General features: G+C 44.9%; 1 protein-coding gene across 1 annotated transcript; it reads left to right on the plus strand.

Annotated features, from left to right (window-relative positions):
- The first annotated feature begins 19995 nt into the window (after positions 1-19995).
- On the plus strand, positions 19996-20931 carry LOC143805489 (olfactory receptor 12D1-like). Its single transcript, XM_077284970.1, has one exon. It carries the CDS (start codon positions 19996-19998, stop codon positions 20929-20931), a length of 936 nt encoding a protein of 311 aa, XP_077141085.1.
- Positions 20932-72089: the final 51158 nt, after the last annotated feature.

The following is a 72089-nucleotide window of genomic DNA, read 5'->3' on the forward strand; positions in this document are numbered from 1 at the left end:
CCAACACTAGAAGTAGCCGGGGATCATTCCTACGTTGATTCTAGATGACACGCTCCAGCCGGAGAATCTAGCTACCCCTAGTAGAGGAAAACAAAAGACCTTTCTTGCCTCCAGAGAAGGGGACCCCAAAGCTGGATAGAAGCCCCCCACAAATAATAACGGTGAGGTAAGAGGAAATGACAAACACAGAAATGAACCAGGTTTAGCACAGAGAGGCCCGCTTACTGATAGCAGAATAAAGAAAGGTAACTTATATGGTCAACAAAAACCCTATCAAAATCCACACTGGAAATTCAAGAACCCCCGAACCGTCTAACGGTCCGGGGGGAGAACACCAGCCCCCTAGAGCTTCCAGCAAAGGTCAGGATAAAGATTTGGAACAAGCTGGACAAAAATACAAAACCAAAACAAATAGCAAAAAGCAAAAGGCAGACTTAGCTGATATAACTGGAACCAGGATCAGTAGACAAGAGCACAGCAGACTAGCTCTGATAACTACGTTGCCAGGCATTGAACTGAAGGTCTAGGGAGCTTATATAGCAACACCCCTAACTAACGACCCAGGTGCGGATAAAAGGAATGACAGAAAAACCAGAGTCAAAAAACTAGTAACCACTAGAGGGAGCAAAAAGCAAATTCACAACAGAACTCGACCCCTAACAGCTTCTTTAGTGGGCCAGGTATTGCTTGACCATCTTTGAAATCAGGCCCTGGGTGCTGGGCTGGTGTCACCAAATTGGCCCTTGCCTTTGACAGTGTGGGGGCTCATTCTGCATATGGGAGACTATGTGGGGCTCATGTTGGATATAGTAGGCTATGTAAGGGTTCATGCTGTATGTAGGATGTTATGTGGGGCTCATACTGTATTCAAGAAGCTGTATGGGGCTTACGCTGCATAGAGTAGGCTTTGTGAGGCTCATGCTGTATAAGAGACTATGTGGCACTCACGTTGCATATAGGAGGCCATTTAGTGGCTCTTGCTGTATATAGGGAGGTTATGTGAGGCTCATGCTGTATATAGGACGCTATGTGGGGCTCATGCTGTATATAGGAGGCTATGTATGGTCTTGCACCATATATAAGAGGCTATGTTGAGGCTCATGTTGTATATAGAAGGATAAATTGGCTCATGATCTTTATTGGAGGCTCTGTAGGGTTCATACTGTATATAGGAGGCAATATGGGGCTCATACTCTATACGGGGGGGCTATTTGGCATCTCATATTGTATACAGGGTGCTTTGTGGGGTCTTATTGCATATAGACAGGCTATGTGTGGACTCACACAGTATATAGGGGGCTATGTCAGGGTCTCATTCTGTATATAGAGAGGCTATATATGGGCTCATAGTGCACATAAAAGGCTATGTGGAGTCCTATACTAAACAAAAGAATATCGGTCATAAACTATGCCATATACATAAATCAAATGGCGACTCAAATGCAATGCTATTATGACAGGAGAAACAAAAGAGTAAAGAAAATAGCAAATAAATTACAAAACAACATTATTTATTAAAAAATCTGTCACTAGCTTCCACATAAGAATTCATGCTATCACAAAAGAATTTACCGTATATGGTTTACAATAGAATTGTGACTACATCCATGGATACAATCAATGCCCCAGGAATACAGGACGGGTCATATGTAATTGCCACAAAATCATGAGATTTCTATAAATGGACAGCATGTATGTCAATTGCTACCAAATGAGTGCATATATCTCAGATATTCAGTGATTAATAATAGAGCAATTAAATTAGTGATAATTTAATCACTATACATCTCTGTGAGTCCACGCAAGGTAAAATGTGATTACGGTAAATAAAGGGAATAATTACCCATATGTGCAAGAGTCCTGTCTGGATCCTGGACACCTTACCCCAACGCGCATTTTGCGTGTAATTGTTACCACATCCTCAGGGGGGAGTGGCTTAATCAGGATCTCGGTCCGGTTTAAATAGTGATTACATCCGACCACGTCATCGTCGAAAGAAAGTGTCAGTGCGCATGTGTGGAACGCAGCCCAGACAGAAAAAGCCCCGATTACGTGAGTAGGCTGGCGCCACGCCTACACACCATGATCCAGGGCCACCGCTGAACAGAGGGTGAGACAAAGGGGATTTTGCATGTCCGCGTATACAAGTGCAAAAATGTATATAATTATAAGGTGACTAAGTGCTCATTAAGAGCGATAAAGTGCCATATATTAGATATATTACCGATTTCAAAGGTGGCAATAAAAAATATATACTCATGTAAATAAACCAATGATCAATATTATTTGTATATATTTAAAATAACATCAATAAATACTGCTACCCAAACAATGAGGAATAATGTATGGGGAAATATATGATGCTATAACATACAGACACATTGATAAATAATTTATGAATTGTAAGTCTAAGATCCATATAAACAGACCAGTTGGATCAATTACATACTGTGGATCTCAATATGCCAACAAATAACTCATTTCATATTACAGTTAATCCATTATTATTATTGTCCACACGAATAGATGAATCCAATTATAGATCTTTACTAGCTGTACTACCCGGCTTCGCCCGGGTTAATGACTGCTGTTAGCAAAATAGAATGTGTTAACAAAAATTTATTCTGCACACAAAAACCACAAAACAAATAGATAGAAATGTAATTATTAAAAGGCAAAAACTAAGCAAATAGAAGCATTTCACAACATATATTAGCTTTGTTATACTGAGAATGTCTTTGTTGCCTATATTAACCAATCAGAGCTCAGGTTAATTAACTGTAGCAAAATAGAAGCTGAGCTGTGATTGGTTGCTATTGGCAGCCTGATAAATCCCCAGCCAACAGGAAGCCCTCCCCCCTGGCAGTATATATTAGCTCACACATACACATAATAGACAGGTCATGTGACTGACAGCTGCCGTATTTCCTATATGGTACATTTGTTGCTCTTGTAGTTTGCTTATTAATCAGATTTTTATTTTTGAAGGACAATACCAGACTTGTGTGTGTTTTAGGGCGAGTTTTATGTGTCAAGTTGTGTGTGTTGAGTTGCGTGTGGCGACATGCATGTAGCGACTTTTGTGAGATGAGTTTTGTGTGGCGACATGCGTGTAGCAACATTTTGTGTGTTGAGTTGCATGTGACAGGTTAGTGTAGCAAGTTGTGTGCAGCAAGATTTGTGCATGGCGAGTTTTGCGCGTGGCGAGTTTTATGTGTGGTGCATTTTGAGTATGTGCAAGTTTTGTGTGAGGCAACTTTTGCATGTGGTGCAACTTTTGTACATGTGGCAATTTTTCTGTGTGTGCAAGTTTTGCATGAGGTGAGTTTTCCATGAGGTGAGTTTTGCACGTGTGGCGAGTTTTGCGTGAGCCTAGTTTTGCATATGGCGAGTTTTGCATGTAGCGAGTTTTGAGTGGTGACTTTTGTGTTTCGACTTTTATGTGGCGAGGTTGGTGTGTGTGTGTGGTGAAATGTGTGCTGAGGGTGGTATATGTGTTCAAGCACGTGGTAGTGTGTGGCGCATTTTGTGTTTGTGTTCATATCCCCGTGTGTGGTGAGTATCCCATGTCGGGGCCCCACCTTAGCAACTGTACGGTATATACTCTTTGTCGCCATCGCTCTCATTCTTTAAGTCCTCATTGTTCACATCTGGCAGCTGTCAATTTTCCTCCAACACTTTTCCCTTCACTTTTTCCCCATTATGTAGATAGGAGCAAAATTGTTTGGTGAATTGGAACGCGCGGGGTTAAAATTTCACCTCACAACATAGCCTATGACGCTCTCGGGGTCCAGACGTGTGACTGTGCAAAATTTTGTGGCTGTAGCTGCGACGGTACAGATGCCAATCCCGGACATACACACATACATACATACACACATTCAGCTTTATATATTAGATATACCTGTATGTAATCTCCTGTATATAGTATATACCTGTGTGTCATCTCACCTATATATAGTATATATCTGTGTGTCATCTCCTGTATATAGTATATACCTGTATGTCATCTCCTCCTATACATAGCATATACCTGTGTCATCTCCTCCTGTATATACTATATACCTGTAGGTAATCTGCTCCTGTATATAGTATATACCTGTGTGTCATCTCCTCCTGTATATAGTATATACCTGTATGTCATCTCCTCCTGTATGTAGTATGTACCTGTATGTCATCTCCTCCTCTATATAGTATATACCTGTGTGTCATCTCTCCTGTATATAGTATACTAGCTGTACTACCCGGCTTCGCCCGGGTTAATGACTGCTGTTAGCAAAATAGAATGTGTTAACAAAAATTTATTCTGCACACAAAAACCACAAAACAAATAGATAGAAATGTAATTATTAAAAGGCAAAAACTAAGCAAATAGAAGCATTTCACAACATATATTAGCTTTGTTATACTGAGAATGTCTTTGTTGCCTATATTAACCAATCAGAGCTCAGGTTAATTAACTGTAGCAAAATAGAAGCTGAGCTGTGATTGGTTGCTATTGGCAGCCTGATAAATCCCCAGCCAACAGGAAGCCCTCCCCCCTGGCAGTATATATTAGCTCACACATACACATAATAGACAGGTCATGTGACTGACAGCTGCCGTATTTCCTATATGGTACATTTGTTGCTCTTGTAGTTTGCTTATTAATCAGATTTTTATTTTTGAAGGACAATACCAGACTTGTGTGTGTTTTAGGGCGAGTTTTATGTGTCAAGTTGTGTGTGTTGAGTTGCGTGTGGCGACATGCATGTAGCGACTTTTGTGAGATGAGTTTTGTGTGGCGACATGCGTGTAGCAACATTTTGTGTGTTGAGTTGCATGTGACAGGTTAGTGTAGCAAGTTGTGTGCAGCAAGATTTGTGCATGGCGAGTTTTGCGCGTGGCGAGTTTTATGTGTGGTGCATTTTGAGTATGTGCAAGTTTTGTGTGAGGCAACTTTTGCATGTGGTGCAACTTTTGTACATGTGGCAATTTTTCTGTGTGTGCAAGTTTTGCATGAGGTGAGTTTTCCATGAGGTGAGTTTTGCACGTGTGGCGAGTTTTGCGTGAGCCTAGTTTTGCATATGGCGAGTTTTGCATGTAGCGAGTTTTGAGTGGTGACTTTTGTGTTTCGACTTTTATGTGGCGAGGTTGGTGTGTGTGTGTGGTGAAATGTGTGCTGAGGGTGGTATATGTGTTCAAGCACGTGGTAGTGTGTGGCGCATTTTGTGTTTGTGTTCATATCCCCGTGTGTGGTGAGTATCCCATGTCGGGGCCCCACCTTAGCAACTGTACGGTATATACTCTTTGTCGCCATCGCTCTCATTCTTTAAGTCCTCATTGTTCACATCTGGCAGCTGTCAATTTTCCTCCAACACTTTTCCCTTCACTTTTTCCCCATTATGTAGATAGGAGCAAAATTGTTTGGTGAATTGGAACGCGCGGGGTTAAAATTTCACCTCACAACATAGCCTATGACGCTCTCGGGGTCCAGACGTGTGACTGTGCAAAATTTTGTGGCTGTAGCTGCGACGGTACAGATGCCAATCCCGGACATACACACATACATACATACACACATTCAGCTTTATATATTAGATATACCTGTATGTAATCTCCTGTATATAGTATATACCTGTGTGTCATCTCACCTATATATAGTATATATCTGTGTGTCATCTCCTGTATATAGTATATACCTGTATGTCATCTCCTCCTATACATAGCATATACCTGTGTCATCTCCTCCTGTATATACTATATACCTGTAGGTAATCTGCTCCTGTATATAGTATATACCTGTGTGTCATCTCCTCCTGTATATAGTATATACCTGTATGTCATCTCCTCCTGTATGTAGTATGTACCTGTATGTCATCTCCTCCTCTATATAGTATATACCTGTGTGTCATCTCTCCTGTATATAGTATATATCTGTGTGTCATCTCCTCCTGTATATAGTATATACCTGTGTGTCATCTCCCCTGTAAATAGTATATACCTGTGTGTCATCTCCTGTATATAGTATATAGCTGTATGCCATCTCCTCCTGTATTAGCCCTCGTTCACACGTTATTTGGTCAGTATTTTTACCTCAGTATTTGTAAGCTAAAATGGCAGCCTGATAAATCCCCAGCCAACAGTAAGCCCACCCCCTGGCAGTATATATTAGCTCACACATACACATAATAGACTGGTCATGTGACTGACAGCTGCCGGATTCCTATATGGTACATTTGTTGCTCTTGTAGTTTGTCTGCTTATTAATCAGATTTTTATTTTTGAAGGATACCAGACTTGTGTGTGTTTTAGGGCGAGTTTCGTGTGTCAAGTTGTGTGTGTTGAGTTGCGTGTGGCGACATGCATGTAGGGACTTTTGTGAGATGAGTTTTGTGTGGCGACATGCGTGTAGCAACTTTTTGTGTGTCGAGTTGCATGTGACAGGTTAGTGTAGCAAGTTGTGTGCAGCAAGTTTTGCGCATGGCGAGTTTTGCGCGTGGCGAGTTTTATGTGTGGTGCCTTTTGAGTATGTGCAAGTTTTGTGTGAGGCAACTTTTGCATGTGTTGCAACTTTTGTGCATGTGGCAATTTTTCTGCGTGTGGCAATTTTTCTGCGTGTGCAAGTTTTGCGTGTGGCGAGTTTTGCACGTGTGGCGAGTTTTGCATGTGGAGAGTTTTGCGCGTGGCGAGTTTTGAGCGGCGACTTTTGTGTTTCTACTTTTATGTGGCGAGGTTGGTGTATGTGTGGTGAAATGTGCACTGAGGGTGGTATATGTGTTCGAGCACGTGGTAGTGTGTGGCGCATTTTGTGTGTGTGTTCATATCCCCGTGGTGGTGTGATTATCCCATGTTGGGGCCCCACCTTAGCAACTGTACAGTATATACTCTTTGGTGCCATCGCTGTCATTCTTTAAGTCCCCCTTGTTCACATCTGGCAGCTGTTAATTTGCCTCCAACACTTTTCCTTTCATTTTTTCCCCATTATGTAGATAGGGGCAAAATTGTTTGGTGACTTGGAAAGCGCGGGGTTAAAATTTCACCTCACAATATAGCTTTGACGCTCTCAGGGTCCAGACGTGTGACTGTGCAAAATTTTGTGCCTGTAGCTGCGACGCCTCCAACACTTTTCCTTTCACTTTTTCCCCATTATGTAGATAGGGGCAAAATTGTTTGGTGAATTGGAAAGCGCGGGGTTAAAATTTCACCTCACAACATAGCCTATGACGCTCTCGGGGTCCAGACGTGTGACTGTGCAAAATTTTGTGGCTGTAGCTGCTACGGTTCAGATGCCAATCCCGGACATACATACATACATACATACATACACACACACACACATTCAGCTTTATATATTAGATGACTCCTCTCTCAACGAACAATTCATTTCATGCTGTAATTCATCAGTCTTCCTCTGACTTCATATGAATATCCCCTACACCAAAAAGCATACGAATACGGTCAACAGTACTGCACTCTAAAAAAATTTAAAAACACAGAACAGAGATGCAATATTAAAATCTAATGGTACATGGTAGAGATAAGATATTAGGAAAACTTTGCACAAGAAAGTAGAAAAATGCGGCACTCACCCAGGTTGCGAAGTGAATATCTTTAATCTGTCTTTCATCCATGTACAGACTTTGCATAAAAGACAAGCGGAGACGACGAGGGTGCGGGGAGAGTGAGCTGGACGACGGCCGTTTCGCACAATTAGTGCTTCCACGGGTCCATGTGAGCTAAAACCTAAGTCACTTCCTTATAAGGGGAACAGGCTTAACCTCAATTACTAACGTGATTGTTACATTTGAGAGAAAAAAAAAACCACAAATTACAATCAAAGTTAGCAAAAACACTTAAGATAACTGCATACTTCGAGAACACTATAAAAATATTGCCATATCTAATTTATCAGTTAGACCAATCGGTCCTTGAGCACCGGCTTTTATTATCCATTTTGCTTCCTCTCTCAGGAGCAGCTTATTGTGATTACCTCCCTGGGGAGGAAATTTAACCGTTTCAAGGCCGGCAACACGCATCAGTTCAGGGTTTCCCTTATGCTTTTCATGCATATGCTTTATCAAACGTACGGACCCTTTACCTGACGCTATCGAATTATAGTGTTCATGAAATCTTGTTACAAGGGGTCGGATCGTTTTACCGATATAGAATAATTGCACGGGCACAAAATAACATAGATTACAAATCTGGTTTTGCATGAAATAAAATCCCGAATTATATGATTAATGCCTCCTATTCTCATAGGATTATCCGTATAATGAAGATGGCAAAATCTGCAGTGGCCACATTTGAAATTTCCTACTGGCACATCTTTTTTTAGCCAATTATTATGGATAGGGAGAAGACGGTTATGGACTAATAAATCTCCTAAATTTTTTGTACGCTTATAAGCAAACTGGGGACTTAATGTGGTGATTTTTGCTAAATCTCTGTTGCTTTGTAGAATGTGCCAATTTTTTCTAATTGTCCCATATACCTGCTTATCCATTGCACTGTGAATAAAGAAAAATGTGAATTTTTTTAAAAAAATTTGTTTTGGATACTTGGTGTTTTCGTTTATTTTTTCTTTGAACTTTTTAAGATATTAGGAAAGTCCCTTCAACAAATTATTATAAAAAGGAAGAAAATCCCTGTACTTCATTGAGACCCATGGGGGTCATCGTGCCCAGTGTGGTAATCCAGCGGCACTCTCTCTGTGCAAGGAGGCGCTTAATATCGCCCCCCCTGAAACCACACCAGACATGATCAATCCCCCTTAAGGAGAGGAACTTAGGGTTACACTTATGAAATTGTCTAAAGTGACGTGGTATTGCTTTTAGTTGTGTCAAGTCAGTCTCACTTTTTGCCGCCATTATATCACACACATGTTCACACATGCGTGTGCCCAAAGGTCGTGATGTCAACCCAATGTAAATTTTAGGGCAACTACATCTGGCAAAGTATATGACCTGCATCGTATTGCAGGTTATGTGATGGTTAAAGGAAAATACTTTATTGCCATCAGCAGAATAAAAAGTGGTGATACGGCAAATGTTTTGACAAGAGATACAGTCCCCACATGTGTGGACTCATACAGTATATAGGGGGCTATGTCAGGATATCATACTGTATGTAGAGAGGCTATATATGAGCTCAAAGTTCACATAAAAAGCTATGTGGAGTCTTATACTGTATACAGGGGGCTTTGTGGGATTTCATTGTATATTGCAGGCAGTGTAGGGCTCATACTCTATACCGGAGGCTATATGGAATGTCATACTCCACAGTGGGCTTTGTGGGGTCTAATTGTATATAGAGAGGGTATGTGGAGACTTATACTGTATATAGTGGGGTTATGTGTGTGCTCTAACGGTATATCATGGGCTATGTGTGGGCTCATACGTTGTATATAGGGGTGTCGGCATACTCTGCACAATATTAACTGGGACAATTAACGAGTATATGTGTGTGTGTGTATTGACGATGATGTCATAATGGTTCCCATGGCGATGATAATATAAAAATTGCCATGGCGAAGTTGATGTCATAATAGGCTGCAATGGTGACGGTTATGTCATAATGGTTGCCATGGTGACGATGATGTCATAATAAGTGGACATGGCGACGATGATGTCAGAATGTTTGCCATGGCGAAGATGATGTCATCATAGGCATATGGGCACTATGGTATGGAGGATGTGTGATGGATATATGGGCACGGCATTCTGGGATGGAGGATATGTATGATGGATATATGGGCACGGGACTATGGAATGGAGGATGTGTGATAGGTATATGGGCACGGGACTATGGGATGGAGGATATGTATAATGGGTATATGGACATTTTCCATCAAGGTGCAAAACATCCATCAAGTTCAACTAATGAATGAGAAAGTATAAAATGAAAGGGCACATGCTCAACCACAATGCATAATCTAGTTTTCTCCAAAGGAGCTAATCTTTTCCTTCTGTTGATCAAATGGACCAAAAATTTAGAAAAGAATTTTACATATTTAGATAAGCGTAATGTTATTTTCTACTAATAAAATATCAAATGCATTTTTAAACATCAATAGTTCCTGCTGTGACCAGCTCCTGGTTTAGACTATTTCACAGATTAATAGTACTTATGGTAAATAATGCCTGTCTCATCTGGAGATTAAACCTTTCTTTCCCCTAAATGGAGTGCTCTATTGTGGTTTCAGTGGGTTTTACTTCACATGAAGCAGCTTTATTTGTATGGGCTATTTTCAACTTCTACAAGATCTAAGACTAGGGATGGGTGGACCCATGGATGTTCATGTCCGTTGGATTCAGTCGAACTTTATCAAAAGGTTTGGCTCGAATACCATAACGGAACCTGAACTTAATCCCAAACCTGAACCCCATTCAAATGAATGGGTGACCAAACACCCAGCGGTTCCCACCCTGTCAATTGTGTGACAGTGTGGGAAACACCAGCTCTGACCAGCAGTAACCTTACTGAAGTCACCGCCAATCACAGCTGCTAGGTATCACGAACTGCTGTGGGTTTCCACGCTGCCACGCAGAGGACAGCTTGTGAGTCAGTGACTGTGACCCTCAATGACAGGGTTCACAAGTGTCAGGAGTCGTATTATGGCTACTACTCTCATCAATGTAGCCTGCTTTCGCTGATAGCAGTGAGAGCAGGCAACGCTGATGAGAGTATTCACCAGCCGATGCCTTTACATAGTAAGAAAGATGTCAGTGAGATATACAGTACAGACCAAAAGTTTGGACACACCTTCTCATTTAAAGATTTTTCTGTATTTTCATGACTATGAAAATTGTACATTCACACTGAAGGCATCAAAACTATGAATTAACACATGTGGAATTATATACTTAACAAAAAAGTGTGAAACAACTGAAATTATGTCTTATATTCTAGGTTCTTCAAAGTAGCCACCTTTTGCTTTGATGACTGCTTTACACACTCTTGGCATTCTCTTGATGAGCTTTAAGAGGTAGTCACTGGAAATGGTCTTCCAACAATCTTGAAGGAGTTCCCAGAGATGCTTAGCCCTTTTTGGCCCTTTTGCCTTCACTCTGTGGTCCAGCTCACCCCAAACCATCTCGATTGGGTTCAGGTCTGGTGACTGTGGAGGCCAGGTCATCTGGCGTAGCACCCCATCACTCTCCTTCTTGGTCAAATAGCCCTTACACAGCCTGGGAGGGTGTTTGGGGTCATTGTCCTGTTGAAAAATAAATGATGGTCCAACTAAATGCAAACCGGATGGAATAGCATGCCGCTGCAAGATGCTGTGGTAGCTATGCTGGTTCAGTATGAATTCAATTTTGAATAAATTCCCAACAGTGTCAACAGCAAAGCACCCCCACACCATCACACCTCCTCCTCCATGCTTCACAGTGGGAACCAGGCATGTAGAGTCCATCCGTTCACCTTTTCTGCGTCACACAAAGACATGGTGGTTGGAACCAAAGATCTCAAATTTGGACTCATCAGACCAAAACACAGATTTCCACTGGTCTAATGTCCATTCCTTGTGTTATTTAGCCCAAACAAGTCTCTTCTGCTTGTTGCCTGTCCTTAGCAGTTGTTTCCTATCAGCTATTTTACCATGAAGGCCTGCTGCACAAAGTCTCATCTTAACAGTTGTTGTAGAGATGTGTCTGCTGCTAGAACTGTGTGGCATTGACCTGGTCTCTAATCTGAGCTGCTGTTAACCTGTGATTTCTGAGGCTGGTGACTCAGAGAAACTTATCCTCAGAAGCAGAGGTGACTCTTGGTCTTCCTTTCCTGGGGCAATTCTCATGTGAGCCAGTTTCTTTGTAGCGCTTGATGGTTTTTGCCACTGCACTTGGGGACACTTTCAAAATTTGCCCAATTTTTCGGACAGATTGACCTTCATTTCTTAAAGTAATAATGGCCACTTGTTTTTCTTTAATTAGCTGCTTTTTTCTTGCCATAATACAAATTCTAACAGTCTATTCAGTAGGACTATCAGCTGTGCATCCACCAGACTTCTGCACAACACAACTGATGGTCCCAACCCCATTTATAAGGCAAGAAATCCCACTTATTAAACCTGACAGGGCACACCTGTGAATTGAAAACCATTCCCGGTGACTACCTCTTGAAGCTCATCAAGAGAATGCCAAGAGTGTGCAAAGCAGTCATCAAAGCAAAAGGTGGCTACTTTGAAGAACCTAGAATATAAGACATAATTTCAGCTGTTTCACACATTTTAGTTAAGTATATAATTCCACATGTGTTAATTCATAGTTTTGATGCCTTCAGTGTGAATGTACAATTTTCATAGTCATGAAAATACAGAAAAATCTTTAAATGAGAAGGTGTGTCTAAACTTTTTGTCTGTACTGTAGTTGTAGTAGTGTAGTGCGTGTGTAATTTACGGGATTTGGATGTTTCGCCCCCAGCAGTTCACCCCCAGCAGTTCGCCCCCGGGTACATTTCGCCCCCAGCAGTTCGCCCCGTTTGTCCTTGTGATTCATGAATTCCCGTCCGTCATCAATCCAAATGTTATAAAAGTATTGTACAGAGTGCTGCATTTTCGTGACATGTTAAATCAACTGTTTCCATCTGACGTCATGGGGAACCACTAGACTGCACTCCATGACCCAAGGAGCTGCTGCTGCAACAGGTAAGTATTATCATGGGGGCCAAATTCTGGGGACGAAATGTGCGGAGCGAAATGTATCCGGGGCGAACTGCTGGGGGCGAACTGCTTGGGACAAACTACTGGGGGCGAAACATTCTATAACCGTAATTTACTGTATATGTATTAAGCTAATAAATAAAGAAATAAAAGGAAAAAATGGCATGGAGTACCCCTCATTGTTATTAACCAGTTGTGGGAAAACCGACAGTTGGGGGCTGGTGTCATTATTCTGGTAAGAGGACAGTATCTATGAAGCTTCCCAGGCTATTAATATCAGCTCACAGCTGTCTGCGTGTCCTTTAATGACTATTAAAAATGGAGGACCCCTCAAAAAAAATGATGAGGGATCCCCTCTATTTTTAATATCCAGCAATGGCTAAGCAGGCACCTGTGGGCTGATATTAATAGGCTGGGAAGGAGCCATGGATATTGTCCCCTCCCCAGACAAATAACACCAGCACTCAGCTGCCCCAGAAATGGTGCATCAATTAGATGAGCCAGTTCTGACGCTGTCACAATTTATTTTGGGATTTGTGGCAGCTCTGGTTCTGCTATAATTTAAATGTTTTTTTTTTTTTCCTTTTGGGCCAACAAGGTTTAATATCAGTTTCCTTGCTGGCAGCTGCTTTGTTGGTGGTCAGTTGATGTGGGGAGACCACTCAAAATATCCTTTAAATAGTCACATGATGCATCAGCTGATTGTTGGTGATAGTTATTCTATAAAGACCAATGCCTGGAGTTTTGTGCTCTCTGGCACCAGTGGTGTATCTGCTACTTCTGTGAAATTTGGGTTCCTGGTTCCGTATCCTCTGCTGTTTGGAGATTTGCAGCAAGGCAGTAGTTAAGTTTTGTCTCCCTTTCTTTGTCTATCTCGTGTTTGTCACTTCCCCTGTGTTGATACCATCTAAAGTGGTAAAGCTACCGTCCTTGTCGGCTAGTACACTAGCCAGAGTATAGTGAAGTGACAAGTAGGGACTAGACACATGACGGCAGTGGGGGGAAGGACCCATATAGGGCGTTAGAGGAGCTTAGGTATAGGCACAGGTTGGAATTAGGAGTTGTCCCATCCCTTGCTCCCTACTGTTAGGGCCTTCCTCTCCCTATTCCATCTCATTGTTTGTGTATGTTGTGCCATCCGCTGTACTTACCTGTCTTGCGCGTGATAGGTGCTTAGCCTCAGCTCTTCCCACTTGTCCTGGTCAAGGAAGTAATGGTTTTTGGCTTGATGTCAGCTGTGTAATGTCCACTGATATCAATCTCAGGGGTTTGTAATGAAGAGGAGTGTATCATACCTCCCCATTTCTAGCCTCATAGCGAAAAGCAATAAACACACAAAGAAAAGGCTTTTAATTGTAAAAAAGCACTCCCCAACCCTTTTTTCTCATTTATTATTTAAAAAAATAAAATAATCCAAAGGGGTCCACAGTAAATCCATTTCATTCCAAATTCCATTTTTCCCCTTCTTCAAGAGCCATAACTTTTTTACTTTTCCGCTTATCTATTATATAATTGTCTAAGGGGTACTTCCGTCTTTCTGTCGACAACTTCCGTCACGGAAATCCCACGTTGCTGATTGGTCTCGCCTGTCCTGGCTGCCATGACCAATCAACAACAGGCACTTGAGAATTAGTCCCTCCCTACTCCTGTCCAGTCAGTGCCCGGTGCCCACTCCATACTCCTCTCCAGTCAGCGCTGACAAAGGGTTAATGACAGTGTTAACGGACCGCGGTATGCCACGGGTAACGCACTCCGTTAACGCTGCTATTAACCCTGTGTGACCAACTTTTTACTATTGATGCTGCCTATGCCGATCTAATGTTAAAAATAATAAAAAAAAACAAAACCTGCTATTCTCACCTTCCGTCGAGGCGAGCGCGGCTGCCGCCAGCTTCCGTTCCCAGAGATGCATTGCGAAATTACCCAGAAGACTTAGCCGTCTCGCGAGACCGCTACGTCATCTGGGTAATTTCGCAATGCATCCTGGAAACAGAAGAAGGCGCTAGGCGCGCACGCATCGACAGAGCTTCTCTGGATGATGGAGGGTGAGTATAGAACTATTTTTTATTTTAATTATTTTTTTAAAGAGGGATATGGTGCCCACACTGCTAAATACTACGTGGGCTGTGTTATATACTGCGTGGGCTGCGTTATATACTACATGGCTGCTATATACTACGTGGGCAATGTTATATACTGCGTGGGCTGCGTTATATACTGCATGGCTGCTACATACTGCGTGGGCAGTGTTATATACTGCGTGGGCTGCGTTATATACTGCATGGCTGCTACATACTGCGTGGGCAATGTTATATGCTATGTGGGCAGTGTTATATACTGCGTGGCCACTGTTATATACTGCGTGGCCTGTATTAATGCATCGGGTATTCTACAATATGTCGTGGCCTTTGCTATATACTATGTGGCTGCTATATACATACATACATACATACATATTCTAGAATACCCGATGCCTTCACACATAACGATTTTGTTAACGATATCGTTGCAATGTCACGCTTTTTTGTGACATAGCAACGATCCCGCTAACGATCTCGTTATGTGTGACAGCGACCAACGATCAGGCCCCTGCTGGGAGATCGTTGGTCGTAGGGAATGATCAGGACTTTTTTTTGGTCGCTGATCACCCACTGTCATCGCTGGATCGGCGTGTGTGACGCCGATCCAGCGATGTGTTCACTTGTAACCAGGGTAAACATTGGGTTACTAAGTGCAGGGCCGTGCTTAGTAACCCAATATTTACCCTGGTTACCATTGTAAAAGTTAAAAAAACCCCAAAACACTACATACACAGATGTCTGTCACGTCCCCCACCGTCAGCTTCCCGCCTTGACTGTCAGTGCCAGTCGTAAAGAAGTGCACAGTGGTGACATCACCGCTGTGCTCTGCTTTACGGCCGGCACTGACAGTCAGTGCGGGAAGCTGATGGAGGGGGACGTGACAGACATCGGAGTCTGAGTGTGTTTTTTTTTTTTTTTAACTTTTACAATGGTAACCAGGGTAAATATTGGGTTACTAAGCGCGGCCCTGCACTTAGTAACCCGATGTTTACCCTGGCTACCCGGGTGCTGCAGGGGGACTTCGGCATTATTGAAGACAGTTTCAACGATGCCGAAGTCGTTCCCCTGATCGTTGGTCGCTGGAGAGAGCTGTCTGTGTGACAGCTCCCCAGCGACCACACAACAACTTACCAACGATCACGGCCAGGTCGTATCGCTGGTCGTGATCGTTGGTAAGTCGTTTAGTGTAACGGTACCTTTAGAATCGAGCCATTATCTAATATAAACATATGAGGGATGGTTTTTTTCAGGACGAGTTGTACTTTTGAATTACATCATTAATTTTATTATGTGATGTACTGGAAAGTAGAAAAAAATCCATGTGCATTGAAAATGAAAAAAAGGGCAATTTCACAGTAGTTATTCGGGTTTTTTATTTACCGTGACCACTACACGGTAAAACTGATGTGGCTATATGATTCTTCAGGTCAGTATGAGCATGAAGATACCAAACATTTAGTTTTTGTTTGTTTTGTTTGGTGAAAAAACATTGGGAAAATTTGTAAAAAAAAAACAAAACCCAAAGCTTTCTTGTGTCACCATTTTTCGAGACCCATAATGTTTCAATTTTTCAGAATCTGGGGCGGAGAAAGGTTTCATTTTTTGCTCCCTGAGCAGATGTTTTTACTGATACCAATTTTGGGATAGATATAATGTTTTGATCGCCTCTTACTGCATTTCATTGCAATGTTGCAATGGCCAGAGCAACATAATTCTGAAGTTTCGATTTTTTTTCTCATTACGCTGTTTACTAATGGGATTGATTCAGTTTATATTTTGATAGATCTGACTTTTATGAACACAATGATACCAAATATGTGTATTTTTATTTTTTGATTGCATTATTTTTAATGGGGAAAGGGGGTGTTTGCTTTGAAGTTGTGTGAGTTTTTTCTTATCTTTAAACATTTTTTTTTTTACTGTATTCAGTATTATTCCTAGTTGACTTCAAGCAGCGATTGTCTGATCACTTGTGCTACACATAGCAGGGCATCAGTCCTGCTATGTATAGCAAAAATTACTATCTACTATCTCCTATAACCATCAGCTAAAGGCTGGCTTTAACAGAAGTATAGTAATGACAAGCACGGGGGTCTTCAGCATACCCTTCACCTGTCTTGATAACCCATTAGCGCTCCTCGATAATATCACAGCCTCGCTGATGGATGGTTGGAATAACGGGCCCCCTGCCGGTGCTGCTGCTATTAGAGATTAACAGGTTAACAGGGGCAGGCAGAGCTCCACTCCATCTTCAGCTTTTGGAGGCACATGATGGTGGAGCGCCCCCAGACGCAGGGCCATGGGGTACTCGGTACCGGGCCTCTCTCTCTCAGTTCTGAGCTTGTCACGGTGGCTAGACCCGGTCCGTGACCCTGATAAGGGGCGTCCAATGAAAGGTGTGATGGTGGTGCGTGGTGCAAGGCGCGATGAATAACGAGGACACAGGGTTGCAGTCTCTTTACCTCTTTACTGAAGGCTTCAGGATCCGCAATCCAGAGTACTGCTAACAGGGCTGGCTGAGACCGGCCAGTCCGAAGGCATATCCAGAGCTTCCTTTGCAGGTGGAAATCAGTGCCTACCTTCGAGCGCCTGTGTGTTGTAGTACCTCCCTGCTGAGCACCACGGGATAGTCCTCACAACTGTTGTGTCTGTTTCTGATGTTCTTTCTCACAACTCGCATCTGTTCTGATGTTCTTCTCCGTCCCCCAGATGATATGGATAGGACGCACCCGTATGACGGGTAGGCCTGGAGTTCTTCCGGGACCCTAGCGTCGCCCCTCTCCCACAATTGCCCTCTATGTCTGCTTAGGTGATTTAGGTGAGACAGCCAACCTAAAATTAACTGTTCTGCCGCTGTTTGAAGTACTGCTTGGAGCCTAATACTTCCTCGGCGTTCCGGCCACCGGCTACGCGCCTCAGTAGGATGTTGCCTCGATCTTACGGCATGACTCCTACTGGCTTTATCTCCTTCTTGCTGCGGTCTCGTTTCTCACTTCTCCACAAAAACCTCGCTTCGTTTCCTTTCTTAGGATGCCGCCGCAACGGGTGCAGGCGCGGCTCCGTAACGTTCTGTTCTGTTTGCTAGGCCACTGTCAGGATTCCACCCCTGTCAGAGACCCCCCTGAATCTTCCCCTGCAACACCCTCTGCTACAGGATGTTGCCTGGATCCAACCCAGTCAGTTTCTGACTAACTTCCTATCCAGCCCCCAGTTTTACCAGATTGTGAGGAGTGGCCTAATACATAGAACCCTTTGCTCCCCCTGGTGGCCAGAATGTGAAGTGTAATGTGTGACTGTGATACCTGGTCAGGTGAACTCCTTAAGTGCCATTAGACGTACCATCACTCCCCTTAGCGGCGGAGCGGCAGTACTGCAACGACCAGGACTCTGGGGCGCTGCACTGGCTGAATAAATCAACCATCATGTTATGGGAAAGGTGAGGGCTCACAAAGTCAGTGAGCCAGGTTTTGATGTGCCAGTACATTATATGTCAATAAGGGGTTACGCAAAAGTTAATTATACTGTGGTCACTGGTACCAAGGTTTTTGAGAACACAGATATTTTCATCAAGCACTGAAATCAATAATATCTATTTATAAGTTTTTAAACTTTTTCTCAGAAGAATTAGACTACTGTCAATATGAAGATTCAATATTATTATAATCATCATAATTATTTTCATCATCACAGTTTGTCTTCCAAAGCTATTGATATGCCTACAACAGTCATTTTGCCATCCCGAACAACTATTTTCATAGTTGATTTTTTTTTTAAGAATTTTAAATACATTTTACAAATAACCTAAAAGAATGATATTATTATATTATGCAATTTATTTATTCCCTATGTATTTTGTTGCTCCAGAAAAACATCTCTTTAATTTTACACTCCTGAGACATCCAACAGTATTTAATGACCTGCGTTTCCACATTATATGGTATAAAATGCCATAATCTTACCTGGCAAATTTTCATAAAGTTAATACAGAAATAATCAAAACTGCACATAAAGAAGAAAAATAGATGGTAAGTTGGGTAAGTAGACTCCAAAGAAAACACATATTCAGTGAAATTGCATATTTTGATAGAAAAAAATAGTCCAGTAATCGTTACATTTTATGCTTTCTTCATTAAAGTATTATTTATTGCTGTAGGTGATATTAGCCAAAGGATGATTCGAAAGGCAAATATATCATGCCCCCCCTTAGGCATCACTTTTTAAAACTAAGTAAATGTAACGGTTTTAAGTTTTCATCAGAACCTCCTTCATTTCACTTTGAAATACGTAGAATATATGACTTGGGGTACTTTGCTCTCCAAAATGTCCTATTGGCCCTGCTTAGTGGACTGTACATGGATTACAGACACAACATGGCCACAAGTAACTCTCCTAAGAATGCTGAGCACCTTTAGTCTATGTGCAATTTGTTTGAGCAAGACCACTTAAAAAAATCTCCTTAAAAAATTGCTTAAAAGTGCTTGAAAGATTCATATCCATTTCCATTGTAAAAAAAAATGTAATGTTTATATAGGTTCCATGTTTTGAGTGTCCTTTTACACCTCATGTTTTAGAAAATGCCTGTTTGAAAAAAGAATGTGCATATCACTTCTTTTTAGTGGTTCTTGATGGAATCTGCTAGAAACTATCTCTGTCCAATCAAAAATCCGCAAAGAAATCATTAGGAGGAAAAACTCTTTCAAAATGCTTCATAAATTTTTCAAAACCATTTTAGGAAATAAAAAGCTCCTCCAAAAACTCCCAAAAGATAGAGTATTTTATACGGTGGTTTCTATTTGAAAACTAGTCTTTTTGAGCACCCTAAAAAGTTCAATCTTTCTATAGCCTTAGACTAGTAGCTGGTGGTGATTTCAGCCACTGGATCCCTAAAAACAGCAAATTTTGACATGTTCCTACAATATACTGAAAGTTTACATGAAATATTTTTAACCTTAACCTAAATTACTTGTAGTTTTATCTGAAAAACTAAAACTAGTAGATGTTTCAATGCTAACACATATTCTTTGAAAAAGTTAACATTTAATTTTTTTCATTTCAAGGCAAATAAGAAAGAAAGCAAAATAATAGACTTTCAGCCGGTGCCGAGTCAAAGAAGTAAAGTTGTCATTTTTCATATTTGTTTTAATATCACAAAAAACTAATATTTAACACATGATTTATAAAGAAAATTAGATTTAAGATATGTAGACTTATATCTGTGAAAAAAAGCTAATTTAATGAGTTTCTCCAGTATTATTTTATCTCAACACTGGAATGGACTTGGTGAATTACACTCATATTTATGAATTTGTCTTGCTTGGCTTGACTGATCTAGAAGAGCTTCAAGTGATTTTTTTCATTTTTTTCTTGATGTTTTACATAACTACCTTGATAGGAAACCTCTCCATCATGGTAGTCTCTGTTTTAGACACCAGCCTCCATACTCCTATGTATTACTTTTTATGGAATCTGTCATTTATAGATATCTGCTTTTCTTCGGTGGCTGTTCCAAGAATGCTAAGAGACTTTTTGGCCTTGGAAAAGATCATCTCTTTCTTCGGCTGCATGTCCCAGATTTATTTTTTCCATTTGTTGGGAAGTACAGAAGTGATGCTCCTAACAATAATGTCATATGATCGATATGTTGCCATTGGTAATCCATTGCGTTACTCTACAATCATGAATGCTAGAGTTTGTCGAAGCTTGTCATTCAGCACATGGATTACTGCACATTTTCATTCCCTGTTACATACGGTGATGACAGCAAAGCTACCATTTTGTGGTCCAAATTTAGTAAACCACTTTTTCTGTGATATTAAACCAGTGCTTAAATTGGCCTGTACCGATACTTCTCTCAATCTCAAACTTCTCACAAGAGTTACAGGAACATTGGCCACATCGACTTTACTACTAACTCTCCTCTCATATGTTTTTATCAGCAAATTTCTGCTGAAGATACGGACTACGGAAGGTCGAAAACGTGCATTCTCTACCTGTAGCGCCCATCTTACTGTTGTATTTTTGCTTTATGGAACAGCTATTTTTACATATTTACGGCCATCAACGCAAGACTCTTTAGATCAAGATCGAGCAGTGGCAGTTCTGTTCACTGTTATAACTCCAGCCTTAAATCCAATAATATATACCCTAAGGAACAAAGATATGAAGAAAGCCATGAAGAGAATAGTTGTAAACTTTTTATCTTTGTGACCGTGAAAAGGATAGCTTTTATAATTTTTTATAACTGAAATTGGCTAACAAAATATCAAAGTAGGAACTTACATGTTTATTTAATGGAATTTATAATTGCTTAAGATAAAAAATAATTGCATTGTTGTGCTCTATATAATTTAAGTCTTTATTACATAGGACAAAAAAGTAGTAATGGATGGAGAGCAAGCTAAAGGCCAGAGCCAAAATGCCGCTCCCACTTAATCACTGTATTAAAATTTAGGTCTATGGATAGAAGCTGAATCATTGCGCTAAATGCAAAAAAAAGTATCTTTTACAATGAACCATCATATAAAACTGGTAATATTTGAATAACATTTTGAATTGATAAATTTATTTTTCAAAACACATTCTATAAATAATTAACCGTAGCCATATACCTTGTCAATACATTTGCATATGTGTGATTTTACATATTTTCTGTCTTAATTCACTTTTTATCATCTTGTTATTTAGTTTTATATTGTCAAAATAGCTATAAAAGAAAAGTTGAAATGTGAAAAGTTTAAATGTAGAATTTTCTATATATAGGTTTATTCCTACCAAAAGCACACTGGCTAACATAAAGAAAGGAAAGAAACAGTAAATGCAATAAAAAGTGACATAAAAAGGAAATACAAATAAGTCAGTTAGGTGAAAGATGATTAAAAAATTAATTTTGAATAGTATGAGCTGTTGACTCTGTTATGGAAATATTAGGGTTGGATAAATATATCCCTGTGTGTGCTGCGGCCGCTCCCAATTAGACTGAGTATTTTGAGCGCTCATCAAGAATGGACTGTACACAACTGTGACAGAACAACATTCCATCAATACTGAAACTTTATTGTACATACATAGTTTTATATTTTCACATAGAAAGGAGTGGTTAGGGGTTGTCAGGGGTGGTTAGTTAATTACCATATTGTCTAGCTCCTCTGTCATTGGTTATCTAAACATATATGGAATATTGTGATTAATGCTCATATGACTGCTGATTAAGCAACTAAACTCGAGTTCTGTGTCTAGGACAAAGTGGAGACATCTGATCAGCAGTCACCAAACATCTGACACTCTTCTGCTTTTTTGGGATGGTAAACCCCATATGATCTGTCTGGGTTATATCAGTTTGTCAGCCATTTTAAACCATTGATTATAATGTATATACAGTGCCTACAAGTAGTATTCAACCCCCTGCAGATTTAGCAGGTTTACACATTTGGAATTAACTTGGCATTGTGACATTTGGACTGTAGATCAGCCTGGAAGTGTTAAATGCACTGCAGCAAAAAAGAATGTTATTTCTTTGTTTATTTTTTTTTTAAATTGGGAAAAGTCTTTTCAGAGGGTCATTTAGTATTCAACCCCTCAACCCACCAGAATTCTGTTTGGTTCCCCTAAAGTATTAAGAAGTAGTTCAGGCACAAAGAACAATGAGCTTCACATGTTTGGATTAATTATCTCTTTTTCCAGCCTTTTCTGACTATTTAAGACCCTCCCCAAACTTGTGAACAGCACTCATACATGGTCAACATGGGAAAGACAAAGGAGCATTCCAAGGCCATCAGAGACAAGATCGTGGAGGGTCACAAGGCTGGCAAGGGGTACAAAACCCTTTCCAAGGAGTTGGGCCTACCTGTCTCCACTGTTGGGAGCATCATCCGGAAGTGGAAGGCTTATGGAACTACTGTTAGCCTTCCACGGCCTGGACAGCCTTTGAAAGTTTCCTCCCGTGCCGAGGCCAGGCTTGTCCGAAGAGTCAAGGCTAACCCAAGGACAACAAGGAAGGAGCTCCGGGAAGATCTCATGGCAGTGGGGACATTGGTTTCAGTCAATACCATAAGTAACGTACTCCACCGCAATGGTCTCCGTTCCAGACGAGCCCGTAAGGTACCTTTACTTTCAAAGCGTCATGTCAAGGCTCGTCTACAGTTTGCTCATGATCACTTGGAGGACTCTGAGACTGATTGGTTCAAGGTTCTCTGGTCTGATGAGACCAAGATTGAGATCTTTGCTGCCAACCACACACGTGATGTTTGGAGACTGGATGGCACTGCATACGACCCCAAGAATACCATCCCTACAGTCAAGCATGGTGGTGGCAGCATCATGCTGTGGGGCTGTTTCTCAGCCAAGGAGCCTGGCCATCTGGTCCGCATCCATGGGAAGATGGATAGCACGGCCTACCTGGAGATTTTGGCCAAGAACCTCCGCTCCTCCATCAAGGATCTTAAGATGGGTTGTCATTTCATCTTCCAACAAGACAACGACCCAAAGCACACAGCCAAGAAAACCAAGGCCTGGTTCAAGAGGCAAAAAATCAAGGTGTTGCAGTGGCCTAGTCAGTCTCCTGACCTTAACCCAATTGAAAACTTGTGGAAGGAGCTCAAGATTAAAGTCCACATGAGACACCCAAAGAACCTAGATAACTTGGAGAAGATCTGCATGGAGGAGTGGGCCAAGATAACTCCAGAGACCTGTGCCGGCCTGATCAGGTCTTAGAAAAGACGATTATTAGCTGTAATTGCAAACAAAGGTTATTCCACAAAATATTAAACCTAGGGGTTGAATAATAATTGACCCACACTTTTATGTTTAAAATTTATAAAAATTTAACTGAGCAACAAAACTTTTTGGTTTGTAAGATTTATGCATCTGTTAATAAATCCTGCTCTTGTTTGAAGTTTGAAGGCTCTAACTTATTTGCATCTTATTAAACCTGCTAAATCTGCAGGGGGTTGAATACTACTTGTAGGCACTGTATTAGCTGTGAGCATATAAGTATATATTTGATTATAGAGGAGTATACATGCAAGTGAGATCTACATGAAATATATATATTTCTATCACAAGCCCCCCTTAGATATCACTTGCCCTAATCCTAGCCTCCTGTCCCAAAGCGCTGCAACTCTTTTGTGCTGTCGGCGAACTGACACAAGCCTAACGCCTGTGCCCCACTCCGTACAGACTTTTCGCAAATGGGCGGTCAGGAGATCTGTCCCTAACGGGGGTTCGTTGCAATCAGTCTCTTAGTCAATAGCATGTGTAGTGAGTGATGTGTAGTCTTTATCAGGTAGGCCATCCTTTCGGTCAGGCCGCAACATCATTGTGGCTTGGATGTCATCTTCTGGTAGGGGAGCTTCCTTGCAATGCGATGAGTGGATCCAAGCGAGTCTTCCCTCCAGTTTCACAGAGTTTGGTGTCATCAGCAGCACTTGAACAGGATCATCAAATCTGGGATCGAGTGGTGTTCTCCTTACAAGCTTTTTCACCAACACCCAGTCTCCTGGCTTCTAGGAGTGCATACCGGACACTGAATCTGGATCTGGCAATGAAGAAAAAAACTCGAGAATGGATGTTAGCAAGTTTCTTGGTGATTTCAATTACATAAGCAGACAAAGTATCATATGCATAATCAGCTGCTAAGGGAAAGGATACCCCTAACCTGGGACTAGACACAAACAAAATTTCATATGGTAACAGCTTTTCTGGGCCTCTGGGAGTATGCCTAACACTGAGTAGTGTGATTGGGAGTGTGTAGGCCTAAGTCTGACCCTACTGCTAACTAGATCTCTCGTGAGGTTTGCTGTGAATGTGGGTCCCTGGTCACTCTCTATCACTTCTGGGACCCCATAGCTGCATATCTCGTCTCTGAGAGTAGCTTCTTTGCAGTAGTCTTTGCTGACTGGTTCTTCACTGGGAAAGCTTCTGGCCATCCTGAGAACACGTCCACGACCACAAGGGCATATTCGAATCCTTCACTTGGCGGCATCTTGATGTGGTCTATCTGGATCCTCTGGAAGGGGGTACAGTGGTCTGGCAAGTTGATGTGTGGGAACTTTCTTCATTCTTCCAGGGTTGCATTTGCCACAGGTCAGACAGCTGTTTATGAACTTGGTTGTTAGGGTGGAGATTTCTGGAGCGAACCAGTAAGCACCAATCGGATCATTCATCTGTGTCTTTAATCTGTGTGTGGGCCCATGTGCCCACTGGACCATCATAGGGTACATGCTTCGGGGTAAACAGGGTTTGTAGTCCATTTAGTATACCCTTCCTTCTTCATGTGTTGCTCACTTCTGCATCCAGCATTCCTTCTTGTCCTTTGGGGCTTGCTCTTGCAACTTTTTTGAGCAGATCCCAGGATGTCATCTTGTCAGGTTTCCTGTCTTTAGCCGTCCGGCTCTACGACCTCTTCCACTTGTCCATATTGTCTTCCCTTGACTGTTTCTTTGGCTGCCATATCCGCCATGTTGTTGCCTCGTGCCCCTACTGTGTTCAGTTTTCCATGCGCTTTGACTTTTAGCATTGTCACCACTTTTGGAAGTTGAAGTGTGTTCAGCAGGTCCTTAATGGCTCCATTATGCTTCACGGTTGTTCCGCTTGCTGTGAGGAAGTCCCTTGCAGCCCAGATGGGTCCGAAGTCGTGTGCTATGCCATGCAAGTACCTTGAATCGGTATACATTTTCTCAGTCTTGTCTTCTGCCATCTGGTAGGCCTTCATCAGCGCTATCAGTTCTGCTTCCTGGGCTGACAGACTGGGCGGCAGACTTTTGGACCACAGGATCTCTTGATTGCTGGTCACTGCACATCCCGTGTGGAATCTTCCTTCATCATCTGCAAATCTGGAGCCATCCACAGAGAGGATCAACCCTGGGTTGGTCAGTGGCTCTTCTGCCACCTTGGGTAGTCCTGCTGTTTCCTGTTGCATGATGCTGAAGCAATCATGGTCATCCGTCCGGAGCAAATTCAGATCCCTGCAGAAGGTATCATGCAGATTTTGATCAGACTTTTTATCTGAGGATCCGTATCTGTATCCCCCCTTGGGAGTGGGAGTAGAGTGGGCGGATTGAGGACTGTGCATCTGGAGATGGTGACATTGTTGGGCAGGAGTAGAGAGCACTGGAGGCGAAGATGCCTGGCGGTGGAGAGATGTTTTAGCTGGGTTTGGTTGAGGATTGCTGAGATGTCATGCAGAGCCAGGATTTCCAATGGTTTTTCCACTGATGTCAGTAGTCCTGTCCAGGAGGGCGTGTGCTGCAACTGCTGCTCTCATGCGGGAGGAAGAGGCTTCCCTTGCAACTGGATCCAGGCAAGCTGAAAAGTAGTCCGAAAGTCTCTGCTTTCCCCCCTGAAGCTGTGTCAGGACTCCAGTAGCAAGGCCTTCTCTTCTCATCAAGTAGAGACGGAATGGCTTCTTGTAGTCAGATAGGCCTAGTGCTGGCGCTGAGACTACAGAGCCTTTTAACTTCTTGAACGAACTGAAGGCCACATCTGTCTGGAGGAACGGGGTCACGCTGACGTATTCACACAGAGGCTGCATTAGGACGGAAGCATCAGGGATCCAGGCTCTGCAATACGAAACTAGACCAAGGAAGGCCTGTAGCACCTTTGGAGTTCTCGGAGGGACCATCTTCTCCACTGTGGTCTTTGGGTCATCTGTCAGGTGTTTCGCCTGGTGAGCAATACAGTGTCTCTGGAACGTAACTTGCTTCAGACACCACTGGACTTTGTTCTTTGAGATCTTGCAGTGCTGCTCCGCCAGGTAGAGTAGGAGATACAAGGAAAGGGCTTTACACGTGTCAAAGTCAACTGCACAAAGGAGTAGATTGTCCATGTATTGTAGCAGGGTTACTTCTGCTTGTTCTGTGACTCAGTTGGTGAGAACTGTGGACATTGCTTTGGTGAACTGTGAAGGGCTGTTCTGGGCCCACTGTGGCATCACTGTCCATGTGTGGTGTCCCCCCTGGTGCATTAAGGCAAACAGGAACTGGTCTTCCGGATGAAGGGGAACACTGGAGAAAACATTAGCCAGGTTGTTCACTGTGAACACTTTTGCTGTGGCAGGCACATTTGAGAGCAGAGTGTGCGGATTCGGCATAATTGCAGTTTCAAACACCGTGGCGTCATTCACAGCTCTCAGGTCATATACCATTCTGAACTTGGCTGGCTCTCCTTTTACAGTCTTTTTCTTGACGGGGAAAAGCGGGCTATTGCAAGGCGATGTGCGAGGAACAATGATTCCTATTTCCAGGTAGACCTTCAGTTGGTCAGAGGCAGCTTGACTCTAGGCCTGGCCTGGGCCTTACGAGGGTACGGGGTACATGGTTTGAGTGACACCCGTACTGGGGCAATTTGAGGTTTTCTCATGTGCTGGGGACCCTTAGACCATAGACTTTCTGGTACTACATCCAGTACCTCCTTGGGTAGGCCTCATCGATTGTTTAATGTTCTTGTAGGGCCGCCAGCATGACTCTTCTCGGGTCAGGGATGAAGAAAGTGTCACTGTCCCATCTTCCTGGAACACTGTGGTTGCCTTCAGCCTCTGCAGTAGGTTCGCTCCCAGCAGGTTGAGTGGCAGGTCCTTTACACCACAAACTGGGACAGGATAGCGCGTCCTGGCTGAGTGCACACGCTCAGTGGCTTTGTAAGCTGAGAATGTCTGACTTGACCATCAATGCTCATGCGAGACACAGAGGATTCTGATAGGCAGGTGGGATCAGTGAGTTCCACAGGTGTCATCACACTTCTGGCTACACCACGTTGGATCTGACAACGCCATCCATTTTAAGGGTAATTTGAGGTATTGGTCTTGCAGATGAAGTATTACATGTCAGGAGCGTAGTGTCTTGAGGACCTGGCTTGCTTGCCTCTGTCCTATGGACGGGGTACTTCACTGCTTTCTGCACTTCTTCCTTGACCGGTTTCTCTGGACCAACTCTTGGGTTGCATGGGTCCAGTTTCTTCGGGGGCGTGGGTGCCCTGCACTGGTTCTGGAAATGGCCAAACTTGCCACAGATGTAACTCTTGACACTTCTTCTGTCTTTGTAGGGTGGTTGCGCTTCCAGGTCAGTGGTCACCATGAGAGGGGCTGTCTTCTGCACCCCTGGTTGGGACTCAATCCCTTTGGCTACTGTGGACAACGGCATGATGGGTACTGCAGCGGCTGCGGGGTCCGGCCTGCTGATTGAAGCTGCGGTGGTAAGACGGGGCCTGCAGGTGCATTCGTGGCGAGGCCCGGGGGTGCCATGAGACCGGCGGCTGCATCCAACCCAAGGTCTTGGGGCATTACAGGGGCTGCGGCTGCATCTGCCATCACTTCTTACCCCTGCTCCGACATAGCTTCTCCCCTTTGCTAACCTTATTGAGGTCGGTGTCTCCTCTCTGGAGTCTGCAGCGGTTCTTCTGGTGTGTTGGTCGGCACTTTGCAGCATCTTCACCTCTGGCTTCCCTTCTGGCGTTCTCAGCAGCACGGCACCCTTTTCCTTCTTTGCGCTCTTTGTGGTGCTATAATGGCGGCAGTTTTGCTGACAATCGGCAATAAACAGTCTCCTAGGCGCACATAAAACATTTTTTCTGGGTCAGTCCACTGCTATTGACTTGTTCCTAGGCCTAGCCACTATCAGTGGTTTCCTGATTGGCTGTCTCAGTCCATGCACAAAGACCTATGCCAACATTTGCCTGTGTATCTGGTCTTGAATGGTGAAGCCCAAGTCTTGGAATACTTGCATTACTCTGCCATGAAACTTCTTTACAGACTCTGTCTTATCTTGGCTCTTGGTTTTGGCTTGTCCTGCCAATCTGCCTTTGGCCCACTCTCTGAGCTGTTCAATTAACTGTGGCCCTGACTCCCAAGCGTGTACGTCTAATTCTGCTGGAAGTTTGAATTGTTCCTTCATGATTGGCCAGAGTGCATCACCTGCTTCTATTTTCATTCATGGCCCAGAGATCATTCCAGGTGGCTGCATATTTTCACTGGTTCTGCTACATTCTTAGGTAAAATGGCATGGGATGCATCCCTGGGTCTGGAAGATTGTCACCTGACTTGAAGTGCAGTGCACATAGTGTAATGGTGGTGCCTCTATCTGCCCCTTCACTCTTGGTGCCTGTGGGTTTCTTTTCTAGTACTGGACAGCATGTATGATGTTCCCTCTTCATCTTCATCAGAGGAATAGTTGTGATAGCTTGTACTGGGGTCGTACACTGACTGATATTGGACTTAGAAGTTGTTTTTTTATGTGAGGATGTCTCCCCCCTTGCTGAAGCTATGATGGATTAGGCTTATAGTTTCATGTTGGTGTGAATGTAGGCAGCTCTGACAGGTGCAGAAGCTGTACATTATCAATACATGGTGATTTCAAAGTTCACGTAAAACCTTAAGGGTTACAATATTGTTGACTGTGAAATGAGGTAACGGAGGATCTGTCAGTGAGCTCGTTCTGATATCATTCCTCCCCCCTCTGCACCCAGGGCTGAGCTGTCTGCTACCTGATGTGTCTGGGGCTGCCCACTGTGGGGGGGGCTTTCACCTTCTTTCCCCGATATCACAAATGGCAATGGCTAGACTGTGCCAGGGACATGGAAGGGGAACCTTGTGCTGTAAGCACCATATTGTTTGAATTGGGCGTTGGCCCAGCCGGCAACAAAGAGGAAAAAAAGGAAGAAGAAGAGGGAGGGGTTGATGAGTGAGACAAAGGAAGAGAGAGAGATAGAAAGGTGTGGTAAAGAGAAACGGGGAGAATCAGGGTGTGCAGAAGGAGGTGGAGAGAGGAGGAGGGATGGGTGTGGAGAAGGAAAAGAAGGAGGAGATAGGTGTGGTGGGGGAGTGGAGGAGAAGAGAGATAGAGAGTGAGGAGAAGAGGGAGGAGGAGAAGATGGAAGGTGTGGAGGAGAGAGATGAGGAGGAGAATAGAGAAGTGGAGAGAGAGAAAAGTGTTGGAGAAAGAGGAGAGCGGGAGAGAAGAATGAGGAGAAAAAGAGTGACAAAGAAAAAAGGAGGATAGAGGAGAACACCAAGAATAATAGAGAGGAGCAATTATGCCTCCTCCCTGTAGGGAGAGATGGGGCGCACCACATACTGTGCAAAAATAACTACCTATACCATGGATTCTGCTAAAAGCAGACTGCGCAGATTCTCCCGTCTCATACCCACAAAAATCACTTCCTGGTTTGCTCACATAACTTTCTGTACCACCTAAACGATGTAAGCTCTGCTGCCACTTCATACCATGTATTAGTATTCAGCAATCTAACATCAGCTAACTTCCCTTATTTTCCCTTCTACGTCATGCCATTCTGCAGCTTGAAGTCTGCCATTCTAATGAATTTCACGTACTTTATACCTTCCAAAATCTTCACATACTTAACACCTTCGTGTTCTGCCACTATCTAGGGGCTGTTTTCTCATCAGGAAGTAAAAAGACTTTCCTGTTGTTCTGCCACTTTATTCCCCATGGCAAAAGCAAAAAAATGAAAATGAAAAACACACAAAAATGAAAAAAAAAGAAAACAGTACTAAAAAAAACTTCTAAAAATGAGTATATAAAACTCTAAGAAAAACCCAAAACGATAAGAAAAACCATCAAAAACTTAGTTCACAACCAAAAATTCTAAACTTTGACACAAAAGGGAAGGAAAAAAAAAACTTTTTTCCAAAAAAAAAGTAAAAAAGGTAAAGAGATTAAAGATTGAGGAAAACTTAATTAAAAAAACTTTAAAATGCCGCAAAAAGAAAAAGACCCTTTAAGAGAGTAAAAAAAATTAAAGATGAAAACGGCTTTTCTCTTCTCCTTTTTTTTTTTTTTAGAATCTCTGCGCTCAAATACAGTCAGAGACACACTTCCTCTTTTTATTCCGTATGCCATTGCAATAATATCAAATGTCACTAAAATCACGTATCTGAAAACACTTACGTCACATCAAAAAATGATAGATACAATTTAAATTTCACTTCTTCACAAAAAACTACACCTAGCCAGCATTGCAGCTGAAAACAGTCAGAAAAAACCAGATGTGACAGTTTGATTTACAATGCATATCTCCCTGCTAAACAGCACGGAGAAAGAGGAAGTTCGGAGAACAAACAAAACAAAACTTTCTCTTACTATTTCATGCTCTTAAAGCGGCAATAGTACATGACACAAACAGAAACAGATAGACAATCCGAGAGATGCCCTTTTTAATTCTGTGACACGTGCAGGCCGTTCTGGGAACAGACAACTGTCAATCGCACTGGCACGCATATACCGGGAATCTACCACCCTCCGATCCGGTCGTCCTGACTGGCCGCCGGCTACGGGAATCTGTGGCAGCCCCTGAAAGCTATCACCATCCGAGCCTGGATCCTGGAGCCACCTGCTCCGGAACTACCTGTTCCTTTCCTCTTGCACGGGAATCTGTGATAGCTTACTCAGCGATTTGACCTCCTGCTGTCTGTTACCCAGCCACCATAAACAAAAGTCACTTTTTCCTTCCTCTCTCGGATTTTACACAAAACATATACACGGCACACAGCAGACACCTCCCAGGGTGGATTCGTGGCTACGGATTTTTTACACTACCTGGGAATTTGTGACCAGACCACACCTGACCGGCAAGAGGCATAGACAAGGACTGGGCACAGGGGACTTTCAGGTAAGATGATAACATTTTCTTACCTTACTTATGGAGCTGCGCAGTCTCCTGCCCCTGTGCCAAGGCCACGGCCACAACCTCCGTATATCCGGTCAGAAGGATCCCGTGCGTTTCATCCGTGCCTCGCTGTTGGGGGCCATTATGTTATGGAAATATTAGGGTTGGATAAATATATCCCTGTGTGTGCTGCGGCCGCTCCCAATTAGACTGAGTATTTTGAGCGCTCATCAAGAATGGACTGTACACAACTGTGACAGAACAACATTCCATCAATACTGAAACTTTATTGTACATACATAGTTTTATATTTTCACATAGAAAGGAGTGGTTAGGGGTTGTCAGGGGTGGTTAGTTAATTACCATATTGTCTAGCTCCTCTGTCATTGGTTATCTAAACATATATGGAATATTGTGATTAATGCTCATATGACTGCTGATTAAGCAACTAAACTCGAGTTCTGTGTCTAGGACAAAGTGGAGACATCTGATCAGCAGTCACCAAACATCTGACACTCTTCTGCTTTTTTGGGATGGTAAACCCCATATGATCTGTCTGGGTTATATCAGTTTGTCAGCCATTTTAAACCATTGATTATAATGTATATATTAGCTGTGAGCATATAAGTATATATTTGATTATAGAGGAGTATACATGCAAGTGAGATCTACATGAAATATATATATTTCTATCACAACTCACTCAGCTGCTTGCAAAGGTAGACACAGGAAGGCTTTTTGTGTAAGTCAACCGCTGGTTTATTATAGCACAGCATAAACCACGGCAGGGTTTAACAAGATATATATGGCCTTTCTGGAAAAACGGCAAAACAAAAGATAAAGCACAGAAAAGTCCTTGTGTTGGCACCGCCAGGACTCGCCTGCAGAGGACAACACAAGTGTTCAGCTCCACCTGAAGCCACCGTCTGGAGAACTTCCTCTCCAAACATACAACACAGCGAAAAAAAAAAAACAGTGGCTCAACATTTAACTCCCCAGATACACCCTTGAGGTGGAAATATGGTGAGTAGGTGGGGTGCCCATCTAGCACCTACTCACCAAAAACCCAGTCCTTTATCATGGCTGGTTAACCTCTTCAGCACATAGCATGCTGGAGAGAAAATTATGGGTTTTAGATCACATAAGAAAGTAATCTTTGTGACACATATCTCCACACCCTGTCACAATAGGTAATAAAATGAAATAACAATTGTATGCTCTTGCAATAAAAAAGAAAAAAAGAAAACATTATGACTCATCATTTATGAGTTGGCTAGTACTTTAAATATAATAAGGCATTCTGAATTAAAGGGAATCTGTCACCCCTAAAATTGAGGGTGAGGTAAGCCCACCAGCATCAGGGGCTTATCTACAGCATTCTAAGCATCTAAAAGATGAGAAATAGAGGTTATATTATACTCACCCAGGGGCATTCCCGCTGCTGGTCCGGTCCGGCGCCTCCTATCTTCATCAGTTGACGTCCTCTTCTTGTCTTCAGGCTGCGGCTCTGGCGCAGGCGTACTTTGTCTGCCCTGTTGAGGCGGGAATGCCCCTGGGTGAGTATCATATAACCTCTTTTTCTCATCTTTTAGGATTCATCGGGGGCTTATCTACAGCATTACAGAATGCTGTAGATAAGCCCCTGATGCTGGTGGGCTTACCTCACCCTCGATTTTGGGGGTGACAGATTCCCTTTAATAAAAAGGGTGCAGAAAACCCATGACCATCATCAAGCCTCATTAGAGCACCAAAGATAATTTATACTCACTCTGTAGCTTCTGGCAGATCAATGCATTTACACAGAGAACACATTGATTTCAATAAGTACAAACATTGCTGTGATGTTTTCCCTGAGTTCAAAAATATTGCATAATAAAAGAAATTCATGAAGAGACCCATGAAAAAGGTTAACTTTACAAAGAATTTTAGCCCTATAACAAGTACAATCAAATGGGATGATTCCATGAATACTGCCTACTAGATTTGACAATTGTTTCCCAAAAATTATATTAGCCCCAAAATTTGATACTGTAGCCTCTAAACGTCCTCAGAAGATGGTGTATAACATAATGAGATCTCCTAGATCTGTATCCAACCCTTTCCAGCTGTTCAAGACAAACACAGCCTTAGTACTGTCAATGAGACCTCACGATAGAAACAAATGGTCACCCTATAATAACCAATAACTTCTTACTCATTTGTAATCAGACACACCATTATGTTCAGAATATTGACAAACTGACGGTGTCACTGTCAGAGGTACCATCATCCTGCCTGTGTTTGGTATTACTATTTTCCGAACTGATGGTGCAAGTGGTTGTGTTGGTTCTACAAGTTACTCCCACATTCTTAGCCATGCTATTTTTCTTTCTTTTACACCAGCTTTTCCTTTTCCATTGCAACCTTTTCTTTTATCGTACATTTTGTACAACATTATAACTTTTGCCAAACTTTTTAACCCCAAATATTAAATCATTGCCAAAAAGGACATAACAATAAATGTTAAGTATGTAGATACACATACAGAAAGTAAAGTGTGGCAGAAGGCCATAGGATATATGTGGTATGCATAATTTTCAAATTATAGCAAAGAAAGTTGGATCACAAGTATCCATACACACCACTCAGAAGGAGGTATAACAAAAATATAAATTTTATTCAAAAGTATATATTCCAAAAATTCATTTAAATATTAACAAACGTAAAGTAAGAGGGAAAGAGTGTACTCAAGTAAAAACACACATGGTAAAGTGGGAAAATACCGGGTTATGGGATGGAACAAAGATTTTAAATAACACGTCTCATACAGAGATCTTGTATCCTGCATCCTACTCATGCTGAAAATAGCAGATAGTAAAGTTCTCACAGTGCAAGAAAGGTGCAAGTCAGAATATCACATGTAAAATCTAGGACATACCCATATGAAAGTCAGAATCCTGTCCACAGTACCACTGACACCCCGACGCGCATTTCGCGGAAGTGCTTTCTCAAGGGGAGGTGTGTAAGTTATGTCCAACCTAATCCGCCTTTTATCCCCCACCAGTTTGTGTATATGGCGAATCTTATACCGCTCATAGCGCCACCACCCCCAGGTCCCAGGTGCATTGACTATCGGCACTCAATCCCGGCATGCGGGGAGGAAATCTTCCTTGATATCACTTCCGCATACTGGCAATTAGTAGAGGCCTCTAATCAATGCAGGGATCCCGGGCGTAGTGCACATGTGTGCCGCCATTTTTTTGAAGACCGAGGATAAGTGCGTATGTTTGTATCTCTGTGCTATATACATCTGTTGTGGAATTAAAAGTAATACGTTTGTATAACCCTAACAATGTCAATTACAGCATAACAACCATATATCAAACAGGAAAATTCATTATGAGCATAAAAAGTACATATCTCATATCCACATAGCAATCCAAGTGTCAAAGTAATTAGATATGGAACAACAAATGTCCGGACCACACAGACACCGGGAATTGCTGTATATACATGCTCAATGTAAATAAAACATCCCGTTACCCATATTAGCACATATAAGGTCAAGTAAGAAAGAGTAATAATAGACACCATTTCACCACCCATGTTATCACAAATACATACCGTATATACTCGAGTATAAGCCGAGATTTTCAGCCCAAATTTTTGGGCTGAAAGTGCCCTCTCGGCTTATACTCGAGTCATGATCGGTGGTGGGGTCGGCGGGTGAGCACTGTCATATACTTACCTAGTCCCGGCGTTCCTGGCGCTCCCCCTGCCCGTCCCACGGTCTCCGGGTGCCGCAGCCTCTTCCCCTGAGCGGTCACGTGGGACCGCTCATTAGAGAAATAACTAGGCGGCTCCACCTCCCATAGGGGCGGAGCCGCCTATTCATTTCTCTAATGAAGCGGTGCCGGTGACCGCTGACAGAGGAAGAGGCTGCGGCACCGAAGACAGGCAGGGGGAAGGAGCGGGATGCCGGGAGCAGGTAAGTATGTCATATTCACCTGTCCTCGTTCCACACGCCGGGTGTCGCGCCATCTTCCCGGCGTCTCTCTCTCCGCACTGACTGTTCAGGCAGAGGGCGCGATGACGCATATAGTGTGCGCGCCGCCCTCTGCCTGATCAGTCAGTGCGGAGAGACGCCGGGAAGATGGCGCCGAGGAGCTGCAAGACAGGTGAGTATGTGGTTTGTTTTTTTTATTGCAGCAGCAGCAGCGATGGGGCAATAATGGACGGTGCAGAGCACTATATGGCACAGCTATGGGGCAATGGTGCAGAGCACTATATGGCACAGCTATGGGGCAACGGTGCAGAGTACTATATGGCACAGCTATGGGGCAACGGTGCAGAGCACTATATGGCAGAGCTATGGGGCAACGGTGCAGAGCACTATATGGCACAGCTATGGGGCAATAATGGACGGTGCAGAGCACTATATGGCACAGCTATGGGGCAATAATGGACGGTGCAGAGCACTATATGGCACAGCTATGGGGCAATAACGGTGCAGAGCACTATATGGCACAGCTATGGGGCAATAATGGACGGTGCAGAGCACTATATGGCACAGCTATGGGGCAATGGTGCAGAGCACTATATGGCACAGCTATGGGGCAATAATGGACGGTGCAGAGCACTATATGGCACAGCTATGGGGCAATAATGGACGGTGCAGAGCACTATATGGCACAGCTATGGGGCAATAACGGTGCAGAGCACTATATGGCACAGCTATGGGGCAATAATGGACGGTGCAGAGCACTATATGGCACAGCTATGGGGCAACGGTGCAGAGCACTATATGGCAGAGCTATGGGGCAATGGTGCAGAGCACTATATGGCACAGCTATGGGGCAACGGTGCAGAGCATTGTATATATGGCACAGCTTTATGTGGAGTATCTATGGGGCAATGGTGCAGAGCATTGTATATATGGCACAGCTTTATGTGGAGCATCTATGGGGCCATAATGAACGGTATGGAGTATCTATTTTTAATTTTGAAATTCACCGGTACCTGCTGCATTTTCCACCCTAGGCTTATACTCGAGTCAATAAGTTTTCACAGTTTTTTTGTGGCAAAATTAGGGGGGTCGGCTTATACTGGGGTCGGCTTATACTCGAGTATATACGGTAAATTAAATCAACAGTGGTATCAGCGATATCTTGTATTCCAGCTTGTACCCCAGCATGGCAGACGCATTCCCATCATAGGAGATGAATATCACAGAGTCACTTAGCGCAAGCGAGATGGATAAGGACAAATTACTAAGAGTAAGAAGAAGATTTAAAAATTAAAGCAATAACAAACACACACAAAACAATTAAAAAGCAGAGAACTATAAAAATGGTGCAAAAAACATGGGGACGTGGTGTTCAGTTCAACGATCCACCTAACTTCCGATTGTGCCAAAATCTGTTTTAGATTACCACCCCTTATACCACCATACACTCTATCAATGCCTCTTACTTTGAGACCGCTAGGATCAGAATTATGAAACCGTCTAAAATGTTTGGGAACAGTTTTCAGCAGTGAAGGATTGTCCACCTCTCTCGCCGCAAGAATATCTCTCACGTGTTCCCTCACTCTGACCCGTAGCTCCCTGGAGGTTAGACCAATGTGTATCTTAGAACAGGGGCATTGGGCAAAATAAATAACATAAGATTCTGTACAGGAAATATAGTGAGTAATGGTATATTCTCGGGTACCATCTGCTGAGCAAAAGGTCTTGGCTCTTTGGATGTTATTAAGATTACACACCATACAATTCCCACATGGATAGCATCCCCACCTCTGTTTTTTGGTACCAAACAGGCACTTACGCGGGGCCACATAGTGGATTTTAACTAAATGATCCTTTAGATTTTTACCCCTTCTTGCTGTTATGAGGGGCATCTTTGAAATTTCTTTATTCAAAATAGGATCAGTTTGAAGAACCTACCAATGTCTATTTAAGATTTTACGAATTGTATCCCACTCGCAATTAAAGGTGGTAATGAACCTAGTTTGTGGGTCCCCTTCCTTTTTGGTGCCTGAATTACAGAGTAGTTTTTCATGTGGGGTATATTTGGCTCAATGATATCCATTTTTTATATTTTTTGAGCCATACCCTAGCTCAGAAAATCGAATCCTTAAATCTTTTGCCTGTTGGTCAAATTTCTCTTGTGTAGAGCATATACGTTTAGCCCTTAAAAATTGGCCAATGGGGATGGCTTTGATAGTCGAATATGCATGTGCAGAAGAAGAATGTAGTAACGAATTAACTGATGTTTCCTTGCGATGGATATCAGTCTGAACAGACCCCTCACCATCGACAAATAGAGCAATGTGCAAAAAAAAATCAATATTCTGTCGATTCCATTTATACGTCAACCTAATGTTGAAAGGATTTTCACTAAGATTAGACATAAAGTCATCAAGTCCAGACCCTGTGTTAGGGGTCAAGTTCCTGCCTCTGCACAGGGGGAATCTCAGGCCATCTCCGCTGTGGTCTCCCATTCTTCTTCTGCCGCAGTGGAGCCTGCTCGGCGGAGACGTCGGTCCCAGCGTCTCGCTCAGTCTGACTCTGTACAAAGAGTTACTGCTGCTTTTCCTGCTTCTGCCATGGAAGTCAGTGCTGGGCAGCTTCGAGCAGACGCTTCTGGGACTAAGTCCTGCCTTTCTCGATCTGAGCATGCCCAGAGTAAGATCTCTCAGTGGAGATCGAGGGTCACATGATCAGATACTGCAGCTAAGGCCATTGGTCCTTCAGGAAGGTCCTGTAGGTGCTCACGCTCTGTGGCAGCCTCTCATTGGTCCTTCTAGGAAGGTCCTGTACATGCTGCAACCATTTAAGGCTCACATGGACGCATGTTATGTGTTTTGCCCCAGTGTGGTCATGTGAGTTTGTGTTCAGGGACCCGGCTGAAATAAGCCCCTAGAATGCTGGCACCTCCAGCGAAGAGTTTGTGTGCATGCATGACCACTGACTAGGGTTGAGCGAAACGTGTCGTTCATTTTGAAAAGTCGCCGACTTTTGGCAAAGTCGAGTTTCATGAAACCCGATCCGACCCCTTTCCGGGGTCGGCCATGCGGTACGCGAAAAGCGCCATTTCTCAGCCAATGAAGGTGAACGCAGAGTGTGGGCAGCGTGATGACATAGGTCCTGGTCCCCACCATCTTAGAGAAGGGCATTGCAGTGATTGGCTTGCTTTCTGCAGCATCACAGGGGCTATAAAGGGGCGTTCCTGCCGACCGCCATCTTACTGCTGCTGATCTGAGCGTAGGGAGAGGTTGCTGCCGCTTCTTCAGAAGCAGGGAGAGTGATAGGCAGGGTACATAAAGCTGCAAACCGCTTGTGCTGTAGCGATTTCCACTGTCCAACACCACCTTTTGTTTGCAGGGACAGTGGAAGCTACATTTTTTTTTCCTCAGCGCTGTCGCTCATTGGGCTGCCCTAGAAGGCTCCCTGATAGCTGTGTTGCTTTGTGTGTACGCCGCTGTGTAAACCAACTGCTTTTTTCAAAGCACAAATCCTCTTGTTCCTTCCTTTCTGCACAGCTATCTTTTTTGTTTGTCCACACTTTTTATTTAATTTGTGCATCAGTCCACTCCTTATTGCTGCCTGCCATACCTGGCTGAGATTACTGCAGGGAGATAGTAATTGTAGGACAGTCCCTGTTTTTTTTTTTTTTTGTGGGGGATTAAGATTGGCATTTCTGCTAGAGTGCCATCCCTGTGTGTGCCATCTCTCACTCAGTGGGCCATAGAAAGCCTATTAATTTTTTTGCTTGATTTGGGTACTAAAATCTACCTGAAAAAAAATCACTACATCAATCAGTGGGAGAAAAATATTGGCCTCAGTCAGGGCTTGTGTGCCACTCCTGACTCCTGTGTGTGCCATCTCTCACTCAGTGGGCCATAGAAAGCCTTTTTTTATTTTTATTATTTGGTTTCTAAAGTCCCTGAAAAAAAAAAAAAAAATTCAAACAGTGGGAGATTAATATTGCCCTTTCTGCTTGTGTGCCAGTCTTGACTCCTGGGTGTGCCATCTCTCTCTCTCAAATTGTGGGCCATAGAAAGCCTATTAATTTTTTTGCTTGATTTGGGTTCTAAAATCTACCTGAAAAAAAATCACTACATCAATCAGTGGGAGAAATATATTGGCCTCAATCAGGGCTTGTGTGCCACTCCTGACTCCTGTGTGTGCCATCTCTCACTCAGTGGGCCATAGAAAGCCTATTTATTTTTTTGCTTGATTTGGGTTCTAAAATCTACCTGAAAAAAAATCACTACATCAATCAGTGGGAGAAAAATATTGGCCTCAGTCAGGGCTTGTGTGCCACTCCTGACTCCTGTGTGTGCCATCTCTCACTCAGTGGGCCATAGAAAGCCTATTTATTTTTTTGCTTGATTTGGGTTCTAAAATCTACCTGAAAAAAAATCACTACATCAATCAATGGGAGAAAAATATTGGCCTCAGTCAGGGCTTGTGTGCCACTCCTGACTCCTGTGTGTGCCATCTCTCACTCAGTGGGCCATAGAAAGCCTTTTTTTATTTTTATTATTTGGTTTCTAAAGTCTCCCTGAAAAAAAAAAAAAAATTCAAACAGTGGGAGATTAATATTGCCCTTTCTGCTTGTGTGCCAGTCTTGACTCCTGGGTGTGCCATCTCTCTCTCAAATTGTGGGCCATAGAAAGCCTATTAATTTTTTTGCTTGATTTGGGTTCTAAAATCTACCTGAAAAAAAATCACTACATCAATCAGTGGGAGAAAAATATTGGCCTCAGTCAGGGCTTGTGTGCCACTCCTGACTCCTGTGTGTGCCATCTCTCACTCAGTGGGCCATAGAAAGCCTATTTATTTTTTTGCTTGATTTGGGTTCTAAAATCTACCTGAAAAAAAATCACTACATCAATCAGTGGGAGAAAAATATTGGCCTCAGTCAGGGCTTGTGTGCCACTCCTGACTCCTGTGTGTGCCATCTCTCACTCAGTGGGCCATAGAAAGCCTATTTATTTTTTTGCTTGATTTGGGTTCTAAAATCTACCTGAAAAAAAATCACTACATCAATCAATGGGAGAAAAATATTGGCCTCAGTCAGGGCTTGTGTGCCACTCCTGACTCCTGTGTGTGCCATCTCTCACTCAGTGGGCCATAGAAAGCCTTTTTTTATTTTTATTATTTGGTTTCTAAAGTCTCCCTGAAAAAAAAAAAAAATTCAAACAGTGGGAGATTAATATTGACATTTGTGCTTGAGTGACAGTCCTGCGTGTGTGGCATCTCTGTGATTTTGTGCCACAGAAAACAGAGTGTGTAACATTGTGCCTGATTTTCCTTGGGGTCTCACCAACCTGTTAAGGGATATTGAAATCATTCTGAAGTTATAGCTCACCGTGTAAGTTGTTTGACAGCAACAAATAAAGTTACTTTGGTTAAGTTTTTAAAACAATGAGGAAGTCTGGTGCAAGAGGTCGTGGCCGTGGGCGTTCATTGTCAGCTGTTAATGATGGTAGTGGTAGTGGAGCATCAGGTGGTCGTGGGGATAAAAATATTCCACCTAAGTCTGGAGCTGTGGAGCCAGTTTCGTCGTCTGGCTACACAAGGCCTCGAACGCTCTCTTTTCTGGGAGTAGGAAAACCGATTTTAAAGCCGGAGCAGCAACAGCAAGTTTTGGCTTACATTGCAGACTCAGCTTCTAGCTCTTTTGCCTCCTCTTCTGAAACTGGTAAATGTAAAAGCAGCGCGTCGCTTGTGGATGTTCACAGTCAGGGACAAGTCGCTTCCTTGTCCTCTTCAGCAAAAACTACAACAAGAGAGAAGGATGCAGCAGGCGACACAACGGGTTACTCCATGGAGCTCTTTACACATACCGTCCCTGGCTTAGAAAGTGAAACACTTAACAGGCCATGCCCATTACAAGTAGATTCTGACATGGAGTGCACTGATCCACAGCCAGAGTACTATGCTGCTCCTTTGACTCAGACCACCACATTGCCCTCTCAGGGTACTGATCCACAATCAGACCATGATGAGACTATGTTGCCCCGCCACGAACGCTATACCACCGACAGACACGGTGACACAGACCAAGTTGCACACGAGCTCGAAGAGGAGGTAATAGATGACCCAGTTGTTGACCCCGATTGGCAGCCATTGGGGGAACAGGGTGCAGGCGGCAGTAGTTCAGAAGCAGAGGTGGAGGAGGGGCCGCAGCAGGCATCAACCTCGCAACAGGTTCCATCTGCCGGGCCCGTATCTGGCCCAAAACGCGTGTCAAAGCCAAAACCTGTTGGAGGACAGCGTGGCCATCTGGTTAAAGCTCAGTCTGCAATCCCTGAAAAGGGATCCGATGCTAGGAAGAGTACAGTCTGGCATTTTTTTAAACAACATCCAATTGATCAGCGCAAAGTCATCTGTCAAAAATGTTCAACTAGCTTAAGCAGAGGTCAGAATCTGAAAAGTCTCAATACTAGTTGCATGCATAGACACTTAACCACCATGCATTTTCAAGCCTGGACTAACTACCAAAAGTCCCTTAAGGTTGTAGCCAATGAAGCTAGTCAGCAAGCAACATCCCTTCCGTCACTGTAAGGCCACCATTTTCCGCACCACCGGCAGTATCTGTGCAGGTTTCTTTGCCAGCCAAAAGCAGTCAGGGTCAGGGAATCACCAGTTTTGTAGGAGGAAATATTGCATCTAGGGCAACGGCGGAAACAATACCGTCTCCAACCGTCTCTCAGTCTGCCATGTCCACCGGCACACCCGAAAGTTCCACGATCTCCAGCTCTCCAGTCCAGCTCACCCTACATGAGACTCTGGTTAGAAAAAGGAAGTACTTATCCTCGCATCCGCGTACACAGGGTTTTAACGCCCACATAGCTAGACTAATCTCGTTAGAGATGATGCCCTACCGGTTAGTTGAAAGCGAAGCTTTCAAAGCCCTGATGGAGTACGCTGAACCACGATACGAGCTACCCAGTCGACACTTTTTTTCCAGAAAAGCCATCCCAGCCCTGCACCAGCATGTTAAACAGCGCATCGTCCATGCACTCAGGCAATCTGTGAGTACAAAGGTGCACCTGACTACAGATGCATGGACCAGTAGGCATGGCCAGGGACGTTATGTGTCCATCACGGCACACTGGGTGAATGTGGTGGATGCAGGGTCCACAGGGGACATCAATTTCGGGACAGTTGTGCCTAGCCCACGGTCTAGGAAACAGTTGGCTGTAGGCGTTCGCACCCCCTCCTCCTCCTCCTCCTCGTCCTCCTGCAGAAGCTACAGCTCTTCCACAGACCGCAGTCGGCCAACCACTCCATCGGCAGATGACACTGTTGCACACCAGTTGTCCCATTATGGGCCAGCTACTGGCAAGCGTCAGCAGGCTGTATTGGCTATGAAGTGTTTGGGCGACAACAGACACACCGCGGAAGTTCTGTCCGAGTTCTTGCAACAAGAAACGCAGTCGTGGCTGGGCACAGTAGATCTTGAGGCAGGCAAGGTAGTGAGTGATAACGGAAGGAATTTCATGGCTGCCATCTCCCTTTCCCAACTGAAACACATTCCTTGCCTGGCTCACACCTTAAACCTGGTGGTGCAGTGCTTATTGAAAACTTATCCTGGGTTCTCCGACCTGCTCCTCAAAGTGCGTGCACTTTGCTCACATATCCGACGTTCGCCTGTACACGCCAGCCGTATGCAGACCTATCAGCGGTCTTTGAACCTTCCCCAGCATCGCCTAATCATAGACGTTGCAACAAGGTGGAACTCAACACTGCACATGCTTCAGAGACTGTGCCAACAGAGGCGGGCTGTTATGTTTTTGTGGGAGGATACACATACACGGGCAGGCAGTAGGATGGCAGACATGGAGTTGTCAGGTGTGCAGTGGTCGAAGATACAAGACATGTGTCAAGTCCTTCAGTGTTTTGAGGAATGCACACGGCTGGTTAGTGCAGACAACGCCATAATAAGCATGAGCATCCCCCTAATGTGTCTGCTGATGCAAAGTTTGACGCACATAAAGGATCAGGCGTCTGCACCAGAGGAAGAGGAAAGCCTTGATGACAGTCAGCCATTGTCTGGTCAGGGCAGTGTACAGGACGAGGTAGCGGGCGAAGAGGAGGTGGAGGACGAGGAGGATGATAGGGATGAGTATATTTTTAAAGCGGAAGCTTTCCCGGGGGCACTGCAAATTGGTTGCGTGGCAAGGCCGGGTTCTGGTTTTTTGAGGGACACAAGTGACGTAGAATTGCCTGAAACTGCCCCTCAACCAATCACAACCGGAGATTTGACAACTGGAACTTTGGCCCACATGGCGGATTATGCCTTACGTATCCTAAAAAGGGACACACGCATTACGAAAATGATGAACGATGACGATTACTGGTTGGCCTGCCTCCTTGATCCACGCTATAAAGGCAAAATGCAAAATATTATGCCACATGAGAACTTGGAACTAATATTAGCAACCAAACAATCAACTCTTGTTGACCATTTGCTTCAGGCATTCCCAGCACACAGCGCACGTGATCGTTCTCACACGAGCTCCAGGGGGCAGCAGACTAGGAGTGTTAGGGGTGCACACATCAGAAGTGGTGTTGGACAGAGGGGTTTTCTGACCAGGTTGTGGAGTGATTTTGCTATGACCGCAGACAGGACAGGTACTGCTGCATCAATTGAAAGTGACAGGAGACAACATTTGTCCAGTATGGTTACTAACTATTTTTCATCCCTTATCGATGTTCTCCCTCAACCGTCATTCCCATTTGATTACTGGGCATCAAAATTAGACACCTGGCCAGAATTGGCAGAATATGCATTGCAGGAGCTTGCTTGCCCGGCAGCAAGTGTCCTATCAGAAAGAGTATTCAGTGCTGCAGGTTCAATATTAACCGAAAAAAGGACTCGTCTGGCTACCCAAAATGTTGATGATCTAACATTCATTAAAATTAACCACAACTGGATTTCGAAATCTTTTGCCCCACCTTGCCCGGCCGACACCTAGCTTTCCTATGAAAAGCTCTTGCCTGTGGACTACTGTGAATTACTTTTCTAATGTCTAATTTGCTGCAGCTGATTGTCCAGCATACGACATGTTTACACCTCCCTAAATGGCCAAACTCCCCACACGGGGCCGTGGTATTGCGACTTGGCGCAAGCACCCGTGAGACTGCTGTTTATCTGAAGAGGTGGGTGTGCTTGCTTTTGGTCGACGGCATTGCTACTGGGTCCCTCATAGTACAATAAAGTGTCTCTGGCGGTGGTGGTGCGCACCCAACGTCAGACACACTGTTGTAACATGAGGGGCCCTGGGCCTGTACCGCCGGCCACAAGAGAGTTCACCCACCCCCAGGTCAAACATTGGTCTACCACTTCCACAGTTATCTATCACACTTCCACCAATGTTTAGTCTATGCGCTGACATCCTTCCATACCTGCCACTGACAATACCATTGTGTTGACATGTATGATGGTACTTAACATAGTCAGGGGCAGTGTCCTCTATTTACCACAGTAAATACTTTGCGATAAATTAGTAGGTCTGAAACAACGCAGAGGATCCCACCCCTGAACCTAATGATTGCACCCTTTAGTGTTTTTGTTTTGTTTTAATGCGAGACATTCACATTTATTTGTTGTTTTGGACTACTAACTGGCAGACACTCATTACAATCGGCCTCCGTTGACCAGACCACTGCTGCCCGTGTACACCTGGAACCAATTATAAAGTGCCTACAGCCAGCCCATTTTATTATGTTAGGCCTTCGAAGCCTGTCTGTGGTCCCTCCTTCCACTAGGCCTCCACTGAGCAGACCACTGCTGCCCGTGTACCCCTGGAACCAATTATAAAGTGCCTACAGCCAGCCCATTTTATTATGTTAGGCCTTCGAAGCCTGTCTGCGGTCCCTCCTTCCACTAGGCCTCCACTGACCAGACCACTGCTGCCCGTGTACCCCTGGAACCAATTATAAAGTGCCGCCAGCCCATTTTATTATGTTAGGCCTTCGAAGCCTGTCTGCGGTCCCTCCTTTCACTAGGCCTCCACTGACCAAACCACTGCTGCCCGTGTACCCCTGGAACCAATTATAAAGTGCCTACAGCCAGCCCATTTTATTATGTTAGGCCTTCGAAGCCTGTCTGCGGTCCCTCCTTCCACTAGGCCTCCACTGACCAGACCACTGCTGCCCGTGTACCCCTGGAACCAATTATAAAGTGCCTACAGCCAGCCCATTTTATTATGTTAGGCCTTCGAAGCCTGTCTGCGGTCCCTCCTTCCACTAGGCCTCCACTGACCAGACCACTGCTGCCCGTGTACCCCTGGAACCAATTATAAAGTGCCTACAGCCAGCCCATTTTATTATGTTAGGCCTTCGAAGCCTGTCTGCGGTCCCTCCTTCCACTAGGCCTCCACTGACCAGACCACTGCTGCCCGTGTACCCCTGGAACCAATTATAAAGTGCCTACAGCCAGCCCATTTTATTATGTTAGGCCTTCGAAGCCTGTCTGCGGTCCCTCCTTCCACTAGGCCTCCACTGACCAGACCACTGCTGCCCGTGTACCCCTGGAACCAATTATAAAGTGCCTACAGCCAGCTCATTTTATTATGTTAGGCCTTCGAAGCCTGTCTGCGGTCCCTCCTTCCACTAGGCCTCCACTGACCAGACCACTGCTGCCCGTGTACCCCTGGAACCAATTATAAAGTGCCTACAGCCAGCCCATTTTATTATGTTAGGCCTTCGAAGCCTGTCTGCGGTCCCTCCTTCCACTAGGCCTCCACTGACCAGACCACTGCTGCCCGTGTACCCCTGGAACCAATTATAAAGTGCCTACAGCCAGCCCATTTTATTATGTTAGGCCTTCGAAGCCTGTCTGCGGTCCCTCCTTCCACTAGGCCTCCACTGACCAGACCACTGCTGCCCGTGTACCCCTGGAACCTATTTTACAGTGCATAGAGCCTATTTTTAAATTTTATTTAATATTAATAAAGCCATGATGGACTACGCTGTACCACGCTATGAGCTACCCAGTTGACAATTCTTTTGCGAGAAAAGCCATCCCACCCCTCCACCAGCATGTTAAAGACCACATTGTCCTTTCATTCTGTCAATCTGTGAGTCCAAAGGTACACCTGACAACAGACACATGGAGCGGTAGGCATGGCCACGGAAGGTTACGTGTCCTTTGTGGCGCAATGGGTTAATGTATTGGATGCATGGTCCACACAGGGGACAGCCTGGTAAGTCTGTCTGCAGTCCCTAATTCAAGTTGTCCTCAAATGAATAAATCTGAGCTTCCACCTTCTGGCTCTCATTAAGTGCTGTTTTTTAAAAGATTGTTGGTTATGGGCCTACTAACGGTGTCTGCCCCTGCCTGGTGTTGTCCTCAACTGAATAAAGCTGAGCTTCTACCTTCTGGCTCTGATTAACTGCTGTTTTTTAAAAAATTGGTGGTTCCGGCCTACTAACGGTGTCTGCCCCTGCCTGGTGTTGTCCTCAACTGAATAAAGCTGAGCTTCTACCTTCTGGCTCTGATTAACTGCTGTTTTTTAAAAAATTGGTGGTTCCGGCCTACTAACGGTGTCTGCCCCTGCCTGGTGTTGTCCTCAACTGAATAAAGCTGAGCTTCTACCTTCTGGCTCTGATTAAGCTTTTTTTTTTTTTTAATTGCTGGATGGGGCCTAATACCTCTGTTTGCTGCTCCCTGGTGTTTGTCCTCAACTGAATAAAGCTGAGCTTCTACCTTCTGGCTCTCATTAAGTGCTGTTTTTTAAAAAATTGGTGGTTCCGGCCTACTAACGGTGTCTGCCCCTGCCTGGTGTTGTCCTCAACTGAATAAAGCTGAGCTTCTACCTTTTGGCTCTGATTAACTGCTGTTTTTTAAAAAATTGGTGGTTCCGGCCTACTAACGGTGTCTGCCCCTCCCTGGTGTTGTCCTCAACTGAACAAAGCTGAGCTTCCACCTTCTGGCTCTCTTTAAGTGCTGTGTTTGTAAAAATAGGTGGTTATGGGCCTACTAACGGTGTCTGCCCCTGCCTGGTGTTGTCCTCAACTGAATAAAGCTGAGCTTCTACCTTCTGGCTCTGATTAACTGCTGTTTTTTAAAAAAATTGGTGGTTCCGGCCTACTAACGGTGTCTGCCCCTGCCTGGTGTTGTCCTCAACTGAATAAAGCTGAGCTTCTACCTTCTGGCTCTGATTAAGCTTTTTTTTTTTTTTTTTTTTTTTTAATTGCTGGATGGGGCCTAATACCTCTGTTTGCTGCTCCCTGGTGTTTGTCCTCAACTGAATAAAGCTGAGCTTCTACCTTCTGGCTCTCATTAAGTGCTGTTTTTTAAAAAATTGGTGGTTCCGGCCTACTAACGGTGTCTGCCCCTGCCTGGTGTTGTCCTCAACTGAATAAAGCTGAGCTTCCACCTTCTGGCTCTCTTTAAGTGCTGTGTTTGTAAAAATAGGTGGTTATGGGCCTACTAACGGTGTCTGCCCCTGCCTGGTGTTGTCCTCAACTGAATAAAGCTGAGCTTCTACCTTCTGGCTCTGATTAACTGCTGTTTTTTAAAAAATTGGTGGTTCCGGCCTACTAACGGTGTCTGCCCCTGCCTGGTGTTGTCCTCAACTGAATAAAGCAGAGCTTCTACCTTCTGGCTTTCGGCCTATACTATCAGATATTAAACTGGATTTGGCCTACTAGTGTGGTTGGGCCCTTGAAACAGTGTCTGCTGCTCTTGGGTTTGCTACTCCACTGAACAAAGCAATGCCGCCTGTTTAGTCCTGTTACCAATTTTGAACTGCATTTAGCCTACTTTATTCTTTGGCCCTATATCTGTTTCCTCCTCATCCTGCCCATTGCTCAGCCACTGCTAGATGAGTCTGCTGGTACATTGACCTAGACCACTACATTCCCCTTGCACTCTACACAGCCAGAATCTGACCCTGCTGAAAGTAAGGTTCCCCTTCCCGCACGTTATACCACCTTACACAGGGACAAAGAGGAAGGTGGAGATGAAAGTGCAGGTTCCTTCATCAGGTGGGGGGTGGGCATACTCGTTGGCGACGTCACTGGTACAGGGCCCCTCAGAGTACGCAAAAGTGTCGCTGCTGGTGGGAGGCGCCCCCGCCATGCAAACACACCGCCGTACTTTGAGGGGCCCTGTGCCAGTGCCAATGCGAACGAGTGGGCCCCCCCTGCTTGCTCAGGATCACAGCACTTGCAACGTTGAAATACTTACCTCTCCCTGCTCCACCGCCGTGACGTAGTCCGCGTTTCCTGGGCCCACGAAAAACTTGAGCCAGCCCTACTCCCCCCACAACTTTTGCCAAATGACCCCCAATTTCCTATGCCCAACTATTATTATAAAGTTAATTAAGATTGACAAGCTTCAGAAACAAGAATGGATGTTTTTGGCATTAAAATGGGCACTGTAGGTGTTTTCCTGGCCTCCACTCACTGCCGACTATGCTTCCCCATTGACTTGCATTGGGTTTCGTGTTTCGGTCGATCCCCGACTTTCAGCGATAATCGGCCGACTGCACTCGACTCGACTCTGGACAAAATCGAGTTTCACAAAACCCGACTCGACCTTAAAAAAATGAAAGTCGCTCAACCCTACCACTGACTGCTCTCAGTTGAGTAGTTAGCCTGTGACACTGTGAAGTCAAACAGGGCGTAATGCTTTGAGTTTCGGCTACTCTGTGAAGTAACAGGGTTAGCTCATACCGCCATATAGTTCCGCCGTTTGCTAGCAGCAGGTTCTCCTGCACGGTGGACCCCAGGCTGCGAACGCATCAATTATAATAAAACCTCTATATTTACTCGGTGCATCCGCTAGCCCTAACATAATACTAGCGCCAGGGTCTGGCTAGTAAATGACGGACATTCAGCAATCCTTGCGGTATATCCAGCAGCTGGAGGGTAGGTTGGCGGCTCTCGAGAGCTCAACCTCAACTGTGGTTGTTACCACAGTAGCTGTACAGGCTGCTAGCATGGCTGCAGCAACCTTGCCCACTGCCACGCCTGTTCCAACATTATCTCGCCTCCCACTGCCAAAATTTTTTTCTGGAGATAGCAAATCTTGTAGGGGATTCGTGAGTCAGTGCTCTGTTTACCTCGAGCTCCTGGCTGCACTTTTTCCCACAGAGCGGGCTAAGGTGGGATTTATTGTGTCTCACTTGTCGGACAGGGCGTTGGAATGGGCTACGCCGCTGTGGGAGCTTGGCGATCATGTGGTGCAGAGTGCTCCGCTGTTCCTGAGCACTCTGAAACAGGTTTTTTTAGGACCTCGAGTCACCCATGACGCGGCGCTCCAACTTCTGGCATTAACTCAGGGTGTGTCCTTGGTCAGCCATTTTGCCGTCCACTTCCGTACTTTAGCTTCTGAGCTGGAGTGGTCGGATAAAGCCCTTATCCCCATATTTTGGAGGGGGATGGCTGATCACGTGAAGGACGCCCTTGCCACTAGGGAGATTCCTGCCACACTGGAGAAGTTAATAACTGTCTCTACTCGTATTGACCTCCGTTTTAACGAGCGGAGGTTAGAGCGAGCCTAGTGTAGGCAGAGGTTTTGGCTGGCTCCCACCTTCGCCAAACCTTTGGAATCTCCGGTCCTGGTTCCTGAGTCACATGAGGCCATGGAAGTGTCACGAGCGGGATCTAAGTCCTGGACCGCTTGTGCACTCAAGGTCTTTCAAGTTTGCCAGCAGTCAGGACATCTTGCCACCAGATGTTCTCAGCGGTCGAGGAAACGTCAGCATCTAGTGGTAGTAGGTGGAGGTTTCACTAGACACAGCGATGTTTGCCTCCAAATTGTCCTTTAAGGGGACAATTATTATAGGCTCATCCTCCCACTCGGTAGAGCTCTGCGTGGATTCTGGGGCGGAGGGCAATTTTATGTCTTCTGCCTTCGCCCACCGTCACGCAATACCCCTGGTTATGCTAGCTCAACCAGTAACGGTACGAGTTGTGAATGGGTCGACACTGCCCTCACAGATAACACACCAGACCATCTCTTTTACTCTGTCCATGTCACCATCCCATCAGGAGATTATATCTCTGCTCGTCATTCCTGAGGGAATTGATGAGGTCCTGTTGGGGATACCTTGGCTACGGTACCACTCTCCTCTTATCGAATGGTCCTCAGGCAGAATTTTGGGATGGGGTGAATCTTGTGGGGGTAGGTGTCAGAGGGAGTGCATTCAGGTTGCTACTACAGAGGTACCTGCAGATCTATCCTCTCTCCCCAAGCAATATTGGTCTTATGCGGATGTGTTCTCCAAAAAGGCGGCGGAGACCCTTCCGCCCCATCGCCCCTATGACTGTCCTATTGACCTCTTGCCTGGTGCTGAGCCTCCCCGGGGTCGAGTCTATCCATTATCTCTCCCAGAGATGGAGGCAATGTCTCAGTACATTCAAGAGAATCTGGAAAGAGGGTTCATCAGGAAGTCACTGTCACCTGCTGGGGCTGGGTTCTTCTTCGTGCAGAAGAAGAATGGGGAACTGCATCCATGCATAGATTACAGGGGTCTTAACGCCATCACCGTTAAGAATAAGTATCCTTTGCCCTTGATATCTGAGCTCTTCGATAGGCTTCGGGGAGCAAGGGTATTTACTAAATTAGATCTGCGGGGTGCTTACAACCTGATTCGCATCCGTGAGGGGGACGAATGGAAGACGGCTTTTAACACCAGGGATGGGTACTATGAATATCTGGTGATGCCCTTTGGGCTCTGTAATGCCCCAGCCGTTTTCCAAGACTTTGTGAATGACATCTTCCAGGATATGCTCTCCACCTCGGTCGTAGTCTATCTGGATGATATTAACATCTACTCTCCAGATATAGACTCCTGTTATGACCTGGTGGTTAGGAGCACCCGAAGTGACCTGATGGTTAAAACAGAAAACCTGGGACAAGCTCTGAGGGAGTGGTAACTCTACTGACCGCAATCCCTAATCCTATCACACACACTAGAAATAGCCGTGGAGCGTACCTAACTCTCCCTAGACGCATCTTCACAGCCTAAGAGCTAACTACCCCTAAAGATAGAAATAATAGCCCACCTTGCCTCAGAGAAATTCCCCAAAGTAAAGGTAGCCCCCCACAAATATTAACTGTGAGTTAAGAGGGAAGTGACAAACACAGGAATGAAACAGATTTTAGCAAAGGAGGCCGAGTCTTCTCTAGAAAGACAGAGGATAGGAAAGGGAACTATACGGTCAGTATAAAAAACTACAAAAACCACGCAGAGTGTGCAAAAAGACCTCCACACCGACTCACGGTGTGGAGGTGCAGCTCTGCACCCCCAGAGCTTCCAGCTAGCAAGGAAATATCATAATAGCAGGCTGGACTGAAACAAAACAGGTACTGAAAAATCTATTCAAAAAACCAATAAACAGCAAATGATTAGCAAGGACTTAGCTTCTGCTGGAGTAGTCAGGTCATCTGAGAATTCCAAGAGAGATCTGAACCAGTACTGAGACATTGACAGCTGGCATGGACTAACGACCTGGGCAGAGTTAAATAGGGAAGCGAGCAGAAGCAATAAACAAGGGCAGCTGAGAAAGCCAACCTCAAAGATCAGCAGTTCCACTCAAAGCCACCAGAGGGTGTCCAAGGACAGAACTCACCAAAGTACCATTCACGGCCACATGAGGGAGCCCGAGAACGGAATTCACAACAGTACCCCCCCTTGAGGAGGGGTCACCGAACCCTCACCAGAGCCCCCAGGTCGATCAGGATGAGCCAAATGAAAGGCACGAACCAAATTGGCAGCATGGACATCGGAGGCAACATTCCAGGAATTATCCTCCTGACTAGGGTTGAGCGAAATGGGTCGATCATTTTCAAAAGTCGCCGACTTTTGGCTAAGTCGGCGTCTCATGAAACCCGATCCGACCCCTGTGCTTGTCGGCCATGCGGTACGCGACTTTCGCGCCAAAGTCGCGTTTCAATGACGCGAAAAGCGCCATTTCTCAGCCAATGAAGGTGAACGCAGAGTGTGGGCAGCGTGATGACATAGATCCTGGTCCCCACCATCTTAGAGAAGGGCATTGCAGTGATTGGCTTGCTGTCTGCGGCGTCACAGGGGCTATAAAGGGGCGTTCCCGCCGACCGCCATCTTACTGCTGCTGATCTGAGCTTAGGGAGAGGTTGCTGCCGCTTCGTCAGAAGCAGGGAGAGCGTTAGGCAGGGTCCACTAACCACCAAACCGCTTGTGCTGTAGCGATTTCCACTGTCCAACACCACCTTCGGTGTGCAGGAACAGTGGAAGCTATTTTTTTTTTTTTTTCCTCAGTGCTGTAGCTCATTGGGCTGCCCTAGAAGGCTCCGTGATAGCTGTATTGCTGTGTGTACGCCACTGTGGAAACCAACTGCTTTTTTCAAAGCACATATCCTCTTGTTCCTTTCTGCACAGCTATCTTTTTTGTTTGTCCACACTTTTTATTTAATTTGTGCATCAGTCCACTCCTATTGCTGCCTGCCATACCTGGCTTAGATTACTGCAGGGAGATAGTAATTGTAGGACAGTCCCTGTTTTTTTTTTTTTTTTTGTGGGAGATTAAGATTGGCATTTCTGCTACAGTGCCATCCCTGTGTGTGCCATCTCTCACTGAGTGGGCCATAGAAAGCCTATTTATTTTTTCCGTGATTTGTGTTCTAAATTCTACCTCAACACAAAAACACTACATCAATCAGTGGTAGAAAAATATTGGCCTCAGTCAGGGCTTGTGTGCCACTGCTGTGTGTGCTATCTCTTATTCAGTGGGCTATAGAAAGCCTATTTATTTATTTTTTTTTTCTTATTATTTGGTTTCTAAAGTCTCCCTGAAAAAAAAAAAATAAATAAAAAAACAGTGGGAGAGTAATATTGCCCTTCCAGCTTGTGTGCCAGTCTTGACTCCTGGGTGTGCCACCTCTCTCTCTAATTGTGGGCCATAGAAAGCCTTTTTTTTTTTTTTTTTTTTAAATATTATTGGGTTTCTAAAGTCTCCCTTAAAAAACAAAAAATACATAAAAAAACAGTGGGAGAGTAATATTGCCCTTTCAGCTTGTGTGCCAGTCTTGACTCCTGGGTGTGCCACCTCTCTCTCTCATTCAGTGGGCCATAGAAAGGCTATTTATTTTTTTGGTTTTTTAATATTATTTGGTTTCTAAAGTCACCCTGAAAATAAAAAAAAAAAAACTTAAAAAAACAGTGGGAGAGTAATATTGCCCTTTCAGCTTGTGCGCCAGTCTTGACTCCTGGGTGTGCCACCTCTCTCTCTCATTCAGTGGGCCATAGAAAGCCTTTTTTTTTTTTTTTTTTTAAATATTATTGGGTTTCTAAAGTCTCCCTTAAAAAACAAAAAATACATAAAAAAACAGTGGGAGAGTAATATTGCCCTTTCAGCTTGTGTGCCAGTCTTGACTCCTGGGTGTGCCACCTCTCTCTCTCATTCAGTGGGCCATAGAAAGCCTTTTTTTTTTTTTTTTAAATATTATTGGGTTTCTAAAGTCTCCCTTAAAAAACAAAAAATACATAAAAAAACAGTGGGAGAGTAATATTGCCCTTTCAGCTTGTGTGCCAGTCTTGACTCCTGGGTGTGCCACCTCTCTCTCTAATTGTGGGCCATAGAAAGCCTTTTTTTTTTTTTTTTTTAAATATTATTGGGTTTCTAAAGTCTCCCTTAAAAAACAAAAAATACATAAAAAAACAGTGGGAGAGTAATATTGCCCTTTCAGCTTGTGTGCCAGTCTTGACTCCTGGGTGTGCCACCTCTCTCTCTCATTCAGTGGGCCATAGAAAGGCTATTTATTTTTTTGGTTTTTTTAATATTATTTGGTTTCTAAAGTCTCCCTGAAAATAAAAAAAAAAAAACTTAAAAAAACAGTGGGAGAGTAATATTGCCCTTTCAGCTTGTGCGCCAGTCTTGACTCCTGGGTGTGCCACCTCTCTCTCTCTAATTGTGGGCCATAGAAAGCCTTTTTTTGTTTGTTTTTTTTTAATATTATTTGGTTTCTAAAGTTTCCCTTAACCCCTTAGTGACAGAGCCAATTTGGTACTTAATGACCGAGCCAATTTTTACAATTCTGACCAGTGTCACTTTATGAGGTTATAACTCTGGAACGCTTTATCGGATCCCGCTGATTCTGAGATTGTTTTTTCGTGACATGTTGTACTTCAAGTTAGTGGTAACATTTCTTCGATATTACTTGCGATTATTTATGAAAAAAATGGAAATATGGCGAAAATTTTTAAAATTTTGCAATTTTCAAACTTTGTATTTTTATGCCCTTAAATCAGAGAGATATGTCACAAAAAATAGTTAATAAATAACATTTCTCACATGTCTACTTTACATCAGCACAATTTTGGAAACAATTTTTTTTTTTGTTAGAGAGTTATAAGGGTTAAAAGTTGACCAGCAATTTCTCATTTTTACAACACCATGTTTTTTTTAGGGACCACATCACCTTTGAAGTGATTTTGAGGGGTCTATATGATAGAAAATAACCAAGTGTGACACCATTCTAAAAACTGCACCCCTCAAGCTGCTCAAAACCACATTCAAGAAGTTTATTAACCCTTTACGTACTTCACAGGAACTAAAACAATGTGGAAGAAAAAAATTAACATTTTACTTTTTTTTGCAAACATTTTACTTCAGAACCATTTTTTTTAATTTTCACAAGTGTAAAAACAGAAATTTAACCACAAATTTTGTTGTGCAATTTTTCCTGAGTACGCCGATACCCCATATGTGGAGGTAAACCACTGTTTGGGCGCACCGCAGAGCTTGGAAGTGAAGGAGCACCGTTTGACTGTTTCAATGCAGAATTGGCTGGAATTGAGATCGGACGCCATGTCGCGTTTGGAGAGCCCCTAATGTGCCTAAACAGTGGAAACCCCCCACAAGTGACACCATTTTGGAAACTAGACCCCCCAAGGAACTTATCTAGATGTGTGGTGAGCACTTTGAACCCCCAAGTGCTTCACAGAAGTTTATAACGTAGAGCCGTGAAAATAAAAAATCGCATTTGTTTTCACAAAAATGATTTTTTCGCCCACAAATTCTTATTTTCACAAGGGTAACAGGAGAAATTAGACCACAAAAGTTGTTGTGCAATTTCTCCTGAGTACGTCGATACCCCATATGTGGAGGTAAACCACTGTTTGGGCGCACCGCAGAGCTTGGAAGTGAAGGAGCACCGTTTGACTTTTTCAATGCAGAATTGGCTGGAATTGAGATCGGATGCCATGTCGCGTTTGGAGAGTCCCTGATGTGCCTAAACAGTGGAAACCCCCCACAAGTGATACCATTTTGGAAACTAGACCCCCCAAGGAACTTATCTAGATGTGTGGTGAGCACTTTGAACCCCCAAGTGCTTCACAGAAGTTTATAACGTAGAGCCGTGAAAATAAAAAATCTCATTTTTTCTACAAAAATGATCTTTTTGCCCCAAAATTTTTATTTTCACAAGGGTAACAGGAGAAATTAGACCACAAAAGTTGTTGTGCAATTTCTCCTGAGTACGTCGATACCCCATATGTGGAGGTAAACCACTGTTTGGGCGCACCGCAGAGCTTGGAAGTGAAGGAGCACCGTTTGACTTTTTCAATGCAGAATTGGCTGGAATTGAGATCGGATGCCATGTCGCGTTTGGAGAGTCCCTGATGTGCCTAAACAGTGGAAACCCCCCACAAGTGATACCATTTTGGAAACTAGACCCCCCAAGGAACTTATCTAGATGTGTGGTGAGCACTTTGAACCCCCAAGTGCTTCACAGAAGTTTATAACGTAGAGCCGTGAAAATAAAAAATCTCATTTTTTCTACAAAAATGATCTTTTTGCCCCAAAATTTTTATTTTCACAAGGGTAACAGGAGAAATTAGACCACAAAAGTTGTTGTGCAATTTCTCCTGAGTACGTCGATACCCCATATGTGGAGGTAAACCACTGTTTGGGCGCACCGCAGAGCTTGGAAGTGAAGGAGCACCGTTTGACTTTTTCAATGCAGAATTGGCTGGAATTGAGATCGGATGCCATGTCGCGTTTGGAGAGTCCCTGATGTGCCTAAACAGTGGAAACCCCCCACAAGTGATACCATTTTGGAAACTAGACCCCCCAAGGAACTTATCTAGATGTGTGGTGAGCACTTTGAACCCCCAAGTGCTTCACAGAAGTTTATAACGTAGAGCCGTGAAAATAAAAAATCTCATTTTTTCTACAAAAATGATCTTTTTGCCCCAAAATTTTTATTTTCACAAGGGTAACAGGAGAAATTAGACCACAAAAGTTGTTGTGCAATTTCTCCTGAGTACGTCGATACCCCATATGTGGAGGTAAACCACTGTTTGGGCGCACCGCAGAGCTTGGAAGTGAAGGAGCACCGTTTGACTTTTTCAATGCAGAATTGGCTGGAATTGAGATCGGATGCCATGTCGCGTTTGGAGAGTCCCTGATGTGCCTAAACAGTGGAAACCCCCCACAAGTGATACCATTTTGGAAACTAGACCCCCCAAGGAACTTATCTAGATGTGTGGTGAGCACTTTGAACCCCCAAGTGCTTCACAGAAGTTTATAACGTAGAGCCGTGAAAATAAAAAATCTCATTTTTTCTACAAAAATGATCTTTTTGCCCCAAAATTTTTATTTTCACAAGGGTAACAGGAGAAATTAGACCACAAAAGTTGTTGTGCAATTTCTCCTGAGTACGTCGATACCCCATATGTGGGGGTAAACCACTGTTTGGGCGCATGGCTGAGCTCGGAAGCAAAGGAGCGCCATTTGACTTTTCAATGCAAAATTGACTGGAATTGAGATCGGACGCCATGTCGCGTTTGGAGAGCCCCTGATGTGCCTAAACAGCAGAAACCCCCCAAAAGTGACCCCATTTTGGAAACTAGACCCCCCATGGAACTTATCTAGATGTGTAGTGAGAACTTTGAATGCCCAAGTGCATCACAGAAGTTTATAATGCAGAGTCGTGAAAATAAAAAATATATATTTTTTAACAATAAAGATTTTTTAGCCCCCAAGTTTTTATTTTCACAAGGGTAACAAGAGAAATTGGACCCCAAAAGTTGTTGTCCAATTTGTCCTGAGTATGCTGGTACCCCATATGTGGGGGTAAACCACTGTTTGGGCGCATGGCAGAGCTCGGAAGAGAAGGAGTGCCATTTTGGAATGCAGACTTTGATAGAATTGTCTGCGGGCGTTATGTTGCCTTTGCAGACCCCTAATGTACCTAAACAGTAGAAACCCCCAACAAGTGACCCCATTTTGGAAAATAGACCCCCCAAGGAACTTATCTAGATATGTGGTGAGAACTTTGAATGCCCAAGTGCTTCACAGAAGTTTATAATGCAGAGTAGTGAAAATAAAAAATATTTTTTTTCCCACAAAAAAGATTTTTTTAGCCCCCAAATTTTTATTTTCACAAGGGTAACAAGAGAAATTGGACCCCAAAAGTTGTTGTCCAATTTGTCCTGAGTATGCTGGTACCCCATATGTGGGGGTAAACCACTGTTTGGGCGCACGGCAGAGCTCGGAAGGGAAGGAGCGCCATTTTGCAATGCAGACTTTGATAGAATTGTCTGCGGGCGTTATGTTGCGTTTGCAGACCCCTAATGTACCTAAACAGTAGAAACCCCCACAAGTGACCAAATTTTGGAAACTAGACCCCCTAAGGAACTTATCTAGATATGTGGTGAGAACTTTGAAAGCTCAAGTGCTTCACAGAAATTTATAATGCAGAGTAGTGAAAATAAAAAAATATATTTTTTTCCAACAAAAAAGATTTTTAGCCCCCAAGTTTTTATTTTCACAAGGGTAACAGGAGAAATTGGACCCCAAAAGTTGTTGTCCAATTTATCCCGAGTACGCTGATGCCCCATATGTGGGGGTAAACCACTGTTTGGGCGCACGGCAGAGCTCAGAAGGGAGGGAGTACCATTTGACTTTTTTAGCGCAAAATTGGCTGTCGTGTTTGGAGACCCCCTGATGTACCTAAACAGTGGAAACCCCCCAATTCTAACTCCAACCCTAACCCCAACACAGCCCTAACCCTAATCTCAACCCGATCCATAATCCTAATCACAACCCTAACGATAATCACAACCCTAACCCCAAAACAGCCCTAATCTCAACCCTAACCATAACCCTAATCAAAACCCTAAATCCAACACACCCCTAACCCTAATCCCAACCCTAACCCTAATCCCAACCCTAATCCCAAACGTAACACTAATCCCAACCCTAATCCAAACCCTAACCCTAATCCCAACTCTAACCCTAACTTTAGCCCCAACCCTAACCATAACTTTAGCCCCCGTCGTCACAAAAAAAGTTCAATGTAACTTTTTTTTTGTACGTCGCGTCCGCCATTTCCGCGGATGCGTGGCCGTAACTCTGCCCCCTCCTCCCCAGGACATAGACTGGGCAGCGGATGCGTTGAAAAACTGCATCCGCTGCCCACGTTGTGCACAATTTTCACAACGTGCGTCGGTACATCGGGCCGACGCATTGCGACCGCCCCGTACCGACGCAAGTGTGAAAGAAGCCTTAGGCTACTTTCAGACATAGCGCATTTTTGAGCGCTATTTTGCGGGCGCTTTTCAAAAATGCGCAATGTCATTTTCGTCTGCCGGCAAAGTGAATGAGAAATTCACTTTGCCGTTCAGACACACCGCAAAAAAACGCGGCGCTTTTGTCTGCAAACACGCCGGCGTAAAAAGAATTGACATGTCAATTCTTTACGCAGCGGCGTGTCTGCGTATCCCCCTAGGGCCCCATATTACCTTCCACACACAGCGCCTTTGTCCTGGGTGTCGGCGTCTTTGTACGGAGGGGTTGACACCCAGGACCGGACGTGACGTCGGACAGGAAGAGGGAAGCCCCCGCCCCCCAGTGAAGCAGCATGGAGTCCTTCTGTGTGTGTGTGTGTGCGTGTGTGTGCGTGTGTGTGCGTGTGTGTGTCCCCATGCGACGCTAGTGCCACCATTGTGCTAAGTCGCCGTATGGGACTACTACTCCCATCCGGTATTAGGATGGGAGAGTTGTCCCTGTGTCCGGCGACTTAGCACAATTGTAAAGTTACACAAAACACCTACACACAATACACATACATGACACACAGTACATACAACATATAACACAGAGTATATACTCACCAACAGCACACTTGTAGGCGAAGCCCTCGATCCTCCAGGAAAAAATCCAAAAATAATAAACCAAATTCATACTCCCTGTCCGCAGAATCCATAAAACGAGTGTCCCACGCCGATCGGCTGCTCTCCGGCGATACACTGCCAGGAGCGAAGCTCCTAGCAGTGTATCGCGTACTGTTCCGGAGTTCAATGACTCCGGCGTCTCGGTTAACAGCAGTACAGCTGCGTTGAACTTTCCCACGCAGCACTGCCGTTAAGCGAGAGTGCCGGGGTCAATGACCGCCGGTAAACTCGCTCGCGCATGCGCAGTGACACACCGACAGGAACTATGGCTCCTGTCAGTGTGTTGCTGCAGCCGTGGAGAGCAGACATATCTCTGGATGTGTCTGTTCTCCATGGAAAATCTTGATACGTGGCACTTAAATATGTGGCAATTAAATACGTGACACGTGGCACTTATACGTGATACGTGTCACTTAAATACGTGGCACTGAAATACGTGATACGTGGCACTTTGATACGTGGCACGTGTCACTTAAATACGTGGCACGTGGCACTGAAAGATGTGGCACGTGGCACTTTGATACGTGGCACGTGGCACTTTGATACGTGGCACTGAAATACGTGGCACGTGGCACTTTGATACGTGGCACGTGGCACTTTGATACGTGGCACGTGGCACTTTGATACGTGGCACGTGGCACTTTGATACGTGGCACGTGGCACTTTGATACGTGGCACTGAAATATGTGGCACGTGGCACTTTGATACGTGGCACGTGTCACTTAAATACGTGGCACGTGGCACTGAAATATGTGGCACGTGGCACTTTGATACGTGGCACGTGTCTCTTAAATACGTGGCACGTGGCACTGAAAGATGTGGCACGTGGCACTTTGATACGTGGCACGTGGCACTTTGATACGTGGCACGTGGCACTGAAATATGTGGCACGTGGCACTTTGATACGTGGCACTTTGATACGTGGCACGTGGCACTTTGATACGTGGCACGTGGCACTTTGATACGTGGCACTGAAATATGTGGCACGTGGCACTTTGATACGTGGCACGTGTCACTTAAATACGTGGCACTGAAATATGTGGGACACGTCGCACAAAAAAGTTACATGTAGTTTTTTTTGTGTCGACGGTCCGCCGAAGCACGACGCATCCGTCGCACGACGGATGCGACATGTGGCAATCCGTCGCAATGCGTCGCTAATGCAAGCCAATGGAGAAAAAACGCATCCTGCAAGCACTTTTGCAGGATGCGTTTTTTCTCCAACGACGCATTGCGACGGAAGCCAAAAAACGCTAGTGTGAAAGTAGCCTAACCCTAACCCTAGCCCTAACCCTAAATTTAGCCCCAACCCTAACCCTAACTCTAACCCTAACCCTAACTCTAACCCTAACCCTAACCCTAACCCTAATTTTAGCCCCAACTTGTCTTCTCCTGCCGGCCGGCAGATGGCAGCAGATGGCGGGCGCACTGCGCATGCGCCCGCCATGATGAAAAAGCCGGCTGGCAGGAGAAGACAGAAGAGGACCCAGGGACCCCGGGTGAGTATGATAGGGTCCCCGAATCCCCCTATTTCTCTGTCCTCTGATGTGCGATCACATCAGAGGACAGAGAAATAACAGATCGCTTTTTTTTTTTTTTTTTTTTGCGGTCGCCGGTAAACTGTTAATTACCGGCGATCGCAAAGCAGGGGTCGGTGCAAATCGACCCCGATCATGTTCTTTGGGGTCTCGGCTACCCCCGGCAGCCGAGACCCCAAAGAACATCCGGGTGCCGGGCGGCGGGCGCACTGCGCGTGCGCCCGCCATTTTTTCCCGGAAAAAAGATGGCGGCGCCCATGGGGAGACACGAGGAGCACCGGGGGAGGTAGGTAAGTATTGGGGGGCTATTGGGGGCCATCGGGGACCACATTTCTCTGTCCTCCGATGTGCGATCACATCGGAGGACAGAGAAATTAAACGGCAAATCGCGTTTTTTTTTTTTTTGTTGCGACCGCCGGTAAACGGTTAATTACCGGCGATCGCAACTCGGGGGTCGGTAAAAAACCCCCGAATCATGTTCTCTGGGGTCTCGGCTACCCTCGGCAACCGAGACCCCAGAGAAAATCCGACTCTGGGGGGCGCTATTCACTTTTTCCACAGCGCCGTTAATTAACGGCGCTGTGGTTTAAGTACCCTTAGCGGCCGCCGTTAAAAGGCGTATCGGCGGTCGTTAAGGGGTTAAAAAACAAAAAATACATAAAAAAACAGTGGGAGAGTAATATTGCCCTTTCAGCTTGTGTGCCAGTCTTGACTCCTGGGTGTGCCACCTCTCTCTCTCATTCAGTGGGCCATAGAAAGGCTATTTATTTTTTTGGTTTTTTTAATATTATTTGGTTTGTAAAGTCTCCCTGAAAAAAAAAAAAAACATAAAAAAACAGTGGGAGAGTAATATTGCCCTTTCAGCTTGTGTGCCAGTCTTGACTCCTGGGTGTGCCACCTCTCTCTCTCATTCAGTGGGCCATAGAAAGGCTATTTATTTTTTTGGTTTTTTTAATATTATTTGGTTTCTAAAGTCTCCCTGAAAATAAAAAAAAAAAAACTTAAAAAAACAGTGGGAGAGTAATATTGCCCTTTCAGCTTGTGCGCCAGTCTTGACTCCTGGGTGTGCCACCTCTCTCTCTCTAATTGTGGGCCATAGAAAGCCTTTTTTTGTTTGTTTTTTTTTTGTTTTTTTTTAAATATTATTTGGTTTCTAAAGTCTCCCTGAGAAAAAAAACATAATAAATTAGGTGGGAGATTAATATTGACATTAGTGCTTGAGTGACAGTCCTGCGTGTGTGTCATCTCTGTGATTTTGTGCCACAGAAAACAGAGTGTGTAACATTGTGCCTGATTTTCCTTGTGGTCTCACCAACCTGTTAAGGGATATTGAAATCATACTGAAGTTATAGCTCACCGTGTAAGTTGTTTGACAGCAACAAATAAAGTTACTTTGGTTAAGATTTTAAAACAATGAGGAAGTCTGGTGCAAGAGGTCGTCGTGGGTGTTCATTGTCAGCTGGTAATGATGGTAGTGGTAGTGGAGCATCAGGTGGTCGTGGGGATAAAAATATTCCACCTAAGTCTGGAGCTGTGGAGCCAGTTTCGTCGTCAGGCTACACAAGGCCTCGAACGCTCTCTTTTCTGGGAGTAGGAAAACCGCTTTTAAAGGCGGAGCAGCAACAGCAAGTTTTGGCTTACATTGCAGACTCAGCCTCTAGCTCTTTTGCCTCCTCTTCCGAAACTGGTAAATGTAAAAGCAGCGCGTCGCTTGTGGATGTTCACGGTCAGGGACAAGTCGCTTCCTTGTCCTCCTCAGCAAAAACTACAACAAGAGAGAAGGATGCAGCAGGCGACACAACGGGTCACTCCATGGAGCTCTTTACACATACCGTCCCTGGCTTAGAAAGTGAAACATTTAACAGGCCATGCCCATTACAAGTAGATTCTGACATGGAGTGCACTGATGCACAGCCACAGCCAGAGTACTATGCTGCTCCTTTGACTCAGACCACCACATTGCCCTCTCAGGGTACAGATCCACAATCAGACCCTGATGAGACTATGTTGCCCCGCCACGAACGCTATACCACCGACCGACACAGTGACACAGACGAAGTTGCACACGAGCTCGAAGAGGAGGTAATAGATGACCCAGTTATTGACCCCGATTGGCAGCCATTGGGGGAACAGGGTGCAGGCGGCAGTAGTTCAGAAGCGGAGGTGGAGGAGGGGCCGCAGCAGGCATCAACATCGCAACAGGTTCCATCTGCCGGGCCCGTATCTGGCCCAAAACGCGTGTCAAAGCCAAAACCTGTTGGAGGACAGCGTGGCCATCCGGTTACAGCTCAGTCTGCAATCCCTGAAAAGGGATCCGAGTCTAGGAAGAGTGCAGTCTGGCATTTTTTTAAACAACATCCAACTGATCAGCGCAAAGTCATCTGTCAAAAATGTTCAACTAGCTTAAGCAGAGGTCAGAATCTGAAAAGTCTAAATACTAGTTGCATGCATAGACACTTAACCACCATGCATTTTCAAGCCTGGACTAACTACCAAACGTCCCTTAAGGTTGTAGCACCCTCGGCCAATGAAGCTAGTCAGCAACGCAACATCCCTTCCGTCACTGTAAGGCCACCATTTTCCGCACCACCGGCAGTATCTGTGCAGGTTTCTTTGCCAGCCAAAAGCAGTCAGGGTCAGGGAACCACCAGTTTTGTAGGAGGAAATATTGCATCTAGGGCACCGGCGGAAACAATACCGTCTCCAACCGTCTCTCAGTCTGCCATGTACACCGGCACACCCGAAAGTTCCACGATCTCCAGCTCTCCAGTCCAGCTCACCCTACATGAGACTCTGGTTAGAAAAAGGAAGTACTTATCCTCGCATCTGCGTACACAGGGTTTTAACGCCCACATAGCTAGACTAATCTCGTTAGAGATGATGCCCTACCGGTTAGTTGAAAGCGAAGCTTTCAAAGCCCTGATGGAGTACGCTGAACCACGATACGAGCTACCCAGTCGACACTTTTTTTCCAGAAAAGCCATCCCAGCCCTGCACCAGCATGTTAAACAGCGCATCGTCCATGCACTCAGGCAATCTGTGAGTACAAAGGTGCACCTGACTACAGATGCATGGACCAGTAGGCATGGCCAGGGACGTTATGTGTCCATCACGGCACACTGGGTGAATGTGGTGGATGCAGGGTCCACAGGCGACATCAATTTAGGGACAGTTGTGCCTAGCCCACGGTCTAGGAAACAGTTGGCTGTAGGCGTTCGCACCCCCTCCTCCTCCTCCTCCTCGTCCTCCTGCAGAAGCTACAGCTCTTCCACAGAACGCAGTCTGCCAACCACTCCATCGGCAGATGACACTGTTGCACACCAGTTGTCCCATTATGGGCCAGCTACTGCCAAGCGTCAGCAGGCTGTATTGGCTATGAAGTGTTTGGGCGACAACAGACACACCGCGGAAGTTCTGTCCGAGCTCTTGCAACAAGAAACGCAGTCGTGGCTGGGCACAGTAGATCTTGAGGCAGGCAAGGTAGTGAGTGATAACGGAAGGAATTTCATGGCTGCCATCTCCCTTTCCCAACTGAAACACATTCCTTGCCTGGCTCACACCTTAAACCTGGTGGTGCAGTGCTTATTGAAAACTTATCCTGGGTTCTCCGACCTGCTCCTCAAAGTGCGTGCACTTTGCTCACATATCCGACGTTCGCCTGTACACGCCAGCCGTATGCAGACCTATCAGCGGTCTTTGAACCTTCCCCAGCATCGCCTCATCATAGACGTTGCAACAAGGTGGAACTCAACACTGCACATGCTTCAGAGACTGTGCGAACAGAGGCGTGCTGTTATTTATTTGTGGGAGGATACACGGGCAGGCAGTAGGATGGCAGACATGGAGTTGTCAGGTGTGCAGTGGTCTAAGATACAAGACATGTGTCAAGTCCTTCAGTGTTTTGAGGAATGCACACGGCTGGTTAGTGCAGACAACGCCGTAATAAGCATGAGCATCCCCCTAATGCGTCTGCTGATGCAAAGTTTGACGCACATAAAGGAGCAGGCGTCTGCACCAGAGGAAGAGGAAAGCCTTGATGACAGTCAGCCATTGTCTGGTCAGGGCAGTGTACAGGACGAGGTAGCGGGCGAAGAGGAGGTGGAGGACGAGGAGGATGATGGGGATGAGTATATTTTTAATGTCGAACCTTTCCCGGGGGCACAGGAAATTGGTTGCGTGTCACGGCCGGGTTCTGGTTTTTTGAGGGACACAAGTGACGTAGATTTGCCTGCAACTGCCCCTCAACCAATCACAACCGGAGATTTGACAACTGGAACTTTGGCCCACATGGCGGATTATGCCTTACGTATCCTAAAAAGGGACACACGCATTACGAAAATGATGAACGATGACGATTACTGGTTGGCCTGCCTCCTTGATCCACGCTATAAAGGCAAATTGCAAAATATTATGCCACATGAGAACTTGGAACTAATATTAGCAACCAAACAATCAACTCTTGTTGACCGTTTGCTTCAGGCATTCCCAGCACACAGCGCACGTGATCGTTCTCACACGAGCTCCAGGGGGCAGCAGACTAGGAGTGTTAGGGGTGCACACATCAGAAGTGGCGTTGGACAGAGGGGTTTTCTGACCAGGTTGTGGAGTGATTTTGCTATGACCGCAGACAGGACAGGTACTGCTGCATCAATTGAAAGTGACAGGAGACAACATTTGTCCAGTATGGTTACTAACTATTTTTCATCCCTTATCGATGTTCTCCCTCAACCGTCATTCCCATTTGATTACTGGGCCTCCAAATTAGACACCTGGCCAGAATTGGCAGAATATGCATTGCAGGAGCTTGCTTGCCCGGCAGCAAGTGTCCTATCAGAAAGAGTATTCAGTGCTGCAGGTTCAATATTAACCGAAAAAAGGACTCGTCTGGCTACCCAAAATGTTGACGATCTAACATTCATTAAAATGAACCACAACTGGATTTCGAAATCTTTTGCCCCACCTTGCCCGGCCGACACCTAGCTTTCCTATGAAAAGCTCTTGCCTGTGAATTACTTTTCTAATGTCTAATTTGCTGCAGCTGATTGTACAGCATACGACATGTTTACACCTCCCTAAATGGCAAAACTCCCCACACGGGGCCGTGGTATCGCGACTTGGCGCAAGCACCCGTGAGACTGCTGTTTGTCTGAAGAGGTGGGTGTGCTCGCTTTTGGTTGACGGCATTGCTACTGGGTCCCTCATAGTACAATGTAGTGTCTCTGGCGGTGGCGGTGCGCACCCAACGTCAGACACACCGTTGTAACATGAGGGGCCCTGGGGCGGTCCCGCCGGCCTCAAGAGAGTTCCCCCCTACCCCAGCTCAAAATGTGCTCTACCACGTGCAAAATTATGTCGCACAGCTCCACCAATCTTTAGTCTATTCGCTGACATCATTCAATGTCTGGCACTGACAATACAAATTTGTAGACATCTATGATGCAACTTAAAGTAGTCTGTGTATGTGTCCTATATTGGCACCATTAAATAGTTACTGCCAAATTACTATGTCAGAAACTCAGTAGATGAGCCCACCCCTGTACCTAAGTATGCCACCTTTTTTTTTGTTTTGGTTGTTTTGCGAGACATTAACATCTATTTATATTTTGGGAGTACTGGGACAGACACTCCTTGCACTACTCCTCCACTCACCACCAAGCTGCCTGTGTATCCATGTAACCGCTGTAAAGCTGCCATGAGCCTATTGTTTGTTATTTTAGGCCTTTGATAGCCTGTCTGCGGTCCCTACTTTAAATACTCCTCCACTCATCACCAGCTGCCTGCCCGTGTATCCATGTAACCGCTGTAAAACTGCCATGAGCCTATTGTTTGTTATTTTAGGCCTTTGATAGCCTGTCTGCGGTCCCTACTTTAAATACTCCTCCACTCACCACCAAGCTGCCTGTGTATCCATGTAACCGCTGCAAAACTGCCATGAGCCTATTGTTTGTTATTTTAGGCCTTTGATAGCCTGTCTGCGGTCCCTACTTTAAATACTCCTCCACTCACCACCAAGCTGCCTGTGTATCCATGTAACCGCTGTAAAACTGCCATGAGCCTATTGTTTGTTATTTTAGGCCTTTGATAGCCTGTCTGCGGTCCCTACTTTAAATACTCCTCCACTCACCACCAAGCTGCCTGTGTATCCATGTAACCGCTGTAAAACTGCCATGAGCCTATTGTTTGTTATTTTAGGCCTTTGATAGCCTGTCTGCGGTCCCTACTTTAAATACTCCTCCACTCACCACCAAGCTGCCTGTGTATCCATGTAACCGCTGTAAAACTGCCATGAGCCTATTGTTTGTTATTTTAGGCCTTTGATAGCCTGTCTGCGGTCCCTACTTTAAATACTCCTCCACTCACCACCAAGCTGCCTGTGTATCCATGTAACCGCTGTAAAACTGCCATGAGCCTATTGTTTGTTATTTTAGGCCTTTGATAGCCTGTCTGCGGTCACTACTTTAAATACTCCTCCACTCACCACCAAGCTGCCTGTGTATCCATGTAACCGCTGTAAAACTGCCATGAGCCTATTGTTTGTTATTTTAGGCCTTTGATAGCCTGTCTGCGGTCCCTACTTTAAATACTCCTCCACTCATCACCAGCTGCCTGCCTGTGTATCCATGTAACCGCTGTAAAACTGCCATGAGCCTATTGTTTGTTATTTTAGGCCTTTGATAGCCTGTCTGCGGTCCCTACTTTAAATACTCCTCCACTCACCACCAAGCTGCCTGCCCGTGTATCCATGTAACCGCTGTAAAACTGCCATGAGCCTATTGTTTGTTATTTTAGGCCTTCGAAGCCTGTCTGCAGTCCCTCCTTCCACTAGGCCTCCACTGACCAGACCACTGCTGCCCGTGTACCCCTGGAACCAATTTTAAAGTGCCTACAGCCAGCCCATTTTATTGTGTTAGGCCTTCGAAGCCTGTCTGCGGTCCCTCCTTCCACTAGGCCTCCACTGACCAGACCACTGCTGCCCGTGTACCCCTGGAACCAATTTTAAAGTGCCTACAGCCAGCCCATTTTATTGTGTTAGGCCTTCGAAGCCTGTCTGCGGTCCCTCCTTCCAATAGGCCTACACTGACAAAGGTACACCTGACAACAGACACATGGACCTGTAGGCATGGCCACGGAAGGTTACGTGTCCTTTGTGGCTCAATGGGTTAATGTATTGGATGCATGGTCCACACAGGGGACAGCCTGCTAAGTCTGTATGCAGTCCCTAATTCAAGTTGTCCTCAACTGAATAAAGCTGAGCTTCTACCTTCTGGCTCTCATTAAGTGTTTTTTAAAAAACAAAATGGTGGTTAGGGCCTACTAACGGCTTCTGCCCCTCCCTGGTGTTGCCCTCAACTGAATAAAGCTGAGCTTCTACCTTCCGGCTCTGATTAACTGCTGTTTTTAAACACATTGCTGGTTCCGGCCTACTAACGGTGTCTGCCCCTGCCTGGTGTTGCCCTCAACTGAATAAAGCTGAGCTTCAACCTTCTGGCTCTCATTAAGTGTTTTTTAAAAAACAAAATGGTGGTTCCGGCCTACTAACGGTGTCTGCCCCTGCCTGGTGTTGCCCTCAACTGAATAAAGCTGAGCTTCAACCTTCTGGCTCTCATTAAGTGTTTTTTAAAAAACAAAATGGTGGTTAGGGCCTACTAACGGTGTCTGCCCCTGCCTGGTGTTGCCCTCAACTGAATAAAGCTGAGCTTCAACCTTCTGGCTCTCATTAAGTGTTTTTTAAAAAACAAAATGGTGGTTAGGGCCTACTAACGGCTTCTGCCCCTCCCTGGTGTTGCCCTCAACTGAATAAAGCTGAGCTTCAACCTTCTGGCTCTCATTAAGTGTTTTTTAAAAAACAAAATGGTGGTTCCGGCCTACTAACGGTGTCTGCCCCTGCCTGGTGTTGCCCTCAACTGAATAAAGCTGAGCTTCAACCTTCTGGCTCTCATTAAGTGTTTTTTAAAAAACAAAATGGTGGTTCCGGCCTACTAACGGTGTCTGCCCCTGCCTGGTGTTGCCCTCAACTGAATAAAGCTGAGCTTCAACCTTCTGGCTCTCATTAAGTGTTTTTTAAAAAACTAAATGGTGGTTAGGGCCTACTAACGGCTTCTGCCCCTCCCTGGTGTTGCCCTCAACTGAATAAAGCTGAGCTTCAACCTTCTGGCTCTCATTAAGTGTTTTTTAAAAAACAAAATGGTGGTTCCGGCCTACTAACGGCTTCTGCCCCTCCCTGGTGTTGCCCTCAACTGAATAAAGCTGAGCTTCTACCTTCCGGCTCTGATTAACTGCTGTTTTTAAACACATTGCTGGTTCCGGCCTACTAACGGTGTCTGCCCCTGCCTGGTGTTGCCCTCAACTGAATAAAGCTGAGCTTCAACCTTCTGGCTCTCATTAAGTGTTTTTTAAAAAACAAAATGGTGGTTCCGGCCTACTAACGGTGTCTGCCCCTGCCTGGTGTTGCCCTCAACTGAATAAAGCTGAGCTTCAACCTTCTGGCTCTCATTAAGTGTTTTTTAAAAAACAAAATGGTGGTTAGGGCCTACTAACGGCTTCTGCCCCTCCCTGGTGTTGCCCTCAACTGAATAAAGCTGAGCTTCTACCTTCCGGCTCTGATTAACTGCTGTTTTTAAACACATTGCTGGTTCCGGCCTACTAACGGTGTCTGCCCCTGCCTGGTGTTGCCCTCAACTGAATAAAGCTGAGCTTCAACCTTCTGGCTCTCATTAAGTGTTTTTTAAAAAACAAAATGGTGGTTAGGGCCTACTAACGGCTTCTGCCCCTCCCTGGTGTTGCCCTCAACTGAATAAAGCTGAGCTTCAACCTTCTGGCTCTCATTAAGTGTTTTTTAAAAAACAAAATGGTGGTTCCGGCCTACTAACGGTGTCTGCCCCTGCCTGGTGTTGCCCTCAACTGAATAAAGCTGAGCTTCAACCTTCTGGCTCTCATTAAGTGTTTTTTAAAAAACAAAATGGTGGTTAGGGCCTACTAACGGTGTCTGCCCCTCCCTGGTGTTGTCCTCAACTGAACAAAGCTGAGCTTCCACATTCTGGCTTTCGGCCTATACTATCAGATATTAAACTGCATTTGGCCTACTAGTGTGGTTAGGCCCTTGAAACAGTGTCTGCTGCTCTTGGGTTTGCTACTCCACTGAACAAAGCAATGCCGCCTGTTTAGTCCTGTTACCAATTTTGATCTGCATTTAGCCTACTTTATTCTTTGGCCCTATATCTGTTTCCTCATCATCCTGCCCATTGCCCAGCCACTGCTAGATGAGTCTGCTGGTACATTGACCTAGACCACTACATTCCCCTTGTACTCTACACAGCCAGAATCTGACCCTGCTGAAAGTAAGTTTCCCCTTCCCGCATATTATACCACCTTACACAGGGACAAAGAGGAAGGTGCAGATGAAAGTGCAGGTTCCTTCATCAGGTGGGGGGGCATACTCGTTGGCGACGTCACTGGCACAGGGCCACTCAGAGTACGCAAAAGTGTCGCTGCTGGTGGGAGGCGCCCCCGCCATGCAAACACACCGCCGTACTTTGAGGGGCCCTGTGCCAGTGCCAATGCGAACGAGTGGGCCCCCCCTGCTTGCTCAGGATCACAGCACTTGCAACGTTGAAATACTTACCTCTCCCTGCTCCACCGCCATGACGTAGTCCATGTTTCCTGGGCCCACTAAAACCTTGAACCAGCCCTACCCCCACAACTTTTGCCAAATGACCCCCAATTTCCAGTGCCCAACTATTATTATAAAGTTAATTAAGATTGACAAGCTTCAGAAAACAAGAATGGATGTTTTTGGCAGTAAAATGTGCACTGTAGGTGTTTTCCTGGCCTCCACTCACTGCCGGCTATGCTTCCCCATTGACTTGCATTGGGTTTCGTGTTTCGGTCGATCCCCGACTTTTAGCGATAATCGGCCGACTTCACTCGACTCGACTCTGGACTAAATCGGGTTTCACAAAACCAGACTCGATCTTAAAAAAATGAAAGTCGCTCAACCCTACTCCTGACCATAGCCCTTCCATTTAACCAGGTACTGCAGCTTCCATCTCGAAATACGAGAATCTAAAATCTTCTCCACCACATACTCCAACTCCCCCTCAACCAACACCGGAGCAGGAGGATCAACGGAAGGAACCATAGGCGCCACATATCTCCGCAACAACGACCTATGGAACACATTATGGATGGCAAAAGAAGTTGGAAGGGCCAAACGAAACGACACAGGATTGATAATTTCAGAAATCTTATAAGGACCAATGAAACGAGGCTTGAACTTAGGAGAAGAAACCTTCATAGGAACATAACGAGAAGACAACCAAACCAAATCCCCAACACGAAGTCGGGGACCAACACAGCGACGGCAGTTAGCAAAACGTTGCGCCTTCTCCTGAGACAACGTCAAATTGTCCACCACGTGAGTCCAAATTTGTTGCAACCTGTCCACCACAGAATCCACACCAGGACAGTCAGAAGACTCAACCTGCCCTGAAGAAAAACGAGGTTGAAAACCAGAATTACAAAAAAAAGGCGAAACCAAAGTAGCAGAACTAGCCCGATTATTAAGGGTGAACTCGGCCAATGGCAAGAAGGTCACCCAATCATCCTGATCAGCAGAAACAAAGCATCTCAGATAGGTTTCCAAGGTCTGATTGGTTCGTTCGGTTTGGCCATTTGTCTGAGGATGGAACGCTGAAGAAAAAGACAAATCAATGCCCATCTAAGCACAAAAGGACCGCCAAAACCTAGAAACAAATTGGGAACCTCTGTCCGACACAATGTTCTCCGGAATGCCATGCAAACGAACCACATGCTGAAAAAATAATGGAACCAAATCAGAGGAGGAAGGCAATTTAGGCAAGGGTACCAAATGGACCATCTTATAATACCGAACACAAACCACCCAGATGACAGACATCCTTTGAGAGACAGGAAGATCAGAAATAAAATCCATGGAAATATGTGTCCAGGGCCTCTTCGGGACAGGCAAAGGCAAAAGCAACCCACTGGCACGAGAACAGCAAGGTTTGGCCTGAGCACAAGTCC

This window comes from Ranitomeya variabilis, chromosome 1 (assembly GCF_051348905.1).
Source record: "Ranitomeya variabilis isolate aRanVar5 chromosome 1, aRanVar5.hap1, whole genome shotgun sequence".
Taxonomy (NCBI): domain Eukaryota; kingdom Metazoa; phylum Chordata; class Amphibia; order Anura; family Dendrobatidae; genus Ranitomeya; species Ranitomeya variabilis.

Bases quoted from the DNA above. Each gene is read 5' to 3' on its own strand.
- LOC143805489 (XM_077284970.1), top strand. From the start codon at position 19,996: ATGGACTTGGTGAATTACACTCATATTTATGAATTTGTCTTGCTTGGC.